This window comes from Pinus tabuliformis, chromosome 3_1 (assembly GCF_031772625.1).
Source record: "Pinus tabuliformis cultivar Carrire ecotype Pingquan chromosome 3_1, CPIR1, whole genome shotgun sequence".
NCBI lineage: Eukaryota > Viridiplantae > Streptophyta > Pinopsida > Pinales > Pinaceae > Pinus > Pinus tabuliformis.
In genome coordinates this window covers 909,572,349-909,644,437 of record NC_142301.1, presented here as the reverse complement: position 1 = coordinate 909,644,437, position 72,089 = coordinate 909,572,349, and positions in this window count along the sequence as shown.

Here is a 72,089-nt window from a genome sequence, read left to right as displayed (position 1 = left end):
TCACATATTTGCAAAGAAAAGGTAAGAAGTTCGAATGGACAGAGGAATGTGAGGCTAGTTTTGAGTAGCTCAAGTAGTTGTAAACACATGCACTAGTGTTGAAGATTGCAGACCCAGACAGAGAGTTTGTTGTGTTCACAAATGCATACAAGAGAGGATTTTGTGGAGTCCTTATACAGGATGGACATGTAGTATGCTATGAGTCATGGAAATTGAATGAGCATGAGTAGAACTATCCCACGCATGATCTTGAGTTGGCGGAAATTATACATGCATTGGAGATGTGGAGACACTATCTATGGGTAGGAAGTTCACATTGATGAGTGATCATAGTTGATTGAGGTATCTATTTGAACAACCAAATATGAATGGTAGGCAGGCTCGGTGGTTGGCCACGATCAGTGAGTTCGACTTTGAGATCGGATACATCAAAGGAAAGGAGAATAGAGTGAAAGATGATCTTAGTAGGCGGGTATAGGTGAATCACTTAGTAGTTATGAGCTCTTATGGGACACATTTATAAGACAAGATCTTGTGGGCAGGATAGCAGGATGTCAGATATATGGAGATTATGTACAAGTTGTAGCAGAGTATAGGTACAAGTGATGGTATAGGTATAGGTACATGTGATGGTACAAGTACAGGTATAGGTATAGGTACAAGTGCAGGTGCACAGGACTTGGACTATTGTCTTACAACATATGGATTGGTCAGGTTTCGAGATAGGATATATGTGCCGAATGATAGTGATCTCAAGAAGGTGATATTGAGGGAGTTTCATGTGAAACCATATTTAGGTCACCAGGTTACCAGAAGACACTGATAGTAGTGAAGATATCTTACTATTGGCCGAACTTGAAGAGGGATGTAGAAGAGTTTGTGGCTAGATGTTTTGATTATAAGCAAATGAAGGCAGAGTGTAAACATCCAGGTGGACTACTACAACCAATTGCGATTCCAAAATGGAAATGGGAGGTAATTACTATGGAATTCATCACAGGATTGCCGAAGATAGTGAAGAAACATGATTCCATCATGGTCATTATGGATAGGTTGACAAAGGTTTCACACTTCATTCCAGTGAAGTCTACTTTCTCAGCGAGCGATGTGGCACAGGTTTATCAGAGATGTGGTTAGACTTCATGGCATTCCAAAGAAGATTGTATCAGACAGGGGTGTGAAGTTCACTTCCAAGTTTTGGAAGGAGTTATTTGCAAGTTTAGGCACAGAGTTGACCTTCAGCACAACTTATCATCCACAAATGGATGGACAGACAGAGAGGGTCAACAAGATATTAGAGGACATGTTGAGGATGTATGTGATGCATCAACAGCAAAAGTGGGAAGAATATCTCCCTTTAGTAGATTTCACATACAACAATGGTTATCACAGGTCATTGAGGATGAGTCCTTTTGAGGAATTGTATGTATGGAGTTGTAACACTCCCATTAGTTGGAGTGACCTGGTTAGCAGAGTATTGATTGGACCATATATGTTGGCAGACATGGAACAGGAGATGCAGGTTATCAAGAAGAATCTAAAGGAAACATATGATAGGCTAAAGAGTTATGCAGATAGGAACGGGTTATTCAAGGAGTTCTAGGTTGGGGAACAGGTGTACTTGTGCATGAAACTGAAGAAGAGCTCCTTAAGGATTGAATCATGTGACAAGATGTCACCACAGTTTTGTGGACCCTTCTGTATTGTTGAGAGGATTAGGCTAGTAGTCTATCAACTTGCACTACCTCCGACAGTGAACGTCCATGATGTTTTCCATGTCTCATTTCTTAAGACATATGTTAAATATGTTGATCATGTAATTGACTGGTCTATATTGCAGGTGGAACCAAATGGAGAATTCCAGTCGGAGCCTTAGTGTATATTGCAGAAAAAGGTGCTCATGCTCCGGAACTGAGCAATCGAACAAGTTAAAGAGGAATGGAAGCACTTTGGGCCTGATGAAGCTACATGGGAGATGGCGGATCAGATGTGGGCCATGTATCCTTGTTTTATGGTTGAGGCAAAGAAACTTGATATGGTGGTTTGGTATTTTCTGTATGGTGGTTTGGTATTTGCTTTATGGTGGTTTGGTATATGCTTTATGATGGTTTGGTATTTTCTTTATGGTGGTTGATATATGCTTTATGATGGCTTGATATATGTTATATGATGTTTTCATATATGCTTAGACATGTTGTTTAGTATATGTTTTGATATATGCTTTGGTATATGATTTGGCATATGTTTTGGTATCTATATTTTAATGATGTTGCTACGTGTACACCAGTGTATGGATGTAAATACTGTAATGAGCTATGTTATAAAGCTCCACTATGCGATATGAGTGTCATGCAATTATGCTATCATGTGGTTATGTTATCATGATGTTATGATGTTATATGAGTTTGCACTCAGCACGATGATCATGGTAAATACAGTAATGAGCTATGTTATAAATCTCGACTATGCGGTATGTTGTCATGTTGTCATAATGTTTTGTCTTGAGTAGGATGATCATTGTAAATATTGTAATGAGCTGTGTTATAAAGCTCCACTACGCGGTATGTTGTCATGTTGTGATGATGTTTTTCTCTTCAAAGGATCTTTCATTCTAAATACTGCATCGAGTTGTGTTATAAAGCTCCATGAGCAGTATGTCTTCTTTCAGTAGGTTGCTGAGGTATATGTGTGATTGAACCCCGAGGATGGTGTCCCCAAAGGGGGAGGGTTTTGTAATAGCTGTAGTGCCAGCTCTAGTTGACTGACAGTGATATGCCACAAACATATATTTAGCCATAAGGCCCACACTTTATTCTTTGAGGACCTTAGGTTGAGGATCCGGGCACATGACTCTATTATTAGTGATTGAGATATTCATGGTTGTGATGTTTATGAATGCTTTCCATTGATATTATGATAGCATGAATGGTTATGTATCTTATCTATCGGTAGTCTGATTATTGCAACATTAAATAGTTAAGTTTGGTCTCTAGTTGAATTTATGATGATGATGGTAGTAAAGAATATGTATGCTCTCTACTAAAAGCATGATGATGATAAATTTGATGGATAGGTATATTTCTATTGCTGTTACAATGTTGATAGCTTAATAAATATGTATGTTTCCATTGATGTTTAATGATGATAGCCATGATGGATGTGTACCCTATGTTACCTACTTTATTTAGTTCAGGCTTACAATGGAAAATGATGTGAATGACTAGGAATTGTTAATGATGCTATTATGACAATGACTAACATTGAGAAACCTTGTTACTGATGATTATTGAGTATGGTAGGAAATCATCAGAGGCACTCGCATATGACGAGTTGATGACACCTGGTTTGATGAAAATTCATATTATTTTATCTTTGAATGTCTAAGTCGATCTTGAAATCTGCCATATATGTTTAACTATATTCTGATGATATGTTAATGGTTGCAGGCACAGATTAGTTGCTTGACTGAATGACTCACATATGGGTGATGGGGTTGTACAAGTGGATGGAACTACATGGGAGGGGTGGGACAGAGTCCCTGATCTCACCCACTAGCACTCCTGCCGTGACTTGGGCTGGAAGGGTTGAAACACCTTCGCCTTGAAGATCACGATGCCATGAGGGCAGGTCCCAAAGTTGGGTTGCTCATGAGGATTTTACTGGGGGGCGCGCATCAAGGTGGATTCCTTGATCCCCGACACCATTAGTCTCACTATAGCAGACAACATAAGAGATGATAGTGGTCTATGAAATTGCACTATACTTTCCCCTCGTAGTCACTGGATGCTTGAAGGGCCAGTGGTGTGGCACCCTTGGAACTTCAGGGGAATTTCTTGAAGGGCACGACCAACTTGGCACCCTTGGCATCACAAATAAACTATTAGGTGTGGCACCCTTGGAACTTCTAGGGAAGTTATTGAAGGGCACAACCAAACTTGGCACCCTTGGAATCATTAAAAATAAATAATATTAATTAAATATAAGCAAGGAATGAAAACTAGGTAAATTTACATCAAGGGTAAATGATGATTAGAAACCAAGGTAATTAAATCAAAAATAAAACTTGGAATAAGAAGGATCATAGGAAGAAATAAAATAGAGTACCTTAAAAACTCTACCTTCCCATGTTGGAAAATACTAGGTATATTATGTGGTTTAATTAGGTAAAAGGGGAAAGACGAACATAATTGTAAGGATAAAGATTAATCCTAAACTAATTAAACCTAATTAAGAAAAGAAGAAGGTGAATAAAGATAAGAATAATAAATTAAATTTAGAGAAATGTAGAGAAGCTCCATGTGGCAACAACCAACATAAGAATATCCATCTAAGAGATAACCTGAGTTAAATTAGGGAGTAGATTGGGGATAAAATCTTGACTCATTAATTGACTTCAAGTAATGAACACAATTTAAGGAATAAAAGGGGGGGGATAAAGAGACAACTAGGAGAAGAAATAGGAATCTTGTGAGGTGAGGAAAATATTAGTTTTAAATAAAAAGTTAAGTAAATAATTTTGGGTGACCCTTGATGAGAGAGTGACACATGGGTAGGTGAATAATCAAGCTATTGAATTAAAAAAATATATAATTATGCATGACATGCCAAGTGTCATCTATGAGGACTCTTATAAAAGAAGGGGCAAGCCATGGGAGAAGGGACTTTTTGGAACCCTATTGTTGGATGGATGAGATGATGTCAGAGCAGTGATTACGAAGCTATAGTGAGTTTGGTGAGGTAGAGGATTTTAGAGAGGGGACTCTTGAGCCAAGGTATGCTCTCCTCTACCAACTAGTGCTTTCCTCCATTGTACAAGCCCATTGCAGCTCGGGGGTCCGCGGGGAAGAAGAGTACCCAAGGGGTAGGCTGGGAGGTTAACCGGTGGGTCTTCGCATTCGGATCAAGTACGTCATCATTCACTCGCGGAGGCGACCAACAACAAGGGAATACCAGTAACAGCAGAGCAAGCGGAGTTTCGCCTTCTGGTGAACGGTACATATGTATTTCATTACTATCTGATCTTAGTTAAAAGTATGTAAACGTTATGATATGTTTCTTGAAATGAGTGTCAAGAATGTGTTAGACAGTGTTGAAAAACTTTGAAATTCAATGCGTTTCTTTTCTAGTTGTATTTGCTGTTTAAAAAAAAAAAAATGTATATAGTCTGAATGTGGTCCTTACATTTGGTATCAGAGCTATGTTGAACCCTTGAGACCTATGGGCCCACACATGCATAACTAATTTTGTATAATATCTGTTGTTCCAAACCTGAACAATGATGATTTTGTTGAGTGCTCATGGCGTCTCTCAATTGATATAATCGGGTTTTAAAGGGATTTATGCAATTCCTCTGTTATTTTCACTGCGTGCATTGTATACCGAAGCACAACTCTCAACACCCCATTCTGTTTGCATTGCAAACGCCATTAATCAAAACATTGTATGTAATGTCGTTGGGTGTAATTCCTTTCGCAGCATTTCCTCTAGATCTGGTTTTTCATTCTAAGGTTTCTCCATGAGATTTGACCCTGAATCTAGACTGTGGAAATCTTCTCGTTAAAATTTTTTAAGGGAGATAAAGTATGCTTCTGACTCTACCTGTCTTTTGTCTAGATTTGGAAGCTTCTAATCCTTCAGGTCTAGAATTAACGCGGTCCAAATTCCCATCGTGAAAAAACATGTATAGGGGATGCGATCTGATTGCAAAGTAAGTTTGGATGATAGCCCAAAACTGTGATCTCATCACGTCCTCTCTATGAATGTAGATCCATTACAATCGAAGCAGATTTTAAATCAATTGCTAGATATGTGGGCCTTAAATCCCTTCTCAGCACGTTCCCAAACACATAAATCTTCAGCAGAGCATATGTCTTGGTTGCTCTTAAAGGCCCAGTGCACAGATCTACAGAGAAGGTAACTTGGAGCTTACAAACCCAAATATATGCAACAGCCCGGTATGAATTCTGTGGTTGCATTTCCCGTATGAATTCTGCGGTTGCATCTCCGGCAATGGCCGCAATATCGACAGGGTTTAACACCACACATTCAAATAAAATTTGCCCTTCAAAATGCTATATTCATAGCCCACTTCACCCTGTTCTTTACCGTCTCAAATATTTTAGCAAAGAATCATCTCCTTCCACACTAATGATCAGAATGATCAGAAGAAATAGCATTGCAAACCGCGCGAGGGGAGAAAATCTATTTGGGGATGCAGAGGAACCTGTGTTTAAAACTGGAGCATCTAGCGACACGGCACCAATTTCACCGGCAATATGTCATTTTCTGAATGCAGTGATGAGATGGGTTTACATCATAATCGTAGGTAGTACGATAGGTTGGACACAAAATCCACAGGCCACTTGGGCTGTCATGGGCATCATAGCCAGTATCCATATGTCAAAAAATTTTGAAAGTCTTGTTCAACCAGAGTCGGCTGTCTACAGCATAAGGCATACGGGAAGATCCGGGGATGCCATCTTCACATGCTTATACATTTGCGTATACTACAATGTACATTGCTATAGCTTTGATTGGTTTGAAAGGATTAAATACAACTACTTTCGGGTTTGGACTTACAATCATACTCTTTGGAGCGTTTACGGAAACCAGACTTATCGACACAATTGGTTGGGTACTCGAGTACGCATGTTTTACGGAGAGCAAGTTTAAATTATGGGTATATAACTTGAGTTAAGCTGCTTGTTACCATGACCAATACCTTATACCGCCGAAGCAATTACCTTACCAAACTGTACCGTGTGTTCTCTATGCATATTTAATTTCGAATATCTTTCTCGTTATGCAGATTTATTTTGAATATCTTCTCTTAGCGCCATGCTCCTTTAGCCAACTTTACAGCGTGTGAATCTCTATCTATGTGTGTTCCTGCCTAAAATTCTGACAAAAATGCCTTTTCGCTCCACGTTTTCTTGCTGAAATTTTTAACGCCTTCCTTAATTTTCTGCAAATCCTAAGAAGGACAGCGTCGTGAATCTCGCATAGATACTGTATCGGTCTTTGGCGTTCACTGCCATTATCATACACGGCTGTCATATTTTCAGATCCGGGCCTCCAGAATATTTCGGGTGAGCGTAAAGGAAAAAAAAAAAACAACGGGAGGTCGGGGTTTCTCCTCAAAAGCCGTGGAATGAAATTGTATTTAAAGACGTCAATGACAACCAACTCCACCAGAATATACATTGATCATTTTGTATGTTCTTTTGCCTTTTCTAGAATGGTAAACACAAATGCAGTGACCTGTAAAAACAAAATAAAAGCAAATGGCGGCAGGATCTCACGTTTTGAACTTTACTATTTTCTTTAATGGTAAAAAAAAAAAAAAAACAAGGAAATAAAATCTGAAGTGGTCATAAACGGCAATGTTTATTGGTTATTATTATAATCTTATTTCTGATATATTTTTGGTTTATCATCGCACATTAATAGAATTTTTAGAATAACACAAACACAATCTAATTTAATAATTAATTTGGTAACGGTTCATAGTTCCACATACCTCTCAATAAAATTAATTTGGTAACCGTGCATAGTTCAATATACCTCTCAATAAAATAGTGTGGTTAAAAGAATGAACGGGTATAGTTTCCTTTGTTGAAATGTAGTTATATAAAATAAAATTTAGAGCATAAAGTTGTTAACAATTGTCTTAGAATTTTAGAGAATTTGAAGTTGAGTTTTAATTTATATTTATGTTAAAAGAAATTAGTTTAGAATTTAAAAAAAAAAAAAAAAAACTAATATATGGCAGTTATTCTAATCACAGAGCTCCTGTTTTTACTAATCACATATCCATAATAAAGGATCATCTAGCTCATGTTCAAATCATAGCAGTGTTACATAAGAGTAATTGAATCAATAGTACCACATAACACGTGTAAGCTTTATAAACTATGAGACCTTTAGAATGTATAATTAATTTGAGTTTTGGTTAAGTTTAGAGGATGAAATTCTATATTAGTTTATTTTAATGGAACTAAAAAGGTTGAATAACCATTTAATTAAACTAATAAGTGTAGTTTATTCATGATAGAGTTTTACAAATTTTTATTAAAAAAAAAAAATTATGAATAGTCTAGAAATATATTCTTAAGTATGTTTTGGTAAAAAAAAAAAAATGCTAAAATTAAACTACCAGTTTAACATGGAAGCTAAGTGTTAAAAACTAAAAGTTGGAATTTATGGAGGTTGGTACTTTTTGATTAAAAATTTGTAGGAATTTCAGGGATTTATAAATGCATAAATTTCCCCCTTGGAAGTATGTAATAATAACAATAAATTATAGAACCACTCACATTGGTTATGATTTTTATTTGATTGGTTTTTATCTTATAAGGAAAAATTGTATTAAACTGTGGCAGGTGAACCATGGTTAGAAGAGGTACAAGAAGGAGTGGGGCAGCTAAAGGGCACAACATGGTGCCACCACATAAGCCAACTCTTACCACCCCACCTAATGAGGGGGAAAACATCTCAACACAAGAACCAATACTAGCAGGAGAAGTGTTGAACTTAATGAGATCATTCCAACACATGTTTGAGGCATTAATAAACCGTTTGGAACAAGAGCATGGAGGACCGGTCATACAAAATGAAACACCCCAAAACACCACAAGAAATGATGTACGTCGAGACTTGGAAAAGGTAAAATTTCCAGAGTTTTGGGGTTCCACTGATGGTCAATTTGCAGAGGCATGGTTGGAAAACATGGCTGTGTTTTACCCTTAGAGATTACACCTCAAACATGAAGGCCAAGATGGGTATATCCCAGCTAAAGGGAAAAGCACTACTTTGGTGGAAGACATTATTAACCCAATTGGGGATGGATATATCAGAAGTAACTTCGGAGCTATTTGAAGAAAAATTTAGAGAGCGTTACCTGTTAGAAGAGTTCCTTGTGAGACAACTAAATGAATTCAATTCATTAAAGCAAGGGAGCCACTCCCTACCAGAGTATGAGGCACGTTTCATGGAATTACTCCGTTATTCCCCTCACCTAAACACAGAGAAGCTCAAGGTGAACAAATTTGTGTATGGATTAAATGTTAACATTCAGACCAAGGTTAGAATCTTAATGCCTCGTACCTTGCACGAGGCAGTTCAACGGGCAATCATTGCAGAGGAGGAGATCATGAGCAGTGAACATAGTAAGTCAGCAAGGCCCACAGAATCAGGAGTGCCAGGTAGAAACAATATGGAACATGGAAATTTGCAAGGGGGTCCTACGCTAAATCATCAAAGGTGGTCAGGAAGAAATAAAAGAACACCATATAGGCATCTAGCTCAGCATCTGCGCAGGGTACCGCAACAAAATCGTCAACCACAACCGCACCGGCCTATGCTACAGCACCAATTTTGAAGGTGCTGGATATGGAACAAGAATTTTTGGTTTGCATTGATGCCTCCAAAGAAGGACTGGGTTGTGTGTTGATGCAAGAAGGAAGAGTATTAGCCTATGCATCAAGGAAACTCAGAACCCACGAAGAAAACTACGCAACCCATGATCTAGAAATGGCAGCAATTGTTTACGCACTAAAGATTTGGAGACACTACCTTCTAGGAAGGAAGTTTGATCTTAGGACTGACCATTGTGGGCTACAACACATATTCACTCAAGATCACTTAAATGCAAGGAAAAGACGATGGTATGAGCTAATTAGTGAATATGATTTTGATATCACTTACATCAAAGGAACAGTAAATAGGGTGGCTGATGCTTTAAGTAGGAGGACGCGGATATTTTCAGTGATTCCCTTGAAGACAAATTTGAGGGAGAAACTGCTTGAATTACAAATTAAAGACACCTGGTATCAAGAGGTTAGAAAAAGTTTGAGGGAGGATGAAATGAGGGTCCCAAAATATGAGGAATACTCCCTTGATAATGATGGGCTACTACAATTTCGAGGAAGGATATATGTACCACTGAATGAAGATATACGCCAATTAATCTTAAATGAAGCACATCGCGCTATATACATGGCACCCCTGGTGTTAAGAAGATGAGTGCGGATCTGAAACCGCTCTTCTTTTGGAAGGGGATGAAGAAGGACATCGTGAACTTGGTAGCAAGATGCTTAGAGTGTCAGCGAGTAAAAGCCGAGCACAGGCATCCGACAGGCTTATTGCAGCCCCATGAGATACCAAAATCTAAATGGGAAGTTATATCAATGGACTTCATTGTGGGACTACCAATGACCTCAAGAAGACATGATTCCATATTTGTGGTAGTGGACACGTTGACCAAAAGCGCCCATTTCACACCAGTTAAGACTACATATAAGGCACCAGAAATTGCGAGGGTTTTTATTAATGAGATTATGAGATTACATGGAGTGCCTAGAAAGATCATATCCGATAGGGGAGGAGTGTTTACTGGAAGATTTTGGACCAGTTTGCAAGAATCTTTGGGAACCCAGTTGAACTTCAGCACTGCTTATCACCCGGAAATAGATGGGCAGTCAGAGAGGACAAATCAAATCCTTGAAGACATGCTTCGGATGTATGTGATGGACCAACAAAAGAGATGGGAGGAGTTTTTACCACTCGTAGAATTTGCTTACAATAATAGTTATCAGAGTTCCATAAAGATGGCACCATTTGAGTTCTTATATGGAAGACCTTGCAGAACACCTTTCAGTTGGGACCGACTAGAGGACCGAGTATTAATAGGACCTGAAGTGGTGCAAGAGATGGAAGAACAAATGACCATGATTAGAAGGAGGCTAAAGGAAGCGCAAGATCGACAAAAGAGCTATGCTGATGCTCATCGAGTAGACCGAAGTTATGAAGTGGGGGATAGGGTGTTCCTGAGAGTAAGGCCCCAAAAAAAGCTCTATAAAATTTGGAAAGGGAGAAAAATTGTCTCCACGGTTTGTGGGACCTTTTGAAATCTTAGAAAGGAAAAGTCCAGTGGCTTATAGGCTTGCCTTACCTCCATCTTTAGCACGTATGCATGATGTATTTCATGTTTCTGTTTTACGTCATTATATTTCAGATCCTTCGCATATTATTGATTTTGGTCATTTGCAGGTTTCGGACGAGGGAGCAGTGATGACCAAACCAGTTTGCATACTGGACCAAAGAAATTTGCAGCTTAGACAACGGTTAGTGGACCAGGTCAAGGTCCAGTGGGACAATTATAGTCCCAGTTCAGCTACTTGGGAGGATGCCAAGGAGATGCATCACCGTTTTCCTTACCTATTCCAGGGACTTCGAGACAAAGTCTATTATTAAGAGGGGTTGTATGTAGTGCCCGCTCTAGTTGACTGACAGTGATATGCCACAAACATCTATTTAGCCATAAGGCCCACACTTTATTCTTTGAGGACCTTAGGTTGAGGATCCAGGCACATGACTCTATTATTAGTGATTGAGATATTCATGGTTGTGATGTTTATGAATGCTTTCCATTGATATTATGATAGCATGAATGGTTATGTATCTTATCTATCGGTAGTCTAATGATTGCAACATTAAATAGTTAAGTTTGGTCTCTAGTTGAATTTATGATGATGAGGGTAGTAAAGAATATGTATGCTCTCTACTAAAAGCATGATGATGATAAATTTGATGGATAGGTATATTTCTATTGCTGTTACGATGTTGATAGCTTAATAAATATGTATGTTTCCATTGATGTTTAATGATGATAGCCATGATGGATGTGTCCCCTATGTTACCTACTTTCTTTAGTTCAGGCTTACAATGGACAATGATGTGAATGACTAGGAATTGTTAATGATGCTATTATGACAATGAATAACATTGAGGAACCTTGTTACTGATGATTATTGAGTATGGCAGGAAACCATCAGAGGCACTCACATATGACGAGTTAATGACACCTGGTTTGATGAAAATTCATATTATTTTATCTTTGAAGGTCTAAGTCGATCTTGAAATCTGCCATATATGTTTAACTATATTATGATGATATGTTAATGGTTGCAGGCACAGATTAGTTGCTTGACCGAATGACTCACATATGGGTGATGGGGTTGTACAGGTGGATGGAACTACATGGGAGGGGTGGGACAGAGTCCCTGATCTCACCCACTAGCACTCCCGCTTTGACTTGGGCTGGAAGGGTTGAAACACCTTCGCCTTGAAGATCACGATGCCATGAGGGTAGGTCCTAAAGTTGGTTCGCTCATGAGGATTTTACCGGGGGCGCGCATCAAGGCGGATTCCTTGATCCCTGACACCATTAGTCTCACTATAGCAGGCAACATAAGAGATGATAGTGGTTTATGACGTTGCACTATACTTTCCCCTCGTAGTCACTGGATGCTTGAAGGGCAAGTGTTGTGGCACCCTTGGAACTTTAGGGGAATTTCTTGAAGGGCGTGACCAACTTGGCACCCTTGGCATCACAAATAAACTATTAGGTGTGGCACCCTTGGAACTTCTAGGGAAGTTCTTGAAGGGCACAACCAAACTTGGCACCCTTGGAATCATTAAAAATAAATAATAATAAATAAATATAAGCAAGGAATGAAAACTAGGTAAATTTACATCAAGGGTAAATTATGATTAGAAACCAAGGTAATTAAATCAAAAATAAAACTTGGAATAAGAAGGATCATAGGAAGAAATAAAATAGAGTACCTTAAAAACTCTACCCTTCCCATGTTGGAAAATACTAGGTAGATTATGTGGTTTAATTAGGTAAAAGGGGAAAGACGAACATAATTGTAAGGATAAAGATAAATCCTAAACTAATTAAACCTAATTAAGAAAAGAAGAAGGTGAATTAAAATAATAATAATAAATTAAATTTAGAGAAATGTAGAGAAGCTCCATGTGGCAACAACCAACATAAGAATATCCATCTAAGAGATAACCCGAGTTAAATTAGGGAGTAGATTGGGGATAAAATCTTGACTCATTAATTGACTTCAAGTAATGAATACAATTTAAGGAATAAAAGGGGGGGGGATAAAGAGACAACTAGGAGAAGATATAGGAATCTTGTGAGGTGAGGAAAATATTAGTTTTAAATAAAAAGTTAAGTAAATAATTTTGGGTGACCCTTGATGAGAGAGTGACACATGGGTAGGTGAATAATCAAGCTATTGAATTAAAAAAATATATAATTATGCATGACATGCAAAGTGTCATCTATGAGGACTCTTATAAAAGAAGGGGCGAGCCATGGGAGAAGGGACTTTTTGGAACCCTATTGTTGGATGGATGAGATGATGTCAGAGCAGTGATTACGAAGCTATAGTGAGTTTGGTGAGGTAGAGGATTTTAGAGAGGGGACTCTTGAGCTAAGGTATGCTCTCCTCTACCAGCTAGTGCTTTCCTCCATTGTACAACCCCATTGCAGCTCGGGGGTCCGCGGGGAAGAAAAGTACCCAAGGAGTAGGGTGGGAGGTTAACCGGTGGGTCTTCGCATTCGGATCAAGTACGTCATCATTCACTCGTGGAGGTGACTGGAAACAAGGGAATACCAGTAACAACAGAGCAAACAGAGTTTCGCCTTCTAGTGAATGGTACATATGTATTTCATTACTATCTGATCTTAGTTAAAAGTATGTAAATGTTATGATATGTTTCCTGAAATGAGTGTCAGGAATGTGTTAGATAGTGTTGAATAACTTTGAAATTCAATGCGTTTCTTTTCTAGTTGTATTTTCTGTTTAAAAAAAAAAAAATGTATATAGTCTGAATGTGGTCCTTACACTCTGAATGTGGTCCTTACAATAGCCCTTGTGAAAATTCCATGTAATGAAAGTTAAAAACATCAACCACAGTCTACTGGACACTTATTCCAAGCTAAATTTTTGGCAAAACATCCTGGGGGGTGTTCATTTGGTTGTTTATGGCTAAGTAAATTGGCAAAGGCAATGGCTAAGGCTTTGGAAAGACAAAATGACATTTTTGGCACAATTACTTATGAAAATAATGGAAATTAGGAGAAAAGGGAGGTGAAAGGTCACATGTTGCATGTGTGGAGGAAAATGAAGGAAAATAATGGAAAATGAAGAAAATAGAGGCCTCATTTATAAAAAGGCTTTTGAGGATCAGTTGGTAACATTTTGCTAGTTTAGTGTTGGAGCTCTCTCTCATTATTCTCTCTCTCATACTCTTGGACACTTAGAGTTTTCTTGGAGCATTCTCAGAGCGTGTGGCATACTTGGATTCTTGGATAAAGAAAGCAAAGGAAAAGCAAGACAACGTGAGGCATTGGGATCAACAACTACATTAGATGTTCTTGCACGTACTAAGTTGCATGTATGATTTCTTCACTAGTTTTGGCATACATGGCATATGCATGTGGATTTTTGGTCACGATATGTCATTGGCATGGATGATTGCCTAGATTAATAGTGGATTGCCTAGCCTTGACATTTCCTGGATAGCCATGGAGTTTGTGGATTTATTTCCTTGTTGTGTTTTTGGTTTGTTCACATGTTTCCTTAGCTTGGGTTGAGTTACTAGTTCCCATATCTTTGGTTGGACAAATGCTTTAGAGCCCTGTAACATCTTGGATTGAGTTACTAGTCCCATAGCCTTGGTTGGAAAAACGCTCTAGAGCCCTTGGTGGGTTGAGTTACTAGTCCTAGAGCCTTAGTTGGATAAACGCTTTAGTGCCCAACGACAACTATGGGTGGAGTTACTAGTCCTGGAGCCTTGGTTGGAAAAAACACTCTGGAGCCTTGGATGGATAGGATGGAGACTGATCTCGTGATGGTTTTGGTGATGTCCGACCGTGAGGTGGAATCATTGTTTGATGGGTAGAGGTGGATGGCCCATGAAAGCCCTGGATGAGGTTTGATGGATGTGTTCTATGAGATCCCACATTCATGCTTCGAATATGGCACGGGGGTGAATGGTTAAGGAGAGATTTGGCTAAGCCATTCTAAGATCGGGTGGAATGTGGAAGTCCCATCCCAGGTTTGGATTTTGCATCATTAATGAATGGTTATTTCTCCTTGTATTTCTATGATAATTTTGATGAATTATATGTGGTCTATATGACAATACTTTCATGAATATTTTATGCTACTATTATGCTGGTTATGTATGTGTTTTATGACAATGACCATGTGTGGCTCTCATCATGTTTTTACTTATAATTAAATGATCAATGTATCTATGACCCAATGGATGGAATGGAAGTTGATGTGTTGAGGCATAAATGGCTCTTAGTGATTCTCAGCTCAGTATGAGACCATTGTCATGGCTAGTAGGGTTCTAGTCAAAGTATTGAAAAAGTATTTTCTTTAGTATTTTCATTTCCATGTTATATTACTTATTTGAAGAGATGGATTAATTATGGGCAGTGACCTAGGCTCTGAGCCTGAAAAAGTGGCTCAAATCTTGTAGTTGTTGGCACAACACTGGAAATTTTGGTCCACAATCGCTGGTAGGAAGGCCTGTGAGAGTGAATTTAGGTTGTTGGTCTCTCCCTCACCCATAGAAAGAGAGAATCTATGGCCCAAGAGACCTAAAAAAATAGTAGGACCTAGGGACATGCTGTCTGAGTGGTTGACTTGTCCTATGAGGGTTCTGTTGATGATATTGGATGTTTGTATGGTGTGTTTCTATTGGTTCCACTTCCTTAATGTGACTTAGGAGGTCAAATCATATCATAGTGGCCTCTCTTTTCATGCTTACCCCCACTGGCTGGTTGCTTGGGTAGATGTGGGAGGAGGGTGTTACATTATCCTCATCACTTGCATGGTGTCATTGTTGATGGGTAGTGTGTGGTACCTAGACAATGGAGCTTCCTTCCACATGGAAGGAAACAAAGATTTCTTCAGTAACTTGGAGGAGAAGGATTTCTAGATGCATATCGAGATGGGTGATGATGGGAGGTATAAAACAACCGACATCAATATTGTTACCTTTTAGAGGGAGTCTAGTTCTCCCCTCACATTGAGAGATGTTATGTATGTTCCGGGTTTGAAGAAGAACTTGGTTTATGTTGCCATGTTGGAGGATAGAGGCTATGATGTGATATTTAGTAATGGAAAGGCTTTCTTTCGTCACATAGACACAAGACATGTGAAGAGGATTGGGGTTCGAGTGAAGAACCTCTACAAATTGGAGGTAGAAGACTGCACTTCTTTGAGCACTAAAGCAAAGAAGGTGCATAGCCGAGACATCAGTGAGTTGTGGCATTGAATATTTGGTCACTTGTACCATGGAGCTTTGAAGATCATTCAAGAAATTTCTACAAAACTTCCCAAGGGTACACTAGAGAAGAGAGACACATGCAAAGGGTGTACATTGGGGAAGTACACAAAAGCTTCCTTTCATGAAAAGGAAAGTCGAGCACAAGTGATCCTTGATCGAGTTCACTCAGATGTGTGTGGAATGCCTCGACTGCATCCATGGCCAAGTACAGGTATTATGTAATATTTGTTGATGATTTTTATCATAAGTGTTGGATGTAGAAGAAACATCAAACGTTCTCTAATTTTTGTGAATTTAAAGTACTTGTCGAGAGAGATACTGATCCAGGTGGATATTGGTGGCCACCTACCAAGTCCACCTGGACCCCCACCATTGTTTCTCTCAGCATTTTAGTTTCCTTAATTTTAGCACAACTTACTATTTTTAGCAGTTTTTCGGGTCCTGAACTTCCGGAGCCGTTTTGAGGCCCTAAACGACGTTTTTTGGGAAATCTGGGGCAACATGGGTCCATGGTAGTGCTCGGATAGATCTTTCTAACGAGCTATTGTACGCGTCAAACGGAGATCGTATGCCAAAGTTACGACCCCGGGAAGTTGGTGTACCAATTTACCCAAACGGGGCCCACAGTTTGGCGTTTCATCTTCTAGGGTTAGGTTTTGGAATGTTAAGGGTTTTCCATTGTTTTTCAACAATAAATAGGCCTTCGAGCCTCATTGTAACACAGTTCAGAGGCATGTAGCCACCACATCTCTTCTCAGAGATAAGCTACCATCGCCCTAGCTAGTTTATTTCCATTACTGTTTGTAAACATATTTCAGTATTTTACATTAATGAAATGAAGTATTATTTCCGCTGCATATCTGTGTTTATGGTTATCTCTGTAATTTTCTTTGTTCCTGTTTAAAGTACGGATCAGTGGTATCAGAGCGATCTTCTTTTTCTCTGTTTTTCTTTGCATGTCCCCAACAAGGTCGGGATATAAGGAGTTAGGGCTTGAACTGGTCGAACCTTTGCAAGACTAGCCTCGCAAATCCTGACGGCCTCCCATGGCGGATGAGAAGAAAGACGAGGGGGCAGGAGATCCTATCAAAATCTTTCTCAAAGAAGCCCTCGAGCAACAACGGGACGCGATGATGGACAACTTTGCCCACATCCTTCAGTGGCTACCTAGAAGCTACGCATCGGCTTCCAGCAGCTACTCTGGAAATGCCACGCCCTTTAAGGTACAAGTTAATTTTGAAATCCCCATATTCGAGGGTCAGATAGACACAGATGTCGTAGATAAATGGTTAAATCTACTAAAGGGTTATTTTTCTGTTCATGAATTTTCGAGTCGGGAAAAGATTGTTTTCGCTCTTCTCAAAGTAGCCCCCCACGTCAAGGACTGGTGGGAAACCTACTGCGAGCAGAAGGATGAAAGTACTGGCTCACTATTTTCAGCCGCACCCACCTGGAATTCATTCCAGGATGCCATCAAGGAGCAGTACTACCCTGTTGGGAGCTATGAGGATGAATACATAAAGTGGACCACGCTGCGGCAGGGAAGGGACCAAGACATGTCGGAGTTCACCAATCTTTTCCATACCCTTCGCACAAAGTTGGGTATCAAGGATTCAGAGCAGCATTTTATACTCAAATATCGTGGCTGCCTGCACAAGTACATCCAGGAAGAAATACAATTCCTGAACATCTCCTCGCTCGGCACAGCATACCGATATGTAGTCAAGGTCGAGCAGAAGTTTAAACAAAAGAAGTGAGACTTTGGATCTGCAAATCCAAAGCAGGGGAAAGGTGCCCCTAAACCACAGAAGAAAGGACAAAGCCAAGTCGTGGCAGCCCAAGACAACCCGCCGAAGCTGCAAGCGAAGAACAGTGCCGCGAAACCGAAATAGGACACGGGAAAATGGTGTGAGTTCCATAAGAGCTCCACTCACAACACAAGTGAGTGCTGGGCCAAGTAGTCATTGGTGGCTGAGCTAAAGGTTTCAGAATCAGATGCATGTTCCGAATCTGAGTCAGAACCCAACAAGGGGAATGACAAAGGGAAGCAGATCATTGATGCGGATCCCAATGCCACTATTGCTACCGCCAAGATCCAGAGAAATGAACCCGAAGATCTAGAGGAGGAGGAGCGTCTCTTCCACTACCAGATGTGGGTAAAGGGCTCCTCGCTACAGTTCATTGTTGATAGTGGGAGCCAAAAGAACCTCATTTTGGCAGAGGTCGTGAAGCGGTTGGGCTTACCAACCACAGGACATCCACAACTATACACCACCGGGTGGCTTCACCAAGGACGAGATCTTCGCGTGAGCCAGCAGTGTCGCCTTCCACACAACATCAAGCCCTTCACGGATGAGGTATTGTGTGACATTGCTCCCCTTGAAGTTTGTGATGTATTTTAGGACATCCATACTTGTGGAAGCGACATGCTGTGTATGAATTAAGGCCCCGTGCTGTTATTATTACATTGGGAAATAAGTTGTACATGATACCAGAGGTAGCACCACGTACCGCCATCTCTTTGGTTATTGTAAAACAATGCAATAAGATCATTTCCAAAACCGAGAAATTTGTTTTCCTGATGATACGCCCTCAAGGAAAGAAGAAGACGGTGGCCACGGCCTCCAGACAGGGCCCCTCCGCACGACAACTACAGATGGACAAGGTCGTGGAGGAGTACGAGGACATCTTCACCTCCCCTGCAAGGGTTCCTCTGCACTGTCAGGTCAAGCACTCCATCAATTTGACCCCAGGTGCGCAGCTACTCAATGGACTAATTTATCGGCGCTCTGTTCTGGAGAACGATGAAATCAAGAGGCAGATTCAGGAGCTCCTGTAGAAAGGTCACATCCGTCCGAGTTCATCGCCTTATGGGAGCCCGATCGTGTTGGTACAGAAGAAGGATATGATGTGGAGACTTTGTATTGCCTATCGGGCACTGAACAAGATCACTGTCCGTAATAGGTACCCGATCCCACGGATTGATGACCTCCTGGACCAACTAAAGGGGGCAAAATATTTCAGCAAGATTGATCTGAAGTCAGGATATCACCAGGTACTAATCGAACCCTCTAATGTGTGGAAGACTGCCTTCAAATCCAAGGAGGGCCTTTTCGAATGGTTGGTTATGCCTTTCGGATTGACGAATGCTCCTGCAACCTTCACGAGGCTAATGGATGACATCTTGCGGCCATTCACCAACTCATTTGTAGTAGTATACTTGGATGACATTCTGATCTTCGACCAGATTTGGGAAGAGCACCTCCACCACATCCGTCAGGTTCTCCAAACACTGCGGCAACACAATCTATGTGCCAATTTGGAGAAATGCACTTTTGGCATGACCCAGGTTCAGTATCTGGGATACATCATTGATGAACAAGGGGTGCATGTGGATCTAGCCAAGATCCAAGTCATTCGGTATTGGCCATCTCCAACCACTCTAATAGAGCTCCGCAACTTTCTAGGTCTTGCCAACTTCTACCGCAACTTTGTGTTGGGGTTTTCTCATATTACTTGGCCCTTGAGTCAAGTCACCAAGGGAGGAGCGAAAGAAAAATTCTTTTGGTCTGAATCTCAACAGAAGGCATTCATAGATTGAAGGATCACCTCTGCACGGCACCAGTGCTCGCATTACCAGATTTACAACAACCATTTGAATTCGAGACAGATGCCTCTGACTATGCCATTGGGGCAGTCCTTACTCAACATGGATATCTAGTGGCATATCACAGTGAAACACTTTCAGACACAGTCCAGAAGTACCCCACTTATGATAAAGAGATGTATTCCATTCTGCAGGCCTACCGACAATGGAAGCATTACATTTTGGGGAAGGAAATGGTCATCCACACAGACCACCGACCCCTGCAGTTCATACAGACCCAAGGGAAATTGCAGAATGATCGCCATCAGAAGTGGTCTACATACCTGCAACAGTTCCACTTGAATATCAAGTATAAGAAGGGCAGCACCAATAATGTTGCAGATTTCCTCAGTCGACTACCGATCATGGCGTTAACCACCGTGCTCAACTCTTGTGGGCACGAGACTTCTGATTAGCCACTTCTCTACAAAAGTGACCCATAATTCAGCCACACATACCAGACACTCTTGGAGGGTCAGCATGTTCCAGATTTTCACCTCCAGGATGCCCTGTTATGCCACCTGGGTCACCTTTGTGTTCCTTCAAGCGAGCGTGCCAAGATGATTTGGGAAACACACTACAGTCGGGCTGCTGGGCATTTCGGGGTCGAGAAAACAGTGGCAGTACTGTAAAATTATTTCTATTGGCCGAATCTTCGACAGGATGTTGGGAAGTACATCAGATCATGTACTGCCTGTGCCATTGCGAAACCAACCATCAAGAAGCACGGCCTCTATACCCCGTTGCCTTCCCCTAGTCGACCTTGGAAATCCATCTCCATGGATTACATGTCAGGCCTTCCTTCCACTAAGCATGGAAATGACTGTGTTTTTGTGGTCGTCGACAGGTTCTTGAAGATGGCCATTATGGTGGCTTGTAAGAAGAATATCACGGCAGAAGCCACTACTAAACTATTCTTTGAACGAGTATGGGTGCACTTTGGGATCCCACAGTCTATCATCTCAGATCGGGACAGTCGGTTCCTCAGCACATTTTGGTCCAGTCTCTGGTCAATGCTGGACACCAAACTCACGAAGTCCACAGCCTTCCATCCTCAAACTGATGGCCAGACAGAGGTTGTCAATAGGATGATTGTGCACATTCTGCACATGTATAACTCAAAGCATCCATGCACATGGGACGAGAGCCTCCCCTATGTTCAGCACAGCTACAACCGAGCTCTTCACAGCTCCACTGGCCATAGCCCTTTTCAGGTGGGTTTGGGATTCCAGCCACTGTGCCCCATTGATGTGGCCATGCCACTTGTAGCTACTCACATAAATTCAGCTCATGTCCAGTCCGAAACAGATAAGGCCACCAGCTTCATTGAGCGCATCCAAAATATTCGCCAGCAGGTCCATGACATTCTAGAGAAATCAAATGCTAAGTACAAGCAATGACATGATCAACATCGGGTGCCACACAAGTTTCAGGTGGGCGACAAAGTCTGGTTGCATTTGCAAAAGGAATGCCTTACTGGAGCCTATCGGAAACTGAGACCACTTTGATATGGTCCTTACACCATTACTAAGGCTGTGGGAGACAATGCATTTGAGCTCAGCATCCCCCCATTCCTTGGCCTGCACCCAGTGTTCAATGTGGACCGCCTTCGGCCATACTTTCCACCATTGCTAGACACATCCGACATTGCAGAACAAATCACACCCACAGAATTAAATCCAGATTGCATGGAACAAGCTGCAACTGATCGAATTATGGACACACAGATCAAGAACACTCGCCAACAGAATATCCAACTGTATCGAGTTGTCAAAGCAGGCCAACTCCTTCACCAGGGCAAGTGGCTCACCAGGGAACAAGTTCAGCAAAAGTTTCCTCATCTCATGGAGGAACTCAACGCAATGGGGACCATTGCTTCCTAAGGGGGGAGGAATGATCCAGGTGGATATTGGTGGCCACCTGCCAAGTCCACCTGGACTCCCACCATTGTTTCTCTCAGCATTTTCAGTTTCCTTAATTGTAGCACAACTTACTATTTTTAGTAGTTTTTCGGGTCCTGAACTTCCAGAGCCGTTTTGAGGCCCTAAACGAAGTTTTTTGGGAAATCTGGGGCAACATGGGTCTTTCTAACGAGTTATTGTACGTGTCAAACAGAGATCGTATGCCAAAGTTACGACCCTAGGAAGTTGGTGTACCAATTTACCCAAATGGGGCCCACAGTTTGGTGTTTCATCTTCTAGGGTTAGGTTTTGGAATGTTAAGGGTTTTCCATTGTTTCTCAACAATAAATAGGCCTTCGAGCCTCATTGTAACACAGTTCAGAGGCATGTAGCCACCACATCTCTTCTCAGAGATAAGCTACCATCGCCCTAGCTAGTTTATTTCCATTACTGTTTGTAAGCATATTTCAGTATTTTACATTAATGAAATGAAGTATTATTTCCGCTGCATATCTGTGTTTATGGTTATCTCTGTAATTTGTTTTGTTCCTGTTTAAAGTCTGGATCAGATACGGGAAGGAAAGTTAAATCTCTCAGAAGTGATAATGGTGGAGAGTATGTGTTGAATGAGTTCAAGAACTTCTGTGCATCAGAAGGCATTCAATAGGATTTGATAACACCCCATAATCCAAAATATAATGGGGTGGATGAAAAAATAAAAAAATATTGTGGGAGTGACACGCGCAATGTTACATTATCATGGCATACCATTACACTTGTAGGATGAAGCGTGCAACACAATTGTTTATTTTCAGAACAAAATCCCTCATCAAATTCTTGGGATGAGTACACCAGAAGAGGTTTTTTCAGGGAAGAAAATAGATGTGGCACACTTTAGGATCTTTGGTTCATCAATCTACTACCATGTTACCAAAGTTGCATGAAAAAATATAGAGTCAACAATTGAATTGGGAATATTTGTTGGGTACACTGATACACCTCACAACTATTGGGTGTACCTTCCAACAAACATGATGGCAATGGTTCGAAGATATGTGAAGTTCGATGAAGAGAAGGCCATGAGATGTTCCTTTGAGAGGGAACTTCAACTACAGGTAGTTGAGGAGCTTTTAGCTCCAAAGGAGGAACCTCAAGATGATGTGGAGAAGGCAGATGTAGAGGAGTAGGGAGTGGAAACACCAACTCATGCAGAGACTTCCAGAGATGTGAGAAAGGGAACTAGAGAGGCTGACATGTTATTGCATGATGGTAGAGAGAATGTGGTCGCACCCACATCATAACATAGGCAGAGGAGGTCACCAAAGAGGTACACTGGCTACATGGATCTGATGAGCGAGAGTGTACAGATTGAGCCATCCTAATTCAAGGAAGCAGTGCAACAAGCAGTGTGGGTTGATGCCATGGTTGAGGAATATGACCCCATTACCAGAAAAAGTGTTTGGGAAGTGGTCCCAAGACCAACAGACAAGTCAGTGGTGAGTTCTAGATGGCCTACAGGGTAAAGCAAGTAATAGATGGGAGTGTGGAGAAACACAAGGCCATATTTGTGGCCAAAGGGTTTTCTCAAGTGGAGGGAATTGATTGCGAGGAGAATTTTACTCCTATAGCAAGGTACTCATCAATCAGATCTATTCTAACACTATCAGCACAAATGGGATGAAAGATGCATCAGATGGACATAAAGACAAAATTCCTCAATGACATGATTGAGGAAGAGTGTATATTGAGCAGCCGGAAGGATTTGAGACATTCAACAGAGAGTCGCATGTGTGCAGACTCAAGCAAGTGTTGTATGAACTAAAACAAGCACCCTGTGCTTGGTACACCAGGATTAACAACTATTTCACTAGGTTGGGCTTCACCAAAAATGAAGCAAATGTGAACCTTTACCATATTGTGGTTGAAGGTAAATTTTTGATTATTTTTTTATATGTCGACGATTTGATTCTGATTAGTGATGAGAAGCTGATTAATTATTGCAAAGAGTATCTTGCAAGAGAGTTTGAGATGAATGACTTGGGGCTCATTTATTACTTTCTTGGTATGGAAGTATGGAAAGGAGATGAAGAAATGTTTGTCTCTCAGGGCAAGTATGCCAATGAGATACTGAAGAAGTTCCACATGGAGAGAATTAAACCCATGGATACTCCTCTAGCTAGTAACGGGAGGAAGGAGGATGCTACTTTAGGTGAAGTAGTGGAGGATACTATTTATAGACAACTTGTGGGTTCACTTATGTATTTGGTGAACACATGACCAAACATGTGTTATGAAGTTAACCAGATTAGTCAATCTATGGTTAAGTCAACCAAACTGTACTGGAAGGAAACCAAACATGTGTTGAGATACCTTAGAGGCACCACTCAGTTTTTTCTTTAGTATATATAGATATAGGGGGTGAAGCTTCAAGGCTTCACAAATGCAGATTGGGCAGGGAGTCCATCTGACATGAAGAGCACATAAGGGGGAATCTTTAGTATTAGGGAAGAAGCAGTTTCTTGGTACAACAGGAAGCACATACCAATTGCACTAAGTTTAGCAGAGGTAGAGTACATGGTTGCGAGTCAAGTAGATTTTGAGGCTATCTGGATGAGGAAGATTCATGTTGGTTTGTTTGGTTAGTAGATGGATCCAACAATGATTTACTGTTACAATTAGAGTTGTATCAAACTCTCTAAGAATCCATTTTTTCATGATCGGTCCAAGCATATTGGCATCCGATATCACCTTCTTCGAGATTGTGTGCAGAGGAGAATTATGTTGCTGGAGTAGATTCCTAGAGAGGAGAAGGATGCAAATATTTTGATAAAGGCATTGTCAAGATGCAAATTTGAGTTTCATAAAGGCAGGATCAAGGTAGCAGATAGTCCATTTCTTGTTGAGAGGGAGTGTTAAAAATAACAACAAGAAAATCCTAATTTAATTTGTCCTTGAATTAAATTAGGAATTAAATTGTAATTCTATTCTCATAGAAGATTGTAGTAGTAGCTAAGTTAAGTTGACTTAGTTGGCTCAATAAATATTATTTGGAAGTCTATCTAGAGTCATGTAGAGTGATACCGAAATTTTAGGGGCCTAGGTTGAGTTCTCATTGATTTGTAATTATTTAATTCAGTTTAACTGAGTTAAATTGAGTTAAACTAGTTCTAAGTGTTGGAGGAACTAGTGAGTGGTTAAGTGAGATAAATTGGATTTAATTCACATGCAATGATCAATTAGATAACTGATAATTCACTCATAAATAAATCATGCATGTCAGTTCTAAGAAAGAACTAGTTGAGTTTAGAGTTCAGGGACAATGTACTATCAGTTGCATAATTTTCCGAATTGTACAAATGGTGCATGAAATCAGTAGAAGGCCTATGATGGATTGCGTAGTTGTGGGGAGGGATTTTCCCAATTAAATATGGGATAATTCCCTTAGGGATTGCACAAGGAAGTAGGAGATTGGCAGGCAATATATTTGGCTAAGTATTGGCTTGAGCTGGTTTGTGAAGTAGTGAGATAGGTTGTACTTGTGTAAAGATTGTTCGGGTTGAACAAGCATTGTCTTTTCTTCTCAGATCTTCTAGTTAATGCAATATACAAATAGTAGGGGTTTTTAGCTAAGGATTTCCCAAAAAAACATTGTGATATGTGTGATTGAAATTCTTCGTTTTCTGCTTCGTGATTTCATCGACAATTTTTGGTTCTGCTAATGAGTAGAGTGGATTCATGTATTTTGTTTTAGCGTATCACATAAGCAATTTGAATCTGTAATAAAATATAGAATCCTTTTGCGTTTAAATGTATAGTAGTTTGGGGTCTAGCGATTTGATTAGGTACGGACATTTATGCTCAAATCACATACATAAAAACATTTTCGCAAGTTCCGTGCGCAATGGTTGACCTATTATCACACTGTTGGTGTATCAAAACAATGAACATTGACACATATAAAATAATATTAACTTTATCAAATCTGGATCTTGAATAGGAATTAAACCTTTGATGATCTGAAGAACCAAAAGTATGTATTGGAGTCCCATATCACTCCCTTGAAACTAGTCATTAATAAGCTAAATGGATCACAAAGGTGTTTAGTATTTGTTTCCAGAATGGTAGGGATGTCTGAACACCTCGATGCGATAGTTAAAATGTAATATAGGGATGCTTGTACTCTCTCTCTATATATATATAATTAATGAAAAAAGAAAAATAAAGGTAAATGAAATATGTAGCTAAATGCGCCTATCTGCGTGGTTGATTTAATACCACATTGTTTAGATATGGGTCAAATGCCATTGAATATATTTTTAAAGTTGAGGTCGTAATAATATTGTGATGTTGAGGCCGATGCACCCAACACACAATGTTAGGGAGTCATACACCGTCGATTATTAACTATGAAAGGGGGGGACATAGTGTTAGAACAAGCACGCAGTAGGAATCAACTCATAGACGTGCCAAGGATTCATGGCCACATATAGGCACCATAACATGTAAGTGAATAGTATTTCATTAAAAAGTGAAAATTTATATGTACATATGCTATGTGTATGGGGACATCGTCAACTTGGTGCTGAAAGTTTGGGGATCGATTTCTTGTGTCCGTAAGTCACTATAATATATGCATTTGGGATTAGTCATCAAAGCTAGGAGTTTAGTTGCAATGGCCATATAATGCAAAAAATCCATACGTTAGTGCTGAGAGCCCCTCTTGCTTTGTGCACCGATGTGAAAATATAAGTGGGTGTGTCCACCATCCCACCCACATGAAATTTATACATATATAATCATTTTTGGAGTGGTCAGAAAATAATGGGCAAGTAAGGAGATTAATCAATGTCAAACTTAGTGCTTTAGGTGAAGCAGTTAATGTCATTTCCCAATGCGAATATATAGGGATGTGACAATAATGTAATCATGCACAAAGAATATATATATATATATATATATATATATATATATATATATATATATTACATAAGGAATTATATCTTATATATGGAGTCATATATATATTATATAAGGAATAATGTACATATTATATATGAGAATATTATATACGAGATTTTGAAATTAGTGCTCTCGTAGCCTCATGATGTGGAAAAGTGGTATCAAGCCACATGGCACCATGTGAGGGTCACGTGGAATGTCTCATTGAGATGAACATAACAGTGGCACTCGTATTGAGTTTTGAGAACTTAGAAAGAAGACCAAAAACAAATACCACATTTATACAATGGATCTAGGGAATTCGAGTAAGTGGACACATTACCAAGGTTAAGGTGGGGTGTTTACGGGTGGTATTAGAGCATCCAGGTTCAACACGACGTTATAGACATTTTTGGGCACTGCAACCCCAATCATATATGTCCATAAATCAAGGGCTCCTAAGTCCCTAAAAGTTTTGCTTAACACTCTAAAGAAATAAGGTCAGCTGATTACATCATCTCCCAGAAGTTCTCCATGAAAAACTACTCAGAAATCGTCAAAACTAGACCATACTGATTGCTTAGTGCCGAAGGTGAGATGCATCACACCTACTACACACAGGAGGTGCGATGCATACTGAAAAGTCCTTCTATAAGGTGCGATGGACAAGAATATACAAGTGGCGGAGACAGTTTGCGAGGTGGATGATCATGGAATCTTCCAGAAACTTCTCCTGTGACACTTTCCTCTCAGAATCGCCCAAGGATGAGTAACAGATCAATGAGATCTCCAATTGGAATCAAGAACTATCAGAGAGAAGACACTAATAAAAAACCTAGAGCTGACTCACACCTCTGCAAATATCTATATATATATATCTCTCATCCCAGAGATCCGGAGGTGGGAGGCAGGAATTTTGTATCTTGTAAGGAAGTGCTGCTGGTTTCTTGGTGTAACATCATAGTGTTGGGTGATCTAAGCTTTTCATGAGGTGAAGAAGGGCTTTCTTGCTGAGAGGATGACGTTGGGTCAGAACAATTGGTTGTAATCCTCTTTGCTATTCTTGATATTAATAAAGCTATTCAAGTTTTCCTCCACATTCTTGTATGATTGATGATATATGCATTTGTGTGGTCAATATATATCTGGTCCTATATTTCTTATGATAGTAGATCTCTGTTCTTAGATAGTGTTATGTTGCTTTGATTCCATAGGTGTTCTTTGAAGCTGGGTAGATGAGGAAGCGAGTGGCAAAGATCTACCAGAAGGGAGAGGAATCAAGCAAGGAACCAAGTGCAAGACAGAGGTTGGTCTCCTTTGTTCCCCTCTTATCTACTTCTCATAAAGGAAAATGAAAGTAGTTTTAGTTTGTTTGTTTCTAAGATAGCTACCAGTCTTAGTGGGACTAGCAACTCTACATAGACACTAGATTTCTCGATAATAAAATGGTGACTCCACTGGGGAACGAATAGATTGTTTGTTTGTCTATATTTGTTTGCTTTATAAACTTATAGATGGAGCCTGAAGTCAAGCCAACTAGCCTTCAAACTGCATTTTCTATGCAAGTGCAAAGTAGATCAATGTTGCTTCAGTCTATCTCCGGGTTTTGTTTATGAACCGAACAATCGATTTACAAACTCTGTAATTGCCCTTGTGGTGGCTCTAGTAACCTCTTTAGATCTACCCCTGTGATTTATTTACTGATTATCACTTGCTCGGCCTAAATCCCTGAACTGTGCTGCAAACTGTGATCAAGAACTAGATTAAAAGTCTCACACTGTACCATCGCACCCTCTCTTCAAGGATATCAGTATGCATCGCACTTCTCGTGTGCTGTAGGTGGGATGCATACTGGAATCCCTGTGTAACAGGTGCACTGATCAGAAAAGGCTAATTTTTCCTCCAGACTTTGGTTTTTCTTCACTCTTTTCAGCTCTATTTAGGAGTTTTGCTGTCTATAGTCAGTATACCTCTGTGGAAACCCCCTTCTTTGCCATTATTCCACCTCCATTATGCAAAGAACTGTAAATGTTTTTATGTATTGTGAGCCATTTTCAGTTCTCTTTTACAAAGAAGTAGCGTAATTGAACTGTCGTTTCTTGATTTGGAAGTGTCGCAAGTGTCGTTTTCAGTCATAGAAGAGAATCTGATTGTTCTTGATAGTCGATTGCGTTGTTACTCTTGTATTTGATTTGAATTAGTAGTTTTTCAAGTGTCGAAAGAAAGTTTTCAATTCCAAATCGCAAAGTGTTGTCATTGTCTTCATTTTGTCTTGAAAAGAAGCTTGTTAGTAATGTCGCTTTGAAAAATAATTCAGATTTGCACTTAGCTTTCTTTTTATCTTTCACACATTAAGAAGGCTGAAAACAAATACGTGCATGTGCATTTTCATTTAGACTGTTTGTTGGTTTGATTTAGGACAGTGCATATAGTGTGTGCTCTCTGCTCTATGTTGAAAGAATATCATCTCTCTTTCTTTAGTAGCTAGGATTTTCATTGCAAAAAGAAGATTAAACGATTGTTTATCATCTTAGATTGCATTTTAGGAATTGTATATCTACATCACGTGGTGAACCTGAAAGGAAAATTTCTTAAACAAGATCAACTGTAAAATAAATTTAATGAATCTAAAAACGCTTTGGAACCTAACGCACAACATTTAGAAGTCTAGGCTAGAGACGTATTTCGACGTCGTAAAGCCTGGTAACTGTTGTTTTCATTGTTGGTTGGGTGATTCCTCCATTTTGAGACGACAAGTTCCAGTACGAACTTGTGCTCCCACGTACCGTTGAGTATATATTGGGAGACCACAATAGGCTATATCCTTTATCCATAGGAAGTCGTGTCTGCTGCCCTATCGATTGCAATGCACTGAAAACAACATTCGGGAAGATTGACTGCCGTACCGTAAAAAGTATTTTGCAGTTTTGCGATTGGTTTGGTAATCCCTCTGTCTAGATTTCCAGAGTAGTCTCTTTCGTTCCTTTTCAGACTCCTTAAAGGAAAAGGTCCATCTAAGCACTTGTCACTTCAAGCTCATTAAAAATCGAAGGCGACTAGAGTCATATTTTTCTTTTTCTCGACTCTTAAAAATTGAAAAAACAAGTTGTGTCAAAGCGTCTAAAATTAATTTAATTCAGAAACATATTTCCCATTGATTTTTAGTTGATCGAGTAATCCGCAATCATGGAAGAAAGTCAATTGAAACCTCGTCGTTCACGGAGGCTTACGAGTCAACCGTCTTTGTCTCCAGAATCAAAACTGTTACAGACGAAGCGAACTCGTTTAACCGTTTCGAAATCCCTTGGTAAAGTTGGAACAAGTGTTCCGACACCATCAGAGACTCTGGTTACTCCAAACATTTCTGGTATCCCTACCTCTATAGAAGAAGTTCCGCAGCCACCAAAGGACAATAGAGCTGATCCTAGTGTGAAGGAAAACACTTGTATTACTGAACTAGCTCCAACTACAGTTGATTCGGAAGGTGTTATTCCCCAAACATCTGTCGCTGCAGAATCTATACGTTCTTCGACACCGAAGATATTTTATGGACCTGACGGTCTTCCTCTTCCACCTGGTCTGATTGCTATAGAAGAGATTGTGGAGGATCCTCCATCTTGTACTCCATCGCAATTTGGATTCGGGATCACCCTATATCCTTCTTCATCAGAAATTAGTCTACCGTTATCGGAAACTCCTGTAGAATCGCTAGGAAATCTTTTGGATAGACTAGAAATGTCTGAACAACTGTCAACATCTAGGACTGTGTCATCTGACATAGCGACGACAGAACTTCCTGCTGTCACTCCAACAATGTTTGCCGGCATACCATCTGTCCCAACTAGTTCTCAATCGCTAGATGGGGCCCACTCACGGGCTATTTCGACAGTATGGTCCGTTCCTGTTTGTTCTTCGGGAGTAATATCTGGGAGCTCTTATGTTGAGTCTTAGCAAATTGATCCTTCATGGTGTCAATTTGGGAAATCCGGTCCTCAAGGGCAAATCATTCCTTTGAGTACCGGATTACCGCCGTATGGGGCGCAATATACCCTTTCATTGTCTCCTTCGGGAGAACAACCATACGAGAGTTCACAACAAAATTCAGGTTATGCTGGAATTACATCTAGCGGTTGGGTGCCAATACTGCCTCAACAACCAAGAGTTGTATAATCGATGCAACAATGTCTACCTATGTCAAATATGCCAACTACGCCACCTATTGTGACGGTGTCGCAAGTACAAGCATTGCCTGTTGTATGCCAACCTCAGGTTTCTCAGGTCATAATGCAACAACCTCTTATCCCTGCGACTCAACCACAATCGCCAACTAGTGGAATGACACAGGCCCAAATGGGTACAATTACCCCTCATCTTGGTCAAACAGCCAGTATTGGACAACAGCACATGGCTTCACAACCATGGCTGGTGCAATATCAACAACCGCAATTCCAACAAGTTTACCAAGGATCTGAGCAACAAATCTTTGCAAATAATGGGCAGCCGTATATTCAAAACGGTCAAAATCAACCATTCTATAATGGTTATGCCCATCAACCTTACCAAAGTTACCAACATCAAATGCATTATGCCGGTATGAAAAGACCAATTGCTCAGGCAATTCCATCTTATCCTGGGTATGTTTCGCCAAACCTGAATCAACAGTTACCCTTCGTGGCAACTTTAGAGTTATCGGATCTAAATCGGCTAATGAACGATCCAATTGCTTACGCCCCTTGGTGGCCAGCAATTCTGCATAAACTTCTGTAAGATATTCCTAAATTTAATGGAAATCCAGGTGAAGACCCATCGAATCATGTGATGACCTTTCATCTGTGGTGCTCATCAAACACCCTAAATGATGATTCGATTAGGCTTCACCTTTTTCAGAGAACATTAACTGGTCCAGCAGCAAAATGGTATATCGAATTACCTAGAGCTTTGTTTGATAACTTCAGTACTCTAGCCACAACCTTTTAAACCCATTTTCAGTTACCCATAAGGTACGAAACGAGAATGGAACTTCTTACCAATTTTAAATAAACGACGGCCACTCACATATCCGATCATATACATGAGTGGCAACGTCGTCGTAGAATGGTAAAAACGTACGTTCCTAATAAGCTTTTAGCTGAATGGTTTATTAAGTCATTATTACCTTCTATTACGGAAGATGTAGCAAAAGGAGGAGTCGTCACTAAAGAGCAAGTCATTTCTCGTGCGCAATATCTAGACTTGATATATACTCAGTTTGGCACGCTCTACGATAAAATCCCTGATGCTCCTAGACCGGAATTCTTCGTTCCTCCTCCTCCTAAATCAAACAAAGACTCTCATGCCAGCGATGGCGTGATAAGTACGACAAGCACGAAATCGACAAAGGCCACATCTAAGAAAGCCCATAAGATTTCTGATCAAAATGCAAATGAAGAACTTCTTGCCTCGGAGGTAAATTCCATGTCAACCGACAAGGGCAAACAACTGAAGCAACCAGGGGGCAAGAAGAAAAAGAAAGGGAAGAAGAAGAAACAAGAGGAGTCGTCTCCCGAAAAATCTTCTGTAAACCCTTTTGGAAATAGGAAACCAAATCATCCATGCTTTATATGCGATGAGGATCATTGGACATCAGATTGTCCATATAAAGCTGAGCTTAGAAAATTCTTCAAGAATACAAAAACCTCGGCAGTATTAACTGATCTGTTTCCAAATCCAGGAATAAACATGGTTGCTAGTGACAATGCTTCCTGATCCCAAGTACTTATGCTGTCCGTTTCGAAGCACCAAAATAATGCTTTGATATCGACAAGGAATAAAGATTATGGGAATCCACAACTGTCAAACAACAAGGCTAATGATCAACCTAGTAGTTCGACAACAACTTCGACCAAAGTTGTGCCACCCATCATTCCTAAGCTAACGATAAAGCCGCCAAAGGGAGTAGTACACAAATCAACATTTAATCCTCATGCCAGAGTAGCACATCATTATAATATAGTAGGGGACTTGGCCCAATCGCCGTCCTCTATGTCGACACTTGAGGTACCGTAAAATTGCCCCTCCCAAAAGCAAGCTTTATTATAAGCAATAGGTGGGATTTACCCAATGGATTCCAATCTTGTGGCCTTTGATCATAAAGGATATGACCCTCAGTTACTAGCTCAACTAGCTTTCCTTATTCAAGTGAAAGCCCTCAACAAAAATGTTCATCGAACAGTTATTGATGAGGGGGCATCTACATGTATTTTGTCGATGATTTGCTGGAAAAATTTAGGCTCACCACCCTTGTCATGATCGTCAATGATGATAAAAGCATTTGATGGACGATCATACACTCCATACGGGATTTTAAGTAACTTGCAAGTTGAACTGGGGGGCAAAACAATAGAAATTGATGTTGAGGTCATCGATGAAAACCTTGATTACAACATCCTACTGGGAAGGCCCCAGATTTATGCTATGTTTGCAGTTGTGTTGACATACTTCAGGAAGATTGCATTTCCCTTTCAAGGAGGAATTACTATCGTTGACGAACAAACATTTCTCCCCAATAGTTCACAAGTTACGGGAAGCATTCCGATGACCCACGGAAGCCCTAATTCGCTCTAAAATATTGGAGTAGGCCTACTAAAAGACGCTACATTGATGGGGACTTTTGCCCTATCACCTCCAAACAATCTGGCAGAAGTGGCAACGGTGGGAACCTGCAATATGATATCTTCTAGATTCAGAAGATTCCTGAACATTTTGTCAGCATGGATCATAGCCCTAATAGAAATATTGTAGCAATCAATTTTCTTGGCCTGGGGGGAAAACCTAAATCAACGCTCATCGATTGTTTGGATAGATAGGTCTAAGGAATATGGTACGTCTTCAGATCCTTGGTCGCATGTACATTCTACAGACAAAGGAATCATTCAGTCAATGATGTTAGGAGAGGCACCATGGGAAGATTACCACCATCATTCCCATCTTCCGAATTACCACGAAGAAGTCCTTCCAAGATATCAAAGGTAAACCTTCATTCCAACCACCGAGTTGAATGCAATGAAGCTTGGGGGGCATGCACCTCAATTTGTGTTATTATGCTGGGGGCATGCAAACTTATCACGAGCAATGTTTCCGCAGGGTTCAAGCTCGTTAAAAAATAAACCTGCCTCGAGCAATTTTTATGTGGAGTTCAAGCTCATTAAAAATTAAACATAAGTAATGAGCAAATGTTTCCCCCAGAGTTTAAGCTCATTCATTAAAAAATGAACCAATTCCTGGTAAATAACCATCGTGAATGCATTATTAGCAGCCTTTGAAGCCTTGGTCATGTTCTCATCATCACCTCCACTCTGTATTGGCCGATCATTCACCTCCATTTGATTGTTTACCCTTTTTGAGGAACAACTGTGAAGAGTGATCCTGTTAGCCATCCTTGTGACACTGCCGTGATTGGAAAATTCCAAACCTTACCTGGAATCAGCTGCTACCCGAATTTATCACTCGTTCCTTGAAAAACGAGTCTCCTTTAAGCTCTTTTCATCTAACTCGTAAAATATGAAAAGATTGCTGAGCAATTAGCCTCTCTAGCTCGTTAAAGTGACTGGAAGTGCTATCCCTCCTCTAGATTTTAATCTTTTTGGACCTGAGGGATTATTACACAAAAATATCGAGCGCTTGTTTTGTTCGGCTCGTTAAAATTATCGAAAATCCATCCCATTCATATTATTTTATACTTTTTCGGACTTAAGGGATTATATGACGAAAAAGGATTGTTGGAGTTTTCTTTATGTCCCTTTCAGACTCTCTAAAATTGAAAAGGAACGAGTTATCTTTGTCGTTAAGCTCGTTAAAACTGAATAGCGACAAACTTGTCCATAGAGACAAGAACGAGTTTCACTATTTCTAGGCTCATTAAAATATAGCGATGGGTTTGCCCGAAGGGCAGATTATAGAACAAGCATATGTTATCCTCCTCAAGCTTGACAAAAATAAAGAGGTACTGGTCAGCAATGACTGGGGAAAAATTGGGAAGAAAACTTGAAGAAACTTTATGGTAGCAAGTCGCTCTTGAACATGACACTTTCACTCCGCATCCAAGTCGGGTTGGGTTGTTTCGTTCACTGGTCATATCACCATTGGTCCATCACACCATCCACATTTGGGGTTAACACTACCAATCCATCATGTCAGTGTCGCCGATATGTTCAAGAGAAGTCGCTCAGAGAATTCACCTGTGTCTCATCCACTACAATACATTCACGCTCCATTCTTTCATGACCGCCACCCTGAACCCTGTATCATCAGATCGTTTTCACCTCCAAAATCATTTACTCCGTTCCGTGCCATAGATGTGGGATTCATTAAGGCCCTCCTACGGCGGGTCGCTTCTTGTCGACATCAGCTCATTATCCAAGAAGTCGACTTAAGGACAACCCTTTCAGTACTTTGAAGCTTGCATGCCTCAATGGCAAGTTTCTCACTTCCGGTGATAGGTTTACATCAATGGCCTTCGACTGAAAGATTTTGCGTGGTGTTTGATGCCAAGTCCCTTTTCACACCACGTGAATTGTACTGTCGTACCTTGAGGGTCATCATCATTATCGGTGATTCCTCTCGTACCTATTAACAAATTACATCACTGGCTGGTAATCAGGCGATGTCTTTCCATGTTCGACTTCAGAACATCTTTCACATGGATCAACTTGTACTTTGAGTGAAGATCGAACGAGATTGAAGACCCCGGATCTAGTCTCATCCATCCGGGCTGCGATATACATTCATGAAAATAAAGACATCAAATGTACATCATTACTGCACAAATAATAATCCAAACTAAGGGATGATGGCTCTACCAGAATCATCAGTTTGCACACAGACGATTGTCTGTCCTATGTACATGAAAATGAATTTATAAAGCTGAGCATGGGAATGCCCGCCTCAGCTAGATCATGAAAATATTACGAAGATAATGTATTGTATTGTATCTTATTACAGGTCGCCTTCCAGCTCAAAAAAACTTCGGATCCTCATGATAAAGCATTTCACCCGACATCAAAAGATTAACGACATCATCCTTTAGGGGGCAACTGTTATAGACATTTTTGGGCACTGCAACCCCAATCATATATGTCCATAAACCAAGGGCTCCTAAGTCCCTAAAAGTGTTTCTTAACACTCTAAAGAAACAAGGTCAGCTGATTACATCATCTCCCAGAAGTTCTCCATGAAAAACTACTCAGAAATCGTCAAAATTGGACCATACTGATAGCTCAGTGCTGAGGGTGAGATGCATCACACCTACTACACACGGGAGGTGCAATGCATACTGAAAAGTCCTTCTATAAGGTGCGATGGACAAGAATAGACAAGTGGCGGAGACAATTTGCGAGGTGGATGATCATGGAATCTTCCAGAAACTTCTCCTGTGACACTTGCCTCTCAGAATCGCCCAAGGATGAGTAAGAGATCAATGAGATCTCCAAGTGGAATCAAGAACTATCAGAGAGAAGACACTAATAAAAAACCTAGAGCTGACTCACACCTCTGCAAATATCTATATATAGATCTCTCATCCCAGAGATCCAGAGGTGGGAGGCGGAAATTTTGTATCTTGTAAGGAATTGCTACTGGTTTCTTGGTGTAACATCATAGTGTTGGGTGATCTAAGCTTTTCATGAGGTGAAGAAGGGCTTTCTTGCTGAGAGGATGACGCTGGGTCAGAACAATTGGTTGTAATCCTCTTTGCTATTCTTAATATTAATAAAGCTATTCAAGTTTTCCTCCACATTCTTGTATGATTGATGATATATGCATTTGTGTGGTCAATATATATCTGGTCCTATATTGTTTATGATAGTAGATCTCTATTCTTGGATAGTGTTATGCTGCTTTGATTCCACAGGTGCTCTTTGAAGCTGGGTAGACGAGGAAGCGAGTGGCAAAGATCTACTAGAAGGGAGAGGAATCAAGCAAGGAACCAAGCGCAAGACAGAGGTTGGTCTCCTTTGTTCCCCTCTTATCTACTTCTCATAAAGGAAAACGAAAGTAGTTTTAGTTTGTTTGTTTCTAAGATAGCTACCAGTCTTAGTGGGACTAGCAGCTCTGCATAGACACTAGATTTCTCGATAACACACGGGATTGGATGGGATCTATCATGGGAAAGTAGCGACATGATTCCACAAGGGGGTTTCGTAATGATTTTTAGAAAACTAACTAAACTAATGTTGAGGTGTTAAAATATGGTTTGTAATTAATTAGTTTGATGCATTAATGATATACTATTGTAGCCGCTACAACAACACCCAAATTGTTGGGTACATCCAAAAATTTCGGGTTCCCCTCTGATTGCCTAAGGACATAAGGGTTATGATCATGTTTTAAATTTGTTAATATTCCCATGACCCATTCCTACCAAACCCTATGGGTACACCCACTCATGCACTGCATATTGCATCCACACTTATTTTTTATCTCATATATTCACCTTATGATTGCATTAGGGTTTTGGGAGGTTTTTTGCTTTAGCAATGCATTAAGACTCTCATACGACCTCCAACCTTTGTCTTCCCACAATGTGCATTACAACAGAATAAAGGCATATTGTATTAATGACCATGGCATTGCTCTAGCTGCATTATGGTTTATGAAGCCATTATCTATCCCATCCATCCTTGAAACCCTAGGTTGTCATAATGAAAGTCCCCTTCATGTTTTAACATAGTCCATATGCCTCTAGGGGCACATCCTCATAAACATTACATGGCATCACGATAAGAATCATTGCATATCATATCCCCTACAATCATCAAGCTCATTCATGTGCTTGAATGCCACATTTTGAAGAGAAGGTCTTATTAAGTTATGAATGAATAACTTTTAAAAATGCCACCAAGTTCCTAACATATCGCAGTATCAAAAGACTTTCGACCCATTTGTGTATTCCTTCAAACTTCCATGCACTTTCTTAATTCTTGTTACACATCCTAGGCTTTAGTTTCCAAATTACAAAACATTATCATGTAACATCATTTAACTAATCTATTGTTACATGGTGCCATGGAGGAAAAGTCAAGGAAACAAACCTAATATCCTTATTAAGGCGCAATCAAAGGGTCCTATCCTCTGATGTAAAAAGGCTATATGGACAAACATATTTCAAGTGCAACATATAACAAAGGACGTTTAAATAATGTTGGTGCATTCTATGCCATGGGCACATAGGCTCCTTGAAATCCTAATTGTTGAGAGGAATTATGGTGAAATTTAAGTTTATGATACATATATATGTCCCAAATAATGTTGAGCACTTGATGATATATGCATGGAGAATGTTTTTTTTAAGCCCACAATACAAATCCTTCTTATAAATTAATGCTACCTTAAATAATGCTTTGTAAAAGACATACATGACATTAATATATACATATGGCAAATGAATAGGAGCCCTAGACATATAAAATGATAAAAGCATTGAAGCTATATGCACAAAACACCTCACAGTGGCATAAACTATTCCTTTAAAGGAAATGCGTTACAATGCAGTCAAAAGGACATGTTAAAACAAGCATGCATGAAGTGTTATGTATGCATTGGAAGGAGATTATAAAGGTTGATGCATGATGCATGTAAACAATGCAAAGGCTAGTTTGAAAGCAAACAAAATATGTGAATAGAAAATATTCCATTGCTACATTAAAAGGATACAAAGGGAAATGGTCAAAGAGCTATCGAGACATCCATTGAAAATTAACATGTAATGGCAGAAATGGCAAGTGGAAGGAACAAAACTAGAGGCTGCAATATGGAAAGAGGATTATAGGCCCATTGTAGCAGAGGACATAAGTCCAAGACCAGTTTAGGGAGAGAGTGTGTGGTTTTCCATTAGTAGGAGTATTAAGACCTATCACAAATCTTGTTAGGCGTTATCAACAATGCCATGCATGATGGTCCCCTACATATGCTTGGTACCTTTTAGTGTGGTGGGCTTAGGTTCATGATGTAACGTGTTGAGTATAATTGCCCTGTCAATTGTACACAAACACTATTGGTAAATTGGGAAGACCACTCCAAGGTGCATGTGCAGGTTTGAGTATGAGTCACGGTGTTCACATTTGAATGTGACCTAGAGATCACACCTCCCAGCTGTGACTTGAATGGAGGTCACACCTTCACACCTAGCTGCAACTTGAATGGAGGTCACACCTTCTGTTTGGGTTTTAAAATGTCACTCATTACCATACATTTTTCTCCTATGCTTCCATTATATCACCCATTATTCACCACCATGTCACTTCATTTTCCCTATTATTCACCATTAATGGGTCTCATTTATATTTTCCAAATATTATTTATTTTTAAGCATTTTTAAGAGAAATTCTTGATTAAATATTAGAAAATAATATATTTTACTTTATATATGGAAAGTGGGTTGTTTTTGTGACATGTGTAGGTGCCAAGGAAGCTTCCAAAACACCTTTATGTGGCCTTGAATGATCAAATTCGAATTTGATAAGATAAACCTCATGGAGAAGATCATGATCTCATGGAGAAGATCAAGGACAAAAGGGGGTTATGTGTCTAGATGGTTGAGAGATGTATGGAACTAAAGAGAGATTAGTGGATCATAATTATGAGTTTGTTACTCATCCCATTGTATAAATAGGAGTACAATCTCCTTCATTTGTAATCTTGAAGTTTTTGTAATCTTAGAATTTTGGAGTATGTAATCTTAGAAGCTTAGAGTTGTAATCTTAGAGTTGGTTTGTAATGGAGATTTTGAAATAAAGGATCATACTTCAATTTTGCTTCTACATATGAGTCTCCATTGAAGTGGTGTGCTTGTGGAGTTATGGAGGGCCCCCATGGCCTCACTTGCATGCTTATTTGTTTATTTTAGGTATAATTTATTTTATGTTTTTGTTTGATTTCAGTTTTCAAGTTTTTTTGTTAAATGTTCGAATATTGGAAGAGTCTTATTTGAACGTTCCTTGTAAGAGAACCGTAAGATTTCAAACAATTATTAGATCTAGGATTTTAAGTTTTTATTAGATGTTCTAATGTTGGAAGAGATCTTGTAGAATATGTTCTTGTAAGAGAACCATAGATCTCAAACAATTGTTAGATCTAGGTTTGATTAGTTATTAAAAGAGGTCTTAATGAACATGTTCTTGTAAGGGGACTTTAAGATCTTGGACAAATTAGGAATCCTTCTAAATCTATATATTTTAGATAAGCGCTTCTAAGTTTACCTTCCCGGGTTGACATTAAATTAAACTCTAATTGACATCATCAATTGGAACCAAACATTTTTGGCGCCGTTGCTAGGGAAGTGCAATTAGAAGGATTTAGTAATTATTTTATGCATTTGTTTTTAATGGGCTAATTTGTGGAACTTTGTGACAACAGGTTCATAAAGGAGTTCAAAGTTTGGAGCACTTTTATTTTTATTTTCGCACATAGTTAATTTAAATTCAGTTTTTATTTTAAACCCCCCATTTCTCACTAATCCATCTACGGATGATGAATTTGACAATGTTGAACAGGTACTTCTTGGAGAGAAAGGACAATAACCTTGAGCCAACTCTAAGACAGGATTCTCACATACTTGCAAAACATAATGTAAAATTTTTAAATCTTGATGTGAGCATGTTCGAATTTTTAGTCCGTAGATGACTTCATTGGAAGCATCCTTTTACTTAGAAAATAAAACATCTTTTAAGTTAATGTAGAATAGATTAGAAAAATAAAAATGAGATCTCATTAGAAGTCATTAGAAGTTTTTAGTCTTGTTTTCAAAAAAATAAATCATCATGAATAAATTCAATGGCACATCTTTGCATATCTATGTCTTGTTTCTGTATCACGGGTGAGCCAGGAGCTTGATTATCGGAAAGCCTTGTCTTCCGAGAGTCTAAACGCCCCCGTGACATTGCAGAAAGAGTGTAGATAATGCAAGGTTTTGTCGCAAATCTTGATTGTGTTTATTATCCATCCACGCTAACCTGCATAAATAAAAATAAATCAAAAGATTAGTATGCTCTCTTCCTGTGCTTCGTGCGATCAGGAAGATCAGAAAATCTATTGATTTATTTCAAATAAAAAAACTCTCGCTGAAAAATTGAGCTGCGCATTCTATAGATTATAAGAAATTTGCAAGATTCCGATATCAATCTGCTGCAACAATTTAATTTTCTATTCAAACTAAATTCACAACATATTGAAATAAATCAATGGCATTATTAATGCACATATGATTGTTTGATTTTGCAATTTTTTTTATCACATTGTCTAGTTCTGGCCTCTTGAGCTAAATCTATTGTTCCTGCGCCATATACAACATAGATATATATCCTTTGGAACAAGAATCTTCCTAGGTCACTCAAATGCGTTTCTACACTTGCTACCATCTTTCTGTTAGACATGCATTGGCCTTGCAACATGAATCATATATCACACTGGTTACATATCACTCTCTGCTAAAAATTACTCCAGCAACATCACTATTGAGCATACAATTACACCTTCAAATCTTCCTATGCACTCGATGTCATGAGTCTCAAGGATTGTTGGTTCCAAATGCTCTCTCTAAAAAAACTCACTCGATCCATACTGATGATTATAATTCAACCAAATTGACACCACTGACCAGATAAGGTTCCCACACAAATCTATCTTACAGGCTATCCATACGCAACCCCTGAAAAACGTCAGTTTTCAAAAGTGGTTTGTGATCAAACCAGGACAAATCTGGACAAACGAAGACATGGGTTTTTTCCACAACATAATGAATTACATAACCCAAAAATTGTTTGCTTGAATTCCTAACGGTCTGAGAGGGAATCACGGTTCTTCGAGACCCTGTTTTGATAACTGCGGGAAGAAAAAAACGGTTTTTACAATTAATGTGCAGAGAATTACGGGTTTTGCTGGCAGTGAAACAGATTTTGAGCGATTTGAGCGACTTTGTGGCTCGATTTGAGCAATTTACCTAGTTCATTGTCCATGGCCACTTGCCACGTATCAAGTGAACTGCACCTGTACATGTGGAAATGTTGTTACAGAGGTGAGTGTCTACGTGTTAAAACTTGTCGCTGCGCACATCAACAACAACTGCCTTCTTAAATGCCAAATGAAGCGCTGTGCACATCAACAACAGCTGAGAAATAGCAAATTTGAATTCCTTGACAGGTAAGGCCCCAACCTCAGGCGGTGGAATGGGGAGCCAGATTCAATCTTGACTGGTACAACAAGAAATTCTGGACTTATCGGCAGCATTTCAACACAAACTCGCACCAAGTATTGCACTCACACTTTTGAATCATTTTTATCTCTAGGGTTGCACCTCTTTTCATGAATAGTGATGCTTCTTTCTCTCTATTATAAAACTATGGTTTACTGATTGTTTCGCTGATATGAGGCTATTTAGCTGGTGGCATCACTGAGTTTGATCCTGCAAAAACAAGGTTTCAAACCATATTTTAACTGCAGATTTTCAATAGCAGATCTGAGGCTATTTGTCTGATGAAATCACTAACTTTCTTTCTTCAGAACCATGGTTGCAGATCATCTTTTAATTGCAGAATTTCAATAGCTGATGGAAAGGCACTTTGGCTGGTGGAATAACTGCTTTTGAGACTGCAGAACCAAGGTTTTAGATATTTTCACCACAGATATTCCACAACTGATCCGAGGGAATTTGGTTGGTGGCATCAACAATTATTTTCCTGACTGCAAAACCAGGATTTCAGATCACTATTGTCATTTTCAAAATACCCTTTGATTGCAGATCTTTTTACTCCTTCACTTGAAAGATACTTCGAAGTCTTCCAAGTAAATCTTACACAGATTTGATATTTCAATGATTTGCAAACATATAATGGAACATTTGGAAGATTAATTTAAAAGAACATTTGGTGGCTTATTTAAATGCTGATTAACTTGCTTAGAATTGGCAATTTCATATTGTTGTATGCTTTTATAACGTACTAATCTGCAGGAAACAACAAATCTATAATGCCAAGCTTTTCGCCATGCACAAAAGTTAGCTGATAAAAACAGGGAGTAAATTTACTTTTCATGGTTATTTCTTTCTGAATGGATTGATATTAATATCATGATTGAGTCAATTTCAAAACTTTGATTGTCCTTAATCTATTTTATTTGATACGAAATTTTTGCGTAAGAATCATGAAGGAAATGGCCATTTCTTCTTGAACACACTTATGTTTTCTTTCTTTCAAGTTTTTTTTGCAGGTTACAGGATAATCAAGTGATCATTAAGGAGATTAAATTGTGCACAATTGGTCTTCACAAGACTAATTTCATGAGAAATTCTAAAAAAACAAGTCCATAAACATAAACGAAATTTCCAGAAAATTACAAGTTTTTGCAACTTCCTGTAAAAGCTTAATGGTTTGACATGTTGCATGACAGATTAGCAAAATTCAAAGAGTTGTATTTGTTCTTAAATGTACAAGGATGGTGAAATACCTATCCACACTTGAATTCAACGTCAACAGGTGGTCGGTCAACGCTGGTCAAACTCAGCTATTTTAGCAGAAAGTCCAGAATTAAGGAGCATATTTGAGATTTTGCATGCCATAATTCAATTTTTCCCAGCAAGAGTCATTATCCATTCCTCACAATCCACATACACTTCATTACATTTTCTACATTCCTAAAGTAGCTCACTTACAAGCATTTTTCTCTTCTTTCCATTTCCATTGCCAATTTCCTTTTTCCTCTTTCACTCCCATTGTCAGTTTGTGAATAAAACCTTGCTTCCATACACCATTGAGTCCATAGTTCTTGAGTCTAATTATCTTTGTAAAAACACCTAGAGGCTTGCATGCCTTAATGGCAAGTACTCTTGCCAATGAACAATGGGAGTACATTAATATCCCTTGTTCGTTGGATCTTGTAGGTGACTCGACCACAACAAACTCATTCGTACCTACAAAGATGTGTTAGGCATCTTGACTCCCATTGGAATCAATGGTGGGAGCTCTCGTGTTGGCTAGTGGCATTCATTAATGGCCACTAAGTCAACAAATTCTTACTATGTTCGACACCAGCACATTTAATCACATAGTAAGATTTGTGCCATCGACCGTTGAAGACTTGAAGACCCATATTTTGTAGCAGATGAAGCAGATTTCCTTTCATTGTTTTTCAGTTTGTCATGACTTGAGGACAAGTCAATAAATAAGGTTGGGGGGAGGAAAATGTAACTTATATATTTTGTATACCTTCCAAGCCTTATAGATTTTTAGCCATATTCAGCAGACTCATCAGATTCATCAGACTATCCAGTAGCAGATATGACAATACAGATCCATCTTTCATCCACAACTTGCAGAAGAAGCTTTAGATCAGAATTGTAGCAGCTGAACATGCATGATTCATCCACTTTTGTAGGTAAGTAAGGTATGATGTTTTCTAACCTTTAATCTTGAAATTCTTTTTAGATGCTAAAATGATGATATTTGGAAAATATTCCACTATTTCACTATTCCCTTTCTCATTAAAAATTGCCAAAAACCATCAGTTGGGGAGGGGGGAATTTCACACTTCATTTTTTTCCCTCATTCATATTACATCTTAACCCACATAGTCTTTCCACAATAAAAACTACTACAAAATGATGAGCATATTAAATGACTTCTTAAAATGATTTATCTCAACAAAGTAAATAATGACTGTAAACACAAGAACCAATCATTAAAAAGAGATCTCAACAAAGTAAATAATGATTGTAACACAAGAACCAATCATTAAAAGATGCAAATGCTTTGCAAAAAATAAAAGTTATCCAAAGATGTGCAAAGTTAAAAGGAAGTCCATGATTGAAAGATGTTTGTTACACAAGAACCAAACATCTTGTAAAAGGAAGCTCATCTAAGAAATAAATCAAATAAGTCATTGTAGTAGCTTGCATGAGGACATGCAAGAGCTTCAGTTGGGGAGTATGTTTGGGTTTCAAAATGTCACTCATTACCATACATTTTTCACCTATGCTTCCATTATATCACCCATTATTCACCACCATGTCACTTCATTTTCCCTATTATTCACCATTAATGGGTCTCATTTATATTTTCCAAATATTATTTATTTTTAAGCATTTTTAAGAGAAATTCTTGATTAAATATTAGAAAATAATATATTTTACTTTATATATGGAAAGTGGGTTGTTTTTGTGACATGTGTAGGTGCCAAGGAAGCTTCCAAGACACCTTTATGTGGCCTTGAATGATCAAATTCGAATTTGATAAGATAAACCTCATGGAGAAGATCATGATCTCATGGAGAAGATCAAGGACAAAAGGGGGTTATGTGTCTAGATGGTTGAGAGATGTATGGAACTAAAGAGAGATTAGTGGATCATCATTATGAGTTTGTTACTCATCCCATTGTATAAATAGGAGTACAATCTCCTCCATTTGTAATCTTGAAGTTTTTGTAATCTTAGAATTTTGGAGTATGTAATCTTAGAAACTTAGAGTTGTAATCTTAGAGTTGGTTTGTAATGGAGATTTTGAAATAAAGGATCATACTTCAATTTTGCTTCTACATCTGAGTCTCCATTGAAGTGGTGTGCTTGTGGAGTTATGGAGGGCCCCCATGGCCTCACTTGCATGCTTATTTGTTTATTTTAGGTATAATTTATTTTATGTTTTTGTTTGATTTCAGTTTTCAAGTTTTTGTTAAATGTTCGAATATTGGAAGAGTCTTATTTGAACATGTTCTTGTAAGAGAACCGTAAGATTTCAAACAATTATTAGATCTAGGATTTTAAGTTCTTATTAGATGTTCTAATGTTGGAAGAGATCTTGTAGAATATGTTCTTGGAAGAGAACCATAGATCTAAAACAATTGTTAGATCTAGGTTTGATTAGTTATTGAAAGAGGTATTAATGAACATGTTCTTGTAAGGGGACTTTAAGATCTTGGACAAATTAGGAATCCTTCTAAATCTATATATTTTAGATAAGCAATTCTAAGTTTACCTTCCCGGGTTGACATTAAATTAAACTCTAATTGACATCATCAATTGGAACCAAACACCTTCCCACCTTCTAGTTGCCACTTGAATGATCACACTCCCACAATACAACTTGGACATAGTCACATCATTACTCCTTTCCAAATGCATGACTAGATAACTCTGTCAACTTGTAAGTGACAAGATGAAGCCTTAAACAAGCCGAAAATGAGTGTGACCTTCATTAAACTGCAACCATGTGACTTCCATAAGTCATGTGTCTATTTGCGACTTTCCATAGTGTGAAATTCCATTTGTGACTTCCAAATTCATGGTTGGAACAATGAACAATTACTAGAACACTACGCCACTCAACACAGAGTTTGGTGTGTGAAAAGTAGACACAAATACCACAAGGGCCACGATAAGAGAGGTTTTGAGCAAGGTTGGAAATTATCATTTAAGAGAAAAAAAACCTACATTCACAATCTCCATAAGTCCCATACTTTGATATATGAGGAAGTATAGAGACACCTATATGATGTCATTATGTTCGACGTGTTGTTGAAGAAAAATGATGTCATAGAATGTGTGTAGTCCATGTAATATGGCAAAAACTCATGATGGTTATAAGCATAGTGCACATTTCATTTTAGGTCTATTGGAAAAGACCTAGAGGTTACCAATACAAGCCATACAAATGACACTCAATGGAAACAAGTGGTAGCCATCACGCCAATGCTACAAAAAAGGACCAACCTCACCTTCTCATGAGTTATATGTGGCTTGTCTGCATTCAAAATATTCTACTTCAAATTAGGCGTTATTTGGTAGAAATGTTAGTACACTTAATATTTCATTTTAATGGATATTAATTCATATAAGTAAGTGAAACTTAGAGTACAACAACTAAAATTGACATCTGACATGAGATAAATGACACTTGGCATAGGATTTAGAAGATAAATTCTTGGAGAAAGAAGGCCAAACTATTATAAAAAGAATTAGAGGAATTCATAATTAGATTGACCTTTTTTGTTTTTATTGAGTTTCTCAAGCTATGGACATGCAACATATGCCATGGGTTGAATGTTGCGTTGTGTGCCAAATATACAAAAGGACATAATACACTCATCGCACTAGGTCTAGCATGACTAAGGTGACTTAAAGACATAGCAAATACATCATCCAATTTTAAAGAACTATGCCTCTTGGCATTGCAGGACAATGAAGATACATTCAACACTTGTTCTATGGATGACAATAGGTCCATGGATGAAACATGATTGAGGAAGCCTAGAAAGACCTTGTAAAGGCCACTTGCTCTAACAACACTGTTACACAAAAGGGGACTATACAGGGGTCCAATTAATGTCTTGCTTTCATTTGATTCATTATGTTTTAACGTATTCTTTGTTTGTAAACATGTATAACCATTGTAATTTCGGTGTAGGACGAAGAAGAATGAAAATACTGACTCATGTAAAGGAATATCAACGTCATGACATCAAATTTAGTTGGATGTAAAGGAGGGCAGTAGCAAGAAAATAGATATTTAACACTTAGTTCATTGACCCATGCAAGACTTCTCCATTGGAACAATATTGGAAACAAGGATGAAGAAGGACGAAAATACCGACCCATGTAAAGGAAGCTCAAAGACACGACATCAAAGTTGGTTGGATGTAAAGGAGGGATAATAGAAAGAAACTATATATTTAACAATTTTTCCATTGGCTTATACAAGTCTCCATTGCAACAATATTGGCAACTAGGATTGTAAGGTTTCCAGAACCCTTCGTACTCTTGTCATGTCTTCTCTTCTATCAATATGTACATATTTCTCATCATAATTCCCATAGCTATGTAGATATCAATTGGGCATGTAATAGTAATTGAACATGAGAGGATAGTGAGGAAGGTCAAGAGTCATGAGGGTAGATGAAAGGTCACAGGATGAGGTGAAAGGTCACCCTCCTCACCTCTATAAGCAGAACCTCATGCCTCATTAGAAAGGACTTTTAGCACATGAGCTAGGGCTAGCATTATATAGTTGATTTGTGCTTGAGAGATAGAGGCACTTAGATCTTGGTAGCTAGTAGGGTGAGATATGGTGAGGCTAGGGTTTTACATTGGATAATGGTATGGGAAACCTATGTTCCATTGTTAAGATTTGATAATTTATAGGATATGTACTTGTATTTGTAGCAACGTTAATAAAAATTTCTCCATTTATAGCATTAATTCCCATGCTTACTCATAGTGGTTGTAATGGTTCTTTGGTATTCTCACTATATTTGTACGCGTGCTTTCATACAAGAAATATGTTATGGACTAGTTTGCAGTTGTTACATGTGTGTTTGCTTTTGAATATGTGCTTACTTATTCCACGCCATGCCGGTGACATATTGTGAACTAATTTGTAATTAAAGTTAGGAATGCTCTTGTTCATGTATGTCTAGGGCTATCTTGGCTCATTGATCCTTCTGATGGCATACTTCTTCTTATTGTTTTTGTTACTTTCTTATACCTCTTTTTGCAGTTTTTCAATATTGGGTTGACTTTGTCTCATTGTCTAGGCATTTTATTGTTGTCTTGACTCTAACATATCCTCATTTGACATCCAAGAGTGAAACCGACATGATGAAAGTTAGGCTTACATACCGGATGGGGTTTCTATCCCAAACCATGTGAGGTGTAATTGGCACTTCACACCTGGGTGACCCCCAAAATTTTCGTGGTACATTCTAGCCTATCAACATATACTTTACCTTGAGAACTAATGATGCATCATTGTATTAATAGTTGTCATGATTTGATTATCAGTATGTGAGTTAACAACTTGTGTTGACTAGTATATTTCTTATGAGTATGCATGTAGATTTGGTACTATGTGTGACTAATGTTGACAAATATTGTTGTACTAACATGAGTGCATTTTTTGTTACAACTAGATCTGATGGTAGTATCTTGAAAGTAAGCTCATGGTTATGATTATGTTTATTTATTTATATCATGATGTATCTAGTAGCTATGTGTGATTGAAAACACAACACAAGTAGTTGAAGGAGAGTGATAAGTAAGGAATGAACAACAAGATGCTCTAGTATAGTTCTAGCAGGTCACAACATGGGCATGAAGAAGTCTCAGTGGAGAAAAGTGGAGGGGAAAACTCTCTTGACCGGATGGATACCTTGAGGAGTCTTCAGGTTGAGGTTAGGAGTTGTAAGGAAGATAATGAGAGGTTTGTAGTGCTCTTATGGAACTCACACCATTTTCCCATGTCATTTGTCTTCATGGTATTGTTCTTTGCTTATGGCTTCAGCAGTTTGTCTTGGGTGGCCCCACCTTGGCTTGGTCCTTTATTCTGTGGTTTGGGGGCACATTTTCCTTGCTTTGGATTCACAAATACAAAGTCCCTCTTCTTCTGTTTAAACTTCTAGTCAATCTTGATAGCATACCGGTATGCCATGCCAAGCAAGGAAACGTCGAGGAACTCCATCTCGTCCTGGATGTACTTGTGTAGAGAGTTGCAGTACTTGAGTAGAAAATTCCACTCAGAATCATTGATACCCATCTTCGTATGAACGGTAAGGAAAATATTTGTGAACTCCGACACAGATTGGTCCCTTCCTTGTCGTAGCGTGGTCCACTTTATGTATTTATATTCATAGCTCCCGACAGGGTAATATCGTTCCTTGATTGTGTCTCAGAAAGAATCCCAAGTAGGTGAGGCTGAAAACAATCAGGGTTCACTCACGTCCTTTTGTGCACAGTAGGTTTCTCACCAGTCCTTGACGTGTGGGGCAGATTTGAGAAGTGCAAAAGTAATCTTTTCCCTATTGGAAAATTCATGAAATGAAAAATATCCTTCCAACATATTTAACCATTTATATATGGCGTCTGCATTTATCCGGACTTAAAATATGGGAATATAAAAGTTAACTTGTACCTTAAAAGGGGTGGCTGCTCCAGAGTTGCTGCTGGATGAAGATGCATCTCCTGTGGGTAGCCGTCGAAGGATTTGGGAAAAGATATCCATCATTGCATCCCTCCGTCACTCGAGGGCTTCCTTGAGAAACATTTTGAAAGGATCTCCTACCCCCTCTTCTTTATTTCCTTCCACCATGGGAGGTCCCTGGGTTTTGCAAGGCTGATGTTGCAATGGTTCAACCAGATCAAGCCCTAACTCCTTATACCCTGACCTCGTTAGGGACATGCAAAGAAAAACAGAGAAAGAGCACACTGCTTTGATACCACTGATCCAAACTTAAACAAGAAAAGAACAACTGACATATATAATCATATATACAGAGTTCCAACAGAAAAAAACTTCATTTCATTAATATAAAAATATTGAGCTATGCTTACAAATAGAATGGAATGAGATAGCTCATGCATTGTTAACTTATCTCCGAGAAGAGATGTAGTGACTACATGCCTCTGAATTGTGTTACAATGAGGCTCAAAGATCTATTTATTATTGAGAAACAATGGAAAACATCCAGAAACCTAACCCTAGGAGATGAAGCGCCAAAACTGTGGGCCCCTTTTGGGTAAATTGGTACATCAACTTCCCAGGGTCATAACTCTGGCATACGATGTCCATTTGGCTATCATAATACCTCATTTGGAAGATCTTGAAGAGAAGTCCAAAAATAAATTAGCAAGTTGGTTCAACATGATTTTGGTCTCTATGTTTTCCCTCAAAATGTCTTTTAGGGCCTCAAAACAACTCTGAAAGTTCAAGACCTGAAAAACTGCTAAAAATAGTAAATTGTGCTACAATTAAGGAAACTGAAAAAATGAAAGAGATAGTGTTGGGGGCCAAGTGGAATAGGCGGGTGGCCATCAATATTCACTTGAATCATTCCTCCCCACCTAGGAAGAAAGGGTCCCCATTGCGTTGAGTGCCTCCATGAGATGGGGAAACTTCTACTGAACTTAGTCCCTGGTGAGCCACTTTCCTTGGCAAAGGATTTGGCCAACTTTGACAACCCAATATAGTTTTCTCTTTTGCTGGTGATTTTTCTTGATTTATGTGTCCATGATCCAATTAGTGGTGGCCTCTTCCATGCAGTTTGGGTTTAGCTTTGTTGGTGTGCACTGTTCTGCAATGTCGGATGTGTCCAACAATGGTGGAAAGTATGGACGAAGGTGGTCTACATTGAACACTGGGTGAAGAATAAGGACAGTGGAATGCTAAGCTCAAAGGAATTATCCCCTACAACCTTGGTAATGGTGTATGGCCCATATCGGAGTGGGAAAAGCTTGCGGTAGGGTCCAACTAGGTGCTCCTTCTGCAAATGTACCCAAACTTTGTTGCCCACCTGGAACTTGTATGACACCCAATGTTGATCATGGCACTACTTTTACTTAGAATTGAATTTGTCTAATATATCATGGACCTATTGGCAGATGTATTGAATGCGCTCAATGAAGCCATTAGCCCTATCGGCTTTGGATTGGACATGAGTCGAATCTGCATGAGTAGATGCAAATGGTATGGCCACATCAATGGGACATAATGACTGAAATCCTAGCCCTACCTGAAAAGGGCTGTGGAGAGCTCTATTGTAGTTATGATGGACATAGGGGAGGCTTTCGTCCCATGTGCATGGATGCTTCGAGTTGTACATGCATAGAATGTGTACGATCATCCTGTTGACAACCTCTGTTTGGCCATCAATTTGGGGATGGAATGTCATGGACTTAATAAGTTTTGTTTCTAGCATCGACCCAAGACTTAACCAAAATGAACTCAAGAATCTATTGTCCCGATCTAAGACAATGGATTGTGGGATCCCAAAGTGTACCCACACTCGCTCAAAGAAGAGCTTATCAGTGGCCTCTACTGTGATACTATTCTTGCAGGCCGCCATGATGGCCATTTTAGAGAATTTGTCGATGACCATGAAAACACAATCGTTTCCGTGCTTAATATAAGGAAGGTCTGACATGTAATCCATGGAGACAGATTCCCTAGGCTGACTATGAGTAGGTAGATGAGTATACAGGACTTGCTTCTTGATGGTTGGTTTAGCAATGGCGCAAGCAGTGTAGGATCTAATTTACTTCCCAACATCCTGATGAAGTTTTGGCCAATAAAAATACGTCTACAATACCGCCACTATTTTCTCTACTCTGAAATGTCCAGCGACCCAACTATAGTGCGCCTCCCAAATCATCTTGGCACGCTTGCTTGAAGGAACATAGATGTGTCCTAGGTGGCATAACAATGCATCTTGAAGGTGAAAATTTGGAACTTGCTTCCCTTCCAGGAGTGTCTAGCATGTGCTACTAAATTCTGGATCGCTCTTGTAAAGATGTGGCCACCTCGATGTCTCGTTCCCACAGGAGTCGAGGACAATGATTAGCTCCATGACAAGTGGTCGAATAAGCCAATCATTGACATTATTGGTACTGGCCTTCTTATACTTAATGTTCAAATGGAACTTTTGCAGGTAGGTGGACCATTTCTGATGGCAATCATTCTGCAACTTCCCTTGTGGTTATATGAACTATAAAGGTTGGTGGTCTGTGTGGATGACCATTTCATTCCCAAGAATGTAATGCTTCCATTGACAGGAGGCCTGCATAGTGGAATACATTTCTTTGTTGTAAGTGGGGTAATTTCAACCTATGTTTGAAAGTGTCTCACTATGGTAAGCCACTGGATGCCCATGCTGAGCAAGAACTGCACTAATAGAGTAGGGTTTAAGATGTAGAGGGTTGTTTTCTTGAGGTGAATAAGTTCTTTAGGATCCATGATTATTCAAAGAACATGAAGGAAAGGGTAGCCACCTATAGTCGGAGGGGGAGGTAGACATATGGTGTGAGTATTTGAAGAATGTTAAGGGCATAATTGAAGAGAGGCTGACTTGGAGTGATTTCGAGGGTCTCTTTAGAGAAAAGTATTAATTAAACAGGTATTATGAAAACAATGAAAAGGAATTTATGAGCTTAGAATGGGACAAATATTAGATGAAGAATACATCACCAGATTCCTAGAGCTATTGATATATATGCCATATCTCAAGGATGAGAAGGAAAAGATATATTGGTTCATCAGTGGGTTACCTCTAGCCTTCAAGGATTAGATTGAGATTCTAGAACCACAAACATTGGATGATTCTGTTATCGTTCTGTATTTTTAGGTTGAGGGAGTAAATACATTGGAAAACAACAAACCAATTTTGAAGCTGGGATCTAGCCCTTCCAGCTTCAGAGAGGGATCTCTCTTTATGATTTAACTTGGTTTTTAAGTTGATTTTAGGCTAGTTATGATTATGCTTGGTTGTTTGTTTGAATTTGGTTTATTGGTTTGGTTGGTTGACCTGTTCAAATTATTTGCTTTCCATTGGGCTATGGAGTCAGATAAAGTTGGATATTGCAACAAATGTTTAAAAGAGTAAGCACAGGGCAAGCTAGTTATGTTTACTGGATCTTTAAAGTGAATTATGAAATGGAGAAGAGGTGATTTTAGTAATGATAAAAAATAATTTAATAATTTTTCAATTAGACTTTAGAAGAAAAACATACAGATTGTAAAAACAATCCAAAAAAGGTGTTCAATTAGCAAATCTTATTTTTCACATTTCGTATTTTACAATTAGATTTTCAGATGATTATAAGGTAGAGAATAACAATGAGAAAAAAAATTACAATAGGAAGAACATCACCAGTAAATTGTAGCACAAGAATCCTGTGAAATTATTTATATTAATAACGCTCCAGCAATGTGGAAAAAGTACAATGCTCAATAAGAAGAATTTCATTGATCAGGAACCGAACCTCAATACTTTGAATGAATGAAGTATTTAAACAAAATTTCCAAAAAGATTACAATGAATTCTGCATCGACATGGAAATCTATTATTAATTTCAAACTAACCGAATTGAGTAATGTGACCAAAAGAGGTGAATTTGGTGAAGTGATATGGAGGTCTGGCACTATTTTCGTGGAGAATAGTTGCTGAGTTGCCACGATTTGGGTGTTGCGTTGGGTGTAGCTGATCTTTACTTTACTCTTGAAATTCACACAATTTATCCCACTGCTCTTCATATGGGATGGTGATTTTGTTGCCTTGTGGTAGATCTCATCTACCTCGGTATATCGAGAAAATGTGGGATTTACCATGAAAATATGCCTTATCTCATGCTGAATGAACATAATGTTGTTGATAGCTTCGAAAAAATCTCTCCCTATCATAGCACCTTTAATGTGGGAAGATTTAGCAGTATTCTTTGCAATGTCTTTAAGCTTATTCTTATAATCTTCCCTAGTCATTAGTTTGTCATTAATTACAAATAAATAAGGAAGGCCCCTCTTTGTTAATGCTTCTATTTTGGTGAAAAATATGTTGAATACTATTTCCAAACTGTGACATTTTTCTGTAAGCTGCACAATCAATTTTTTTTTTGTAATAACTTTCTCTACTTCTAAAATTGTCTTTGTCCTGTCATATATAGCCAAATCATCCAACTCATATCTATTTTTGGAATTGAGAAAATTGATGATGTTGTTGGGTGTGGCAAGCATATTTCCCAACTCATTGTTAATAGTGGAAATGGCCTGATTGGCTCTCTCAATCAACTCTTTCTATTCAAATATAATCTAAATACATGGCCAGATTTCATCCATGGCTTCAATAATATTGTTCCATATAATTTCCTTAACTTGAGCCAGTGTGTGGCCAATGGAGGATTTGGTTGCAGATTTCCGCCATGCTTCTATCTAGTTTTGAGCTCTCTATAGCTTTGCTGCATGGAAAGTTTCAGTACTTGCCTTCTGGTCTTGCAGAACACTAACTTGAGCCTGTGATCTTTTAATTTCTTCTGTTTGGAGAGATATATTCTTCACTGCACTTGCCAACTGATCTGCAGTATTCCCTGTGTTTGCTATAGAAGAGATAGATGTAGGAATTACCGCAAGAGGTATAGCTTCCAAAGGGACAATAGACATTCTGGTAGCTTGCTCCTTTTCTTTGATTATTTTCTCCATTTCTGTTTCCATTTGTTTCAACTGTACATTTTGTTCCATGATGAGCTTCATCATGTCTACCTTTTGTGACTCTATTTCTTTAATGTCTTTGGCCAGAGGATCTTCTGTGGCTGGTAATTTGAATTGTTTTATTAATGCTGCTATGTCGGTATTATTCTTTCTTATGATCTCTTCTATTGCATTTATTTTTGAAGGATCATATCCTATCTTGATTACCAAGTCCTCCAAAGCTTTGATCCTTGTGTCTCTTGTAAGTGAAGAGACTCTCTCCATCTTTAATTGTGACTGAACATTAGTTAAAGTACAATTTAGACAAACTCATAGCAGTGTTAGTGAGTGTGGATGAAATCATTTGACTAGTTTGTTTGTGCATCTCCATTTTATCAATGGGATGTATGTATTTTATATCAAATTCAAATGAATTATTTCTGTAATTTGATGCTGCCTTGGGTTGTGGGATCTGTACTTGGAGAAAGGCCATCTGCATTTTGCCTCTCTCTGATTCAAAGGCTGATAACAATCTACTTTGAGAACTGGAAGTCTGCTTCCAGAACTGATTATATGTATTGATCTTCAAAGCTTCATTTATCACTTTAATCTCCTTGAATATATCAAATATGCTCTTTTCTTTCTCCTCTGTGGTAGATGTACTGGTTTGCATAACTTGGTGCTGATCCTGAGAAGCTGTTGAGGTAGTAGGAGAAAGTGTAGTATGATCACTTACTAGTGAGGAAACATGTATCTCTTTGGTGGTGATAATATCCTCTTGATCTGAATCCTTTCTTAGGTTTAGTTTGGAGTTGAGCTTGGTCCTCTTCTTGTACATGATTTTGAAGTCTTCACTGGGAGTATCAATCGACCCTTCTTCTATGTTCCTTTTTCCTGTTTTCTCTTGTGTAACACGAGTCTGTAATGTTCAAGTTGACACCAATTTCTCTTGTGCCTCTTGTAGAGTGTTTTCCGTCCATTCTAGCTGATTCTTGTATCTTTCAATCTCTCATCTAGATGTATGAAAATAAGCTGTAGATTTTTTCTCAACCCTTAACTTGGAGATGAACCCTAATGGATCATATGACCATGTGAAACTGAGGTTGAATTGCATTTCTTTCAGCAATTTGTCTGCTTCTTCCCCTGCGACCTTGCTGTTACAAATAAAATTTCCTATTTGGGTTTTGATCCTGAATTGAGATTTCTTCTTGGCAGATACAAAAGAAATCTTATCAACATTGAGCATTTTCCTGATGTATTCTAGGGCAAAACTCCTCATTGGGGGGGATTTTGGTAGTTTGTAAGGAGCAAGTTCACACCCATATATCCTTAGCTCTGTGTAATTTTGGTAAAGATACCAATCTTCTGTTTTGACTTGGTCTAATAACAGCAAAATTTTCCTGATTTATTCATTGATTCTTGGCTTTGGATTTCTGATTAGGAGATTGAGTGTTGGATGTACAAACATTTCTATGAATTGTTTGTATGAGTATTCTTTTTGCTCCTTCATTATAGTGTAGTCCAGAAGATGATTGATTGCTGATTTCCCTCCTAATTCCACTAATTGTAATGCACGCTTGAGGTTGTCTCCCTGAAAATACAAAAACATATATACTAACACAAAAGCATATTTAAATACTTCCTTAGTTTGGAATTTGACAAACTGTTCATGGATGGAATCTGCAAGGAATTGGATGAAGTTGAGTAAGGTGGAAGGCTTGGAATCTGCAGAGAAAATATAAAGGAAACCTACAATAGCCTCATCTACCCACTGATCTGAGTAATAACCAAGGAGGTAGGAGATGACTCTAATGATTTGCTTGGATCTCTCAGGGAAAATGGAGGATGGATAGGGAGGATTTTCCTTGGGTAATGGGGCATCTTTAGTCAAGAAAAGTTCAAGGGTTTTGGCTCTTTTTGGAAAGTCCATTTTCTAATATAATTCAATGTGTGCTTCATGAGAGAAAGGAGTGTTATTCTATGTTATAGGAGCTTGCATCATTTGGTCTATATCTTGGGGAGTTATGGTGAATAAAATTTCTCCGATAGGGGCAATAACAACTCTTTGGCCGGGTAGATAACAAGCATGACATTTCCTAATGAATTTAGGGGTACTGTGGGTGTGGGGAAAAATGTAGTGGGGTAAATTGGATTCCCATAGTCCAATATCATCGGACTTATCAATGAACTTATCTTCTAGCCAACAATACATTTCAAATAAATCAAATTCACACAGGGTTTCATGGATTTTGTAGTCCTTGTCCACCAAAGGAATATGATGAAAATCAATCGAAGGGTGGATCAGAGGACTTATAGGTTGCTCCTGTCCCTTATCTTTAGGAGGCATGATTGGATTAGGCTGAGACATTGGTGAAATCTGGATTGTACAGGTTGCAGGGTGCTGAAATGGACTTGGGTTCAAGAAAACAGGAAACAGAGGCACTGGCCTAAGAGTCAGTTAGCTGGTAAGATCCCCAACTAGGTGAAATTGTTGAGATTTGAATTAGAAAACCCTGTCACAGAGAAAAATGGTATTAGCAGAGTGTGAAATTGGTAACCTGTGAATGGGAGAAAGGAGGGACTTTATAGTTTTCTGGCTTCTCATTGATGGTGGCGTGGGTCTGTTACATTAACGGTTAAGTAATTAAATTACTTAACGGGTTGATTTTGGAGGGAGTGGATGTGATTTGCAGGAGCAAAAAATAGATGAGGTGGTGGGAGTGTAATGGATAGGGTAGTGGTTTCGTGTGGGGGGAAAACAATTTTTAGAGGGGGGTGGAGGTAGTTAACAATTTTGGCAAAGGGGGGTGTGAAAACATAAAATGGTGCCACATCGTGGTGGGGCCAGGTTTCAATACCGCCCATTTCAACCCCCCCCCCCCCCCCCTCTCGACAATAAAATTCAGATGGTGAGGGGGGACCGAAACATAATATCGACCATCAGATATCAAATGCAGAGTTCGGATGAGGTGAAAGGTGGGGAGGATTTAATGTGATGTGATGGGCATATGATGGTGTAGGAAAATGAATTTAATGGAATATGATTGGATGCATGGTGCGGTAGGTAAATAAATGAAATATATAAGCGGAGGAATGATCTTAGGGTGGTGAAACTTAGGAATAGTGGAATAATGTACCAAATATCATTTGATATACCGAACCTTAGAACAAAACCTTTATCCCTTTGATTTTCTCCTGCGCATGAAAATTATCTTTAACATTTGACTTAGGATAACATTTTCATGCTTATCATGAAATCATCATTCTATTTCTACCTACCTGCTCATTTCAATTCTTTTTCTAAGCTAACATTTTTTCTTCTTGCTTTGTAGGGTGCATTTAAACTAGCAAACCCATAACAATTTTTATTTTTATGAAAATATACCTTATCCTATCACTTATTTCACCATTGATTCAGATTAAACTGTTGAATCAATTTTATTTCTACCTAGCTACTGATTCACCAAGATTAAGTTGTTTGGTAAATCTTTATTCACTAACCTATTCAACAAAAATTTAAATGTGTTCAATCATGATTAAACTCTATGACTTGAACAGAAATTTAGTCATTGTGGCATTCAAAAACAAATTGCACACAACCTTATTTGATAATTAACTAAAAGAACTAACTTACCAGTAGTGGCATTTAGACTTGCAGCACTTTCCCTATTTTCTATGTTTTCTTTTGTGGGGTTCTTATTTCCTTTTTATTTTATTTTATTTATTTTTTTAACATACCTTCTTTTCATTTTTTTTTTTCATATATTTTTGGAAACCATTTGAATATTGAAATTATGTACATTATGAAATTACAAATACAAAATACTCAATCACCTTGAGATCCTATAATTTATAGGACCCTAATAGATTCCATGAAGAAATTGAATCATTGATATGAGAAAGAAAAAAAAGGGCCAAAATTCAATGGTAATTGGGAAGCAAAGGGAAGTGGAAAAGATAAAAATAAGAGGCCTAAGAATATTATAGGCAAGAAAGGCAACACAACTGTTATAGACATTTTTGGGCACTGTAACCCCAATCAAGCATGTCCATAAACCAAGGGCTCCTAAGTCCCTAAAAGTGTTGATCCATCCCCTAAAAGAACAAGGTCAGCTGATTACATCATCTCCCAGAATTTCTCCATGAAAAATTCTCATCTGTATTGTGTTGCTTTGATTCCACAGGTGCTCTTTGAAGCTGGGTAGACGAAGGAGAAGCGGCAAGGATCTGTCAGAAGGGAGAGGAACCGAGCAAGGAACCAAGCGCAAGACTGAGGTTGGTATCCTTCATTCCTCTCTTATCTACTCCTCATAAGGGAAAACGAAAGTGGTTTTAGTTTGTTTGTTTCTAAGATAGCTACCAGTCTTAGTGGGACTAGTAGATCCGAGTGGACACCAGATTTCCCGATAACAAAATGGCGACTCCGCTGGGGAGCGAATAGATTATTTGTTTGTCTATATTTGTTTGTTTTATAAACTTATAGACGGAGCCTGAAGTCAAGCCAGCTAGCCTTCGAATTGCATTTGTTATGCAAGTGCAAAGTAGATCAATGCTGCTTCAGTCTATCTCCGGGTTTTGTTTATAAATTGAGAAACTAATTTGTAAGCCTTCTAATTGCCCTAGTGGTGGCTCTAGTAACCTCATTAGATCAGCCCCTGTGATTTCTATTTACTATACATCACTTGCCCAGCCTAAATCCCTGAACTGAGCTGCAAACTGTGACCCGGAACCCAGTTGAAGTCTCATCCCTGGACCATCGCACCTTTTACTCTTGGGAATCTGGATGCATCGCACTTCCTGTGTGCTGTAGGTGCGCTGCATCGCACTTTCCATGTGTTACAGGTGCGCTGATCAAACAAGACCTCTTATGCTCTCAGATTTTGGTTTCTGTGTTCACTCTCTTTAGCTCTATTCAGGAGTTTTGCTGTCTGTGATCAGTATACCACTGTGGAAACCCCCTTCCTTTCCATCATTCCGCCTCCATTGTGCAAAGAACTGTGAATGTTTTTATGTATTTTCCGCCATTTTCAGTTCTCTTTTACAAAGTAGTAGCATAGTCGAACTATTGTCTTTTGATTTGAAAGTGTCGCAAGTGTCGTTTTCAGTCAAAGAAAAGAATTCTATTGTTCTTGATGGTCGATTATACAATTACTCTTGTATTTGATTTGAATTAGTAGTTTTTCAAGTGTCGAAATGAGTTTTCAATTCAAAATAGTAAAGTGTCATCATTATCTTCCTTTCGTTTTTGAAGAGAAATTTGTTAGTATTGTCACTTTGAAAGATAATTCAGATTTGTACTTAGCATTCTTCTTGTCATTCACACATTAAGAAAGCTGAAAACAAATACATGCATGTGCATTGCATTTAGACTGCTTGTTGATTTGATTTAGGATAGTGCATCTAGTGTGTGCTCTCTGCTCGATGTTGAAAGAATATCATCTCTCTTTCTTTAGTAGCTAGGATTTTCATTGCAAAAAGAAGATTAAACGATTGTTTATCATCTTAGATTACATTTTAGGGATTGTACATCTACATCACGCGGTGAACCTGAAAGGAAAATTTCTTAGGAAAGATCAACTGTAAAATAAATTTAATGAACCTAAAAACTCTTTGGAACCTAACGCGCAACATCTAGAAGTCTAGGCTAGAGACGTATTCCGGCGTCGTAAAGCCTAGTAACTATCGCTTTCACTGTTGGTTGGGTGAATCCTCCTCTTTGAGAAGACAAGTTCCAGTACAGACTTGTGCTCCCACGTACTATCGAGTATATATTGGGAGACCACAATAGGCTATATCCTTTATCCATAGGAAGTTGTGTCTGCTGCCCTATCGATCGCAATGCACTGAACACAGCATTCGGGAAGATTGACTGCCGTACCGTAAAAAGTATTCTGCAGTTTTGCGATTGGTTTGGTAATCCCTCTGTCTAGATTTCCAGAGTAGTCTCTTTTGTTCCTTTTCAGACTCCTTAAAGGAAAAGTTCCATCTGAGCTCATTAAAAATCGAAGGTGACTAGAGTCATCTTTTGTTTTTTCTGGACTCTTAAAAATTGAAAAACAAGTTGTGTCAAAGTGTCTAAAATTAATTTAATTTGAAAAAATTTTCCCCTTTATTTTTAGTTGATCGAGTAATCCGCAATCGTGGAAGAAAGTCAATTGAAACCCCGTCGTTCGCGGAGACTTACGAGTCAACCGTCTTTGTCCCCAAAATCAAAACTATTCCGGACAAAGCGAACTCGTTTAACTGGCTCAAAGTCCCCTGGTTGGGTTGGAACAAGTGTTCCAACACCCTCAGAGACTCCGGTTACTCCAAACATTTCTGGTACCCCTGCCTTTACAGAAGAAGTTCCGCAGCCACAAGAGGATAGTAGAACTGATCCTAGTGTGAGGGTAAACACTTCTATATCTGAACCGGCTCCATCCATAGCTAATTCAGAAGGTGTTGTTCCCCAAACATCAGTCACTACGGAATCTATACCTTCTTTAGCACCGTAAATATTTTACGGACCTGATGGTCTGCCTCTTCCACACGGTTTGATTGCTATAGAAGAGATTGTGGAGGATCCACCATCTAGTACTCCATCGTAATTTGGAGTAGGGGTCACTCTATATCATTATTCGTCGGAAATTAGTCTACTATTATCAAAAGTTCTTGTAGAATCGCTAGGAAACCTTTTGGATATACTAGATATGTCTGAAAAACCGTCGACATCTAGGATTGTGTCATCTGATACAGCAGCGGCAGAACTTCCTGCTGCTACTCTGAAAATGTTCGCCGGCGTACCATCTGTCACAACTAGCTCACAATCACTGGATGGGATCCATCCAGGGGCTGTTTCAATGGTATGGTCTGTTCCCATTTTTTCATCCAGAATAATATCTGGAATCCCTTATGTTGAGTCTCAACAAATTGATCCTTCGCAATGTCAATTTGGGTAGTCCGGTCCTCAAAGGCAAATAATTCCCTTAAGCATTGGATTACCGCCATATGGGGGGCAATATGCCCTTTCATTGTCTCCTCCGGGAGGTCAAACATACGAGAGTTCACAACAGAATTCAGGTTATGCTGGAATTACATCCAGTGGTTGGATACCAATACTGCCTCAACAACCAAGAGTTGTATACTCAATGCAACAAAGTATGCCTATGTCAAATATCCCCACTACACCAGCTATTGTGATGGTGTCGCAAGTACAAGCATTACCTGTTGTATGCCAACCTCAAGTCTCTCAGGTCGCAATCCAACAACCCCTTGTCCCTGCAACGCCACCACAATCATCGATTAGTGGCTCCTTAACTGGAGTGACCCAGGATCAAACGGGTACCATTGCCCCTCATCTCAGTCAAACAACCAGTATTGGGCAACAACACATGGTCTCACAACCATGGCTGGTGCAACATCAACAACCACAATTCCAACAAGTTTACCAAGGATCTGAGCACCAAGTCTTTGCAAGTAATGGGCAGCCGTATATTCAAAACGATCAACATCAACCATTTCATAATGGTTATGTCCATCAACCTTATCAAAGTTATCAACATCAAATGCACTATTCTGGTATGCAAAGACCCCTGCTTAGGCAATCCCATCTTATCCTGGGTATGCTTCGCCGAGCCTAAATCAATAGTTGCCCTTCATGGCAACTTTAGAGTTACCAGATCTAAACCAGCTAACAAACGATCCAATCGCTTACGACCCTTGGTGGCCAGCGATTCCTAATAAGCTTCCGTAAGATATTCCTAAATTTAATGGAAATCCGGGTGAAGACCCGTCAAATCATGTGATGACCTTTCACCTATGGTGTTCATCTAACACTCTAAATGATGATTTGATCAGGCTTTGCCTTTTTCAGCGAACGTTAACTGGTCCGGCAGCAAAATGGTATATCGAATTGCCTAGAGCTTTGTTTGATAACTTCAGCACCCTAGCCACAACCTTTTTAACCCATTTTCAGTTACCCATAAGGTACGAAACGGGAACAGAGCTTCTTACCAATTTCAAGCAAACGATGGCCACTCACATATCCGATCATATTCATGAGTGGCGACGTCGTCGTAGAATGGTAAAAACATATGTTCTTGATCAGCTATCGGCTGAATGGTTTATTAAGTCGTTGTTACCTTCGATTATGGAAGATGTGGCAAAGGGAGGAGTCGTCACTGAAGAGCAAGTAATTGCTCATGCGCAATACTTAGACTTAATCTATACTTAGTCTAGCACGCTCTACGATAAAATCCCTGATGCTATTAGACCGGAATTTTCCGTTCCTCCATCTCCTAAATCAAACAAAGACTCTCATGTCGAGGACGACATGATAGGAACGAACAGCACAAAACCGTAAAGGCTAAGTCGAAGAAAGCTCGTACGGTTTCAGGTCAAAATGAAAATGAAGAACTTCTCACCTCGGAAGTAAATGTCGTATCGACTGATAAAGGCAAAGAAACCAAGCAACCAAGAGGCAAGAAGAAAAAGAAAGGGAAGAATAAAAAACTGGAGGAGTCGTCCCCTGAAAAATCTTCTGCAAACCCTTCTGGAGATAGGAAACCAAATCGTCCATGCCTAATATGTGATGAGGATCATTGGACAAGAGAGTGATCATATAAAGCTGAGCTTAGAAAATTCTTCGAGAATTCAAAAACCTCGGCACTATTGACTGAACCGTTTCCAAATCCAGGAACAAATTTGGTTGCTAGTGACAATGCTTCCCTATCCAAAGTGCTAATGTTGTCAGTTTCAAAACAGCAAAATGATGCTTTGATATCGACAAGGAATAAAGATTACGGGAATCCACAGCTGTCGGACAACAAGGCCAATGATCAACCCAGTAGTTCGACAACAACTCCGACCGAAGTTGTGCCACCCATCATTCCTGAACTAACAATAAAGCCACTAAAGGGAGTAGTACACAAATCGACATTTAATCCTCGTGCCAGAGCAGCACAGCATTATAATATAGTGGAAGATCTGGCCCAATTTCCATCCGCTATGTTGACACTTGAGGTACTACAAAATTGCCCCTCTCAAAAGCAGGCTTTATTATCAGCGATAGGTGGGATTGACCCAACAGATTCCAATCTTGTGTCCTTTAATCACAAAGGATATGACCCTCAGTTACTAGCTCAACTAACTTTCCTTATTCAAGTGAAATCCCTCAACAAAACTGTTCATTGAACAATTATTGATGAAGGGGCATCTACATGTATTATGTCGATGAGTTGCTGGAAAAATTTAGGATCTCCACCCTTGTCGCGATCTTCGACAACATTAAAAGCATTTGATGGACGAACATACACCCCATACGGGATTTTAAGTAACTTGCAAGTCGAACTGGGGGGGAAAACAATAGAAATAGATGTTTAAGTAATTGACGGAAACCTAGATTACAACATCCTACTGGGAAGGCCCTGGATATATGCTATGGTAGCCGTTGTGTTGACATACTTCAGGAAGATTGCATTTCCCTTTCAAGGAGGAATTACAATCGTCGACCAACAGACATTTCTCCCCAACAGTTCACAAGTTACGGGAAGCATTTCGATGATCCATGGAAGCCCTCACTCGCTTCAAAATATCATAGTAGGCCTACTAAAAGACCCTATATTAATGGGGACTTTTTCCCTACCACCTCCAATCAATCTGGCGGAAGTGGCAGCAGTGGGAACCTGCAATATGATATCTTCTATTCAAAATATCTCTGAAAATGATATTAAAACGGATCATCTGCAGGTATTGCCTCCAAGCCCAATAGAAATCTTGTAGCAATCAATGTTTTCAGCATGGGAGGCAAACCCAAATCAACACTCATCAAGTGTTTGGATAGATAGGTCTAAGGAATATGGTACCCCTTCAGATCCTTGGTCGTAAGTACATTATACAGACGAAGGAATTGTTTAGTCAATGATGATTGACGGGGCACCATGGGAAGATTACCACCATTGTTCCCATCTTCTGGATTACAAAGAAGATACTCCTAGTGACCTTCATCATCCCTCAGCTTTTGACTTTCTATCAAATACTGTAAACACGGTGGATTCCGAGAGAAACTTGTCCAATATTGAAGAGACTACCGCCATAAATATCTCGACCAAAACAGATGTTGTAGAGAATATTCATGTCGGCAAATATCGTTGTCCTTCAGAACTGGAAATATATAACGCTTTTTTTCACGAATTTAGAGATGTCTTTGCTTGGTCGTAGGATGAAATTCTAGGCATTGACTCGAGCATAGTTGAACATGAAATTAAGATGTATCCAGATGTCAAACTGGTATGACGACGGCTACGGCAGGTGCACCCCAAGAAAGCCGCTACCATCAAGGCAGAAGTTGAAAAACTTCTCCATGCTGGTTTTATTTACCCGGTTTCTCTAACCGATTGGGTATCGAATATTGTTCCTGTAATGAAAAAACAAGGAACGATTAGAGTGTGCATCAATTATAGGGATGTAAATCAAGCTTGTCTGAAAGACAACTACCCTACACCCTTCATTGACCAGATAATTGATGAATGCGCCGGATGTGAAATCTTTTCATTTATGGATGGATTTTCTGGGTATAGTCAAAAAATTATCCACCCACAGGACCAGTCAAACACTGCATTTATTTATCTGTGGGGCACATTTGCATATCGCAAGCTACCCTTTGGTTTAAAGAACGCAGGGGCAACATTTCAGAGGGCAATGAGTTATGCCTTCCATGACATCAAAAACATCGTTCAACCATATCTCTACAATATTCTGGCTCATTCGTGAAAGCGGACCGATCATCCGCAACATTTGAGAGCGATATTTCTACGTTGCCGACACTACAAGATACAGCTCAATCCATAAAAATGTGTGTTCTGTGTCAGTTCTGGTCGTTTACTTGGCTTTGTGGTCGCAAAGGATGGGATTCGTCTTGACCCATGTAAGGTTCAGGCGATCATTAATTTGCCTCCACCTTCAAATTTGCTTCAGATTCAGAAACTCCAAGGGAAATCAAACTTTCTGAGGAGGTTCATTCCAAATTACGTGAACTTTCTAAAGGTTATACTCGTCTATTGAAAAAAGAAGTACCCTTCATCTGGGATCATGTCGCGCAAGCTTTCTTTGATGCTTTAAAGGAATCCCTGATAAAAGCATCATTAATGTACGCTCCTGATTATCAAAAAGACTTTAACCTGTATCTGGTTGCAGCGGATACGACCATTGCAATGGTTTTAGTTCAAGAAGACAACAGAATTGAACATCCTATATATTATTTAAGTAGAAACTTAAATGATATAGAAATCAAGTACTCCTACATTGAAAAGCTAGCTCTCGCAGCTGTTCAAGCGATATAGAGATTTCGACACTATATCCTCTTTCGAAAAACTACCATTCTGTCAGATTGCAACCCCATGACTTATATATTGTCGCGACAGTTGCTGGGGGGCAAATATTCAAAATGGATAGCAATTCTACAAGAGTTTGATCTGGAATTTATAAAATCCAAATCAAAGAAATCCCTAGTTTTCGCGGAGTTACTATGCGATCTCCCATCGTCATCCAACGATGTAACATCAGAAGAAGCAATCGTGGATGAATCTTTGTTTCTGATATCTTCAAGAAATCTGTGGTATGGAGACATAATAATCTATCTCCGAACCCAAACATATAGGTCTAATATCTCCCGCTCGGAACGACGACGAATTCGATACCATGTAAAAGACTACATGATTGTCGGTGATACACTTTACCGTCGTGGTGTCGATACAGTTCTGAGGAGGTGCCTCACCCACGAGGAGGCCAAAAAAGTCCTGAAAGATTGCCATTCAAGTGTGTGTGGGGGGCATCAATCTGGTTATGCTATGATGCAAAAGATTTTATGAGAAAGATACTTCTGGCCAACAATGTTCAAAGATTGCATAACTGCAGTCAGAAGTTGCCATGCATGTCAAATCTTTGATAGAAAAACTAGAATACCACCCGCACCTCTGCAACCAGTAGTTGTTGTTGGGCCATTTGCCAAATGGGGCATAGATTTCATGACATGTAACCCCACCTCGGCTGGGGGGCATGGGTATATCATAGTCGCAGTAGACTATTTTACCAAATGGGCCGAGGCGATGCCTACATTAAACAATAGTGGCAAAACAACTACCCTCTTCTTTTTCAATCATGTAGTCTCTAGATTCGGTGTTCCACAGGCCATATTCACAGATCATGGATCACATTTCCGCAATCACATGATGGTTGAATTGGCTGCCAAATTAGGACTGTCCCACGAAAGCTCTGCTCCATACTATCCACAGGCCAACGGACAAGTTGAGGCAATCAACAAGGTCCTACAGCGGATGCTGCAAAGGATGATTGGAGTCCACAAAAGGAGTTGGCACCTGATCCTGTACTCAGCCTTGTGGGCATACCGGACATCGGTGAGGAATGCAACCAGGTTTACACCCTTTCAATTGGTGTATGGCCTGGAAGCAATCTTACCAGTTCAGTGTGAAATCTCGTCCCTCAAACTCGAAGTCGACATTCTCCCCGGAACTTCAGGAGAGGAGGCTCGTTTCTTGGAACTAATCCAATTGGATGAAACTCGTCATGATGCCGCTTTGGCTAATGAAGCCCATAAGAAATGAGTCAAGTCACAATTCGACAAGAATGTCAAACCCCGTGTCTTCTCAGAAGGTGACCTGGTCTTACTTTACGACCAGGAATCCGAAAAATTGGGAGCAGGTAAGTTCAAATCCTTATGGATGGGCCCCTATATTGTTAAACGTGTATTAGCAAAAAGATCCTACGAGTTAGTAGATTATGATGGGATTCCACTGGCGCAACCTCGCAACGGGTTGAACTTTAAGCGTTACTATGCTTGACTCAAGATAGTAACCCCTATACTTTTGTTACATTTTTTGTTTTCGCTAAGGGGAATTGTTTTGGTTAAGTGATCCACTTTTACATTTTTTGCGGATGTCTGTTACCGGGAAAAGTGTCTATTTAGAACTGCTCTATCCCACTAAGGTGTGACAGTTGCCTTAGAAACAAACAGAGAAAAACTACTTTTGTATTTCCTTTATGAATTATAGATAGAGAAGAATAGAAAGAACCAACCTATGTCTTGCGCTAATCCTTTGATCCAATCCTTGTCTTCTTTGATAGTCTCCAGCTACCTGCTTTCTTGCTTGCCCAGCTTCAAAAAGTACCTGTAAGATCACAGAAGAAGAGCACTATACAAAGACATGGATCTATATTCATAAAAAACTTAGGATAAGATTTAAGTTAACCATACGAAATGTAACAAGCATCAATGATACAAAAGAATGGAGGAAAACTCAAATAGTTTTTATTGATAAACAAGAAAAGATCCAGGAGGAGTTACAACCCGTGGTTCCGACCCAGCATCAACCTCCCAGCAAATAAGCCCCTCTTCACCTCAAACAAAGCATAAATCACCCAACAATATGATGTTTGTCTCTAGAAACCAACAACAATTCCTTACAATATACAAAATTCCAGCCTCCGGATCTCTAGGATGAGGGATCCATATATAGATATCTGTAAGGAGGATGAGTTAGCTTGTGATTTGATTAGTGTCTTCTCTCTGTCAGTTCTTGCTTCCACTTGGAGACTGAAGGCCTCTTACTCATCCTTGGTCGAATTCAGTGAGGCAAGTGTCACAGGAGAAGATTCTGGAAGCTTCCATTATCTCTCCACCTCGCGGAATGACACTGCCATTTGTCATTTCTCGCCCATCGCACCCCACAAAAGGGACTTTTGAAATGCAACGCACCCTCATAGTGTATTTAGGTGCAATGCAACGCACCTAGCCAGTGGAGCAGCTGAAATGATCCTGTTTTGACCAATTCTGAGCAATTTCTGGTGGAGAACTTCTGGGAGAAGCTGTAATCTCTTGACCTTGTTCCTTTAGGGGTTAGAACAACACTTTTAGGGACTTAGGAGCCCTTGGTTTATGGAAATTTCATGCTTGGAGCTGTAGGGCACAAAAATGTCTATAACAGTTTCCCCCTAAAGTATGAGGCCGTTAACCTTTTGGTGTCGGGTGAAATGCTTTATTATGAGGATCCGAAGTTCTTTCAATGCTGGGAGGAGACCTGTAATAAGATACAATACAATACATTATCTTCATACTGTTTTCATGATCTAGCTGAGGCGGGCATTCCCATGCTCAGCTTTATAAATTCATTTCCATGTACATAGGACAAACAATCGTCTGAGCATAGACTGATGATTCTGATAGAGCCATCATCCTTTTGGTAGGATGATTCTCTGTGCTGCAATGCTGTACATTTAATGTCTTTATTTCCCTGAATATATATCGCAGCCCGGATGGATGAAACTAGATCCGGGGTCTTCAATCTCGTGCGATCTTCACTCGAAGTACAAGTCGATCCATGTGAGAAATGTTCTGAAGTCGAACATTGAAAGACATCGCTTGATTACCAGTCAATGATGTAAACCGTTAACAAGCGCGAGAGGAATCACCGATAATGATAATGATCCTCAAGGTACTGCAGTACAATTCACGTGGTGTGAATAAAGGACTTGGCGTCGAACACCACACAAAATATTTCGGTCGAAGGTCATTGATGTAAACCTGTCACCGGAAGTGGGAAACTTGACATTGAGGCATGCAAGCTTCAAAGTACTGAATGGGGTGTTCCTAGATCAACTTCTTGGATAATGAGCTGATGTCGACAAGAAGTGATCCGTCATCAGAGGGCCTTAATGAATCCCACATCAATGACACAGAACGGAGCAAATGATTTTGATGGAGGTGAAAAAAATCTAGTGATATAAGGTTCAGGGCGGCGGTCATGAAAGAATGGAGTATCATGTATGGTAGTGGGTGAGACACAGGTGACTTCTCTGGATGAATTCTCTTGAACATATCGGTGACACTGATGTGATGGATTGGTATCATTAACCCCAAATGTGGATGGTATGGCGTGACCATGGCGATGTGACCGGTGAATGAAACAACCCAACCCAACTTGGACACGGAGTGGAAGTGTCATGTTCAAGAGCGACTTGCTACCAACAAAGTTTCTTTGAGTTTTCTTCCCAATTTTTCCCCAGTCATTGCTGACCAGTACCTCTTTATTTTTGTCAAGCTTGAGGAGGATAACATATGCTTGTTCTATAATTTTCCCTTCGGGCAAACACATCGCTATGTTTTAACGAGCCTAGCGATAGTGAAACTCGTTCTCGTCTATAGACAAGTTTGTCGCTATTAATCTTTTTAACGAGTTTAACGACAAAGATAACTCGGTCCTTTTCATTTTTAGAGAGTCTAAAAAGGGACATAAAGGTAACTCCAAAATTCCTTTTTCGTCATCTAATCCCTTAAGTCCGAAAAAGTATAAAACAATACAGAAGGGATGAATTTTCGATAGTTTTAACCAAGCGCTCGATCTTTTTGTGTAATAATCCCTCAGGTCCAAAAAGATTAAAATCTAGAGGAGGGATAGCACTTCCTGTCCCTTTAACGAGCTGGAAAGGCCAAGGAATCGACAATCTTTTCATATTTTACGAGTCAGTTGAAAAGAGCTTAAAGGAGACTCGTCTTTTGAGGAACGAGTGATAAAACGGGTAGCAGCTGATTCCAGGTAAGGTTTGGAATTTCTGAATCACGGCAGTGTCACAAGGATGGCTAGTGAAATCACTCTTCGCAGCTGTTCCTCAAGATGGGTAAACAATCAAATGGAGGTGAATGGTCGGCCAATGAAAAGTGGAGGTGACGGTGCAAACACGACCAAGGCTTTAATGGTTGAAGTACTACATTCACGATGGTTATTTACCGGGGAATAGTTCATTTTTTAATGAGCTTAAACGTGGGTGGAAACATTTGCTCATGTCTTATGTTTATTTTTTAACGAGCTTGAACTATGTGCCAAAACTGCTCGATTAATCCAGTCTTGTGATAAGAATGTCTCATATAAAACGGAAACTTTTAGAGTTTTGCCCCACATCCTTTCTTTATGAAAGTTAGGAAACGACCAATCCAAAAAATAGATAAATGATCACTCTTTGCTTGCACTCCAAAAGGTTTGCATGCCCCCAGGTATAAAACAGAGTTTCAAGGTTACCCCTTCTTTAGTCTGTTAAAAAATTTGTTTTACCGAGAGAGGCCTACGTCTTACAGGTTACCCAAAGATTGTTCTATTCACAGCGCAAACAAAACACTTCTTCGGCGATGTCTACCGAGATAAACAAAGGTGAGCGGTGGTGCTCGCCAACTCACATAACTTTGAAAAGAGAATCTTGTTCCAGTCCAACTCCCTCTTCCAATCACGGACGAGAGTACGGAGGTCATATTCTCTCGCGGAAACCTATCCTATACCCGAAGTTTTCCTGTCGAAGCAGACCAGGGTGCATGCCCCCTGGGTTTCAGTCATATCCCTCCGAATCACTCATGCCCATCGGGAGGATGGACTGGAAATTGAGACATTTCTTGCGTGAAAAGACCATTCAGGGATGGTATATGACTATTTGCTCTGTATGATCTGGGAAATGAAAGCTGGTCCACGAGCTTGACCACTCTTCCTTCGTGCGGAAAACACATTACTCTAAAGAGTGAGGAGACAATTGCTCCCATGCAATAAATATAGTCTCGTCCAAGGAGTAGATTGTAATCCAGGGGTCCTTGAACTACCATTATGTTCATGTGAATTGTTTTCCCTCTCAATGTTATGGGCACATCGGGAAGGATCCCTAATGGTCGACTGGTTCCTTTATCCAAGCCTGTCAGATTTCTCATCTCAGGCAAAAGCGATGGCGAACCAAGCACTTTCCAAGAAGTTGAGGAAATGATACTCACAGAATCCCCCTCATCTACGATGGTACCAGCCATAACCATTCTATATATTTGAACAATAATTCGGAATGGTACACTAGCTGGTAAACGGGGTCTGCCTAGTTGATTCCAGTCGAAGGAGACAACTAGGTTTCTTGGAGGTGGGACCGAATAAACAGCCAGGTATGGCTCTGACGAACTTCCTTCCTGCGGTAAAGGAACGGGTAAATTGCCCCCATGTTCGTTGGAGTCTGTGCTTATGAAAAGAATTTGGACGGTGTCATCCTTGTTCTCTTCAGTGATTGTATCATCCGAAGATGGAACCTCTGAAGGCAAGACCGGGTCATCTGCCGCCTCGACCTTTTGACTTTCGTCTGGTGTGGATTCAGATGGTTCATCTTCAATGATAGATGCTTCGGCCGACCACCTGAGCGGGTCAGCCGGATTTTCAACTAGTGACGGACTTGGCAAGAGTTTTTTATATCCAGGAGGAAGTCGTAACGGTGAAACCGGACGATCATAGAAAACTCTTTTAGCTTCGTCTAAGAAGGGACAACGGTGGACGGCATGATTGCCTTCACATAGTTTACAAGGAAATCTACATTTCCCTTTTTGTCCTGGGGCTTCACTTTCACTAGTTGACGGTGTGTTTTCAACATGATCATCAGAGGTTGACGACACCAGGTTGTGCAAACGAGGAGATC